This window comes from Hippichthys cyanospilos, chromosome 3 (genome assembly GCF_059441005.1).
Source record: "Hippichthys cyanospilos isolate Australia breed blue-spotted pipefish chromosome 3, RoL_Hcya_1.0, whole genome shotgun sequence".
NCBI classification, from domain to species: Eukaryota; Metazoa; Chordata; class Actinopteri; order Syngnathiformes; family Syngnathidae; genus Hippichthys; species Hippichthys cyanospilos.
This window is the reverse complement of record NC_142371.1, coordinates 27,537,547-27,609,486: the sequence shown is the minus strand read 5'-3', so window position 1 is coordinate 27,609,486 and position 71,940 is coordinate 27,537,547. Positions and strand designations below refer to the sequence as shown.

General features: G+C 38.9%; 5 protein-coding genes across 6 annotated transcripts; 3 read left to right on the top strand and 2 right to left on the bottom strand.

The window, feature by feature from the left end:
- Positions 1-2,817: 2,817 nt before the first annotated feature.
- On the top strand, positions 2,818-5,122 carry LOC148426644 (homeobox protein Hox-A9b-like). Its single transcript, XM_088410407.1, has 2 exons — positions 2,818-3,412; positions 4,865-5,122. The coding sequence occupies exons 1-2, from the start codon at positions 2,896-2,898 to the stop codon at positions 5,101-5,103; spliced, it is 756 nt and encodes a 251-aa protein (XP_088266533.1). The 5' UTR covers positions 2,818-2,895; the 3' UTR covers positions 5,104-5,122.
- Positions 5,123-14,909: 9,787 nt separating this feature from the next.
- LOC148426643 (homeobox protein Hox-A2b-like) lies at positions 14,910-16,230 on the top strand. Its single transcript, XM_088410406.1, has 2 exons — positions 14,910-15,254; positions 15,502-16,230. The coding sequence occupies exons 1-2, from the start codon at positions 14,984-14,986 to the stop codon at positions 16,110-16,112; spliced, it is 882 nt and encodes a 293-aa protein (XP_088266532.1). The 5' UTR covers positions 14,910-14,983; the 3' UTR covers positions 16,113-16,230.
- A 2,203-nt stretch (positions 16,231-18,433) lies between these two features.
- LOC148426642 (src kinase-associated phosphoprotein 2-like) lies at positions 18,434-49,643 on the top strand. Of its 2 annotated transcripts, XR_015865064.1 has the most exons (13): positions 18,434-18,534; positions 18,780-18,885; positions 18,954-18,979; positions 19,936-20,040; positions 22,732-22,812; positions 23,158-23,241; positions 23,337-23,461; positions 23,699-23,762; positions 24,511-24,624; positions 25,522-25,631; positions 29,625-29,727; positions 44,402-44,500; positions 49,516-49,643. XR_015865064.1 is itself a non-coding variant. In XM_088410463.1 (11 exons), the coding sequence occupies exons 1-11, from the start codon at positions 18,495-18,497 to the stop codon at positions 29,715-29,717; spliced, it is 948 nt and encodes a 315-aa protein (XP_088266589.1). In that variant the 5' UTR covers positions 18,434-18,494; the 3' UTR covers positions 29,718-29,787. The 2 variants fall into 2 exon arrangements, 1 of the variants encoding a protein (XP_088266589.1); XM_088410463.1 differs by lacking the exons at positions 44,402-44,500; positions 49,516-49,643 and having other exon boundaries at positions 29,625-29,787.
- Positions 47,353-51,757, bottom strand: LOC148426641 (sorting nexin-10B-like). Its single transcript, XM_088410464.1, has 6 exons — positions 51,652-51,757; positions 51,356-51,468; positions 51,187-51,287; positions 51,000-51,101; positions 48,901-49,110; positions 47,353-48,372 (listed from the first exon to the last, which is right to left on the bottom strand). The coding sequence occupies exons 1-6, from the start codon at positions 51,659-51,661 to the stop codon at positions 48,252-48,254; spliced, it is 657 nt and encodes a 218-aa protein (XP_088266590.1). The 5' UTR covers positions 51,662-51,757; the 3' UTR covers positions 47,353-48,251.
- Positions 51,758-54,272: 2,515 nt separating this feature from the next.
- Positions 54,273-61,798, bottom strand: LOC148426640 (chromobox protein homolog 3-like). Its single transcript, XM_088411628.1, has 5 exons — positions 61,436-61,798; positions 60,633-60,777; positions 58,020-58,164; positions 57,577-57,710; positions 54,273-56,327 (listed from the first exon to the last, which is right to left on the bottom strand). The coding sequence occupies exons 2-5, from the start codon at positions 60,770-60,772 to the stop codon at positions 56,207-56,209; spliced, it is 540 nt and encodes a 179-aa protein (XP_088267754.1). The 5' UTR covers positions 60,773-60,777; positions 61,436-61,798; the 3' UTR covers positions 54,273-56,206.
- Positions 61,799-71,940: the final 10,142 nt, after the last annotated feature.

Genomic DNA, 71,940 nt, shown 5'->3' with positions numbered 1-71,940 from the left:
TGTGACACAATGTTATAATTCTTCTTGGCACAAAGTAAAAATGCATATAAATTCCAAATACCACAATGTTAAACGCATTTTGATTCAAAATAATGCGGTACTCATATGCATATTTTATAGTAGCTACATTTTGACTTAATGTATCTTAGCACAACGTTATTATGCATATGATTTCCCAATGACTCAATGTAAAAAATGCATGGTAAAATACCGATGACAAAGATATAAAATGCTTTCTTAATTCAATTGTCTCAAATATGTTAAAATATATCTTATGGTAACAGAAATGAGAAAATGTTACAATCCTGACATTTTTAATTACGCATTGAAATGCATGTTACTTCCCAATGATTCAAAGTCGCAAGGCGAATGTATGATAGAGCCTTAATCGCCCAATCACAGGTTCTAAAAACAGTGGGGTCCAAATTAACACAATTATGCATCGAAAAGGACCAACCGATTTTTTTCAGCTTGACCCAAATTTCTTGTTTGGCACAAGCCAACCGCAAAACGAGTCATTTTGAACAAAACAACCGAAAAAAAAATTGGTTGTTTTGTATGGTTGGATCAAATTGACCCAAATATTATCTCTGTTCTTTTTTGGCCCATAAATTGGTTTATTTCATTTCATTTTAAGGTGTAAAATGTAAAGCTCGGTCTTTTATTGTAAACGTTAATTACTGACACAATCCAATTGAAATACAAATGCTAAATTGGATTTTTATTCCCAAGGTCCGTCTATTGACAAAGTATTATATCTTTTGTGGGCACGATACAATGCATTTAACACCCAGTGACTTTAACATTAAAAGCCATATCGTAACTCGCAATATAAAATAAACGTCTTTTAATGGCACAATGCCCAAATGCATCTGTTATACGCCTAATGACAAAATGTTTCAAATATTTTTAATCCCCAATGAGTGAATGTTAAAAGGCATTTTATGGTATATCTTTCCATGAAAAATGCTAAAATCCATTTTCATAGTAATTCCTAATGGCAAAATGATAAAACGCATCACTCCCATTGACACAACGTTAAAATGTATTTTAATTCCCAATGACAGTTATAATGCAGGTCCTATTGGGCCAGTATCGAAATACATTTAAAGCCAATTGACATTTGGCACCATTTTAGCCTGAATACGTTACCGTTACTCCCAATGACCCAATGTTAGAATGCATTTTGATTCCCATTGTGGTACCACGGTGCTAATATGACTAATTTGAACGGACCCAATGTTAAGTGCATCTGCAGCAATTCCCAAGGACACATCTATGATGATGTGTATGTATCTTTCGGAGCCGTGTAAGCAGCAGAAGAGGAGAGCGAGCTGTGAAGTGGTTTAGGTAGTCTCATGTTGTTGGGCTGTATGTGACTTCCGTCCCACAACAGGAAACTGCCTTGATTACCTCAGTAAAAACTCGTCGCATATTGTGAAAAGTGACTTTCTATTCATTTGCCATGCATTGTACTTATCAATAATTTGGCAGCAAGCAAATAAAACGCATTACTCCCACAAGCGCCACATTGTGTTTTATTGTTGTGCGTAAAAGCAAAGCTCGGTATTAATTAGACCTCTCTGTGGGTTTAGTCACAGTGACGTAACGTCTATATAGCTATTATTTATTTATTTACTTTAATTCACGCCCGCCTTTAAGAGCAGCCTATTGAAGGGATTTACAAAGAAGAAGGTTCCAGGCTGAGGAAGAGAGCCCAGACAAGGCCTCGGTTATGATCATTGCAGTCTGCCAGTTGCCTCGCCGTAGGAAACGCCGGATGCGTCTGCTTTGCGCCTCAGAAAAGACACAAAGGCCCGGCTTTATTGGGGGATATTTAGTTTAGACAGCCAGGTTGTAACCTTAAGAAAAACAACCCCAATTGCCCGTGATAAAAGGGGCCGTTATGGCACCCAAATAACCTCGCCCTACTTTTCCTGCATGTGCGCTCTCCTTTTGGATGGGTCCAATGAGAGCAACAAGCCTGGGCATCTTGGAAACTGGCCCTGGAGCCTGGACGTGTTTTGCTATCGTAAATAACAAACGAGCCTCTCTAAAACACGCGAGCTTGTTTTAATAGAACTGTGACATTGCTTATTTGAAAAAAAAATAATAATGCGCACTATCATTAAAATATATAAGTATTTTCTACCCTCGTTTTATTTACTAACAAATGATAGAACATAGCAATAACTCAAAACAATAGTTTAAAATTGGCTTACCTTCATATTTTATAAGACGTAATTTTTCATTCACAATACAAAATTTATTATTTTTTAAAACAATTTTCTTCCTACATTCAAACAGAACGACATATTATTTGTCTTAGGTTTTTCAGTGAGGCATTCGATAAGCTAACTTGCAACCTTTAAAAGCCTGCAAGTGTTTAACCGAGGCCAATTAATAACCCCATTAGATGTTAATGAACTCCTATTTATTTGCAGGGACGTCTCGCTAGGAAGCTTAAAACATTACAAGCGCGCCGACGAGCGCGCGCCATTAATAAATAAAGATCTCTTGACAAAAATCATAACGTTTATTGCTTATAAAAGCGAATGCTACTAGCGCGGACTGCCCCAATAAAGGCGAGGGAATTTGCTATTAAAATATGGTGGTGAAAAGGGTGGCTATTGAGTTGAGCAGCAGCAGCAGCAGCACAGCAGCAGCAGGCTGATTTATTATTTATTGTTCTGTCCCACGGTCACGTGTTCGGGGCGCCCTATCCTTGCGTGGACAATGTTCGCCGCGTTCAACGTGCATTGAGCGGCCAGGCTGGTGCACGACGAGGCGCAATATCACGCAATGACACGCCGCTTGCGCCACTTTGCAGGATTCTAACGGGATTTGGCTTGTTTTTTTTTTTTTCGTTTTTGGTTTCCCTATATCACGGGTGCCATGTCGACGCTGAGCTACTACGCGGACGCCGGCGTTGTCCCCGAGCTGCAGGAGGATGTGCCGGCGAGGTTCCCATCAGCTGCAGGGGTGGAGCAGGCGATGCTCGCCGAATATGGCGGACAGGAAGCGTGCCCTTTGCAGAAATCGTCCATTTTCGGCACGTCTTGGGCTCCCATAGCGGCGCACCCGCCCAACACCGCCGCCCCGACGTACATCCATCACCACTACACCGGTAGCGGGGACGGCGACGGCATGTTCGCGCGCTCATGGGCCCTGGAACCCGTGTCCGCGCCCTTGTGCCTGACCGGACTGCCGTCGACCGCCGCCATGCATTACGAGATCAAACCCGAGCCCCTCATTGGGAGTGGCGAATGCACAACTTTGGAGACGCACACGCCTCTTTTGTCCGACGCCGAGACCGCCGCGGCCCTGGCCGAGGTCCCCTGTGAGAGCACGTCCACGTCCAAGCCGACCCTGGAAAGCCCTTCGGCCGCCGACAGGAGGGAGATGGACGCCAGTAAGACATGCGGTTTTCTTTTTGTCTAATTCTTGTTATGATCCCATTTTAGTGACACGAATCTTGACGTGTGGCCTTCATGCCTCTAATTGGTTGCAGTTGGATCGGAATTGCTATAGCTGCCATTTTCCCTTCTAACACAATGTTAAAATCTAATTTTCCGCATTTGTATTTGGGGATTTGAGCATTGTGCATCACGCAGATTAGTGCAGGGCTGCACGTTTCCAAAAACGCATTGCTGAAATGCATCACATTCCCAATGTGTTCCCATTCATATGAGTAATTTTCAATGGGGCCACGTTAAATGCACCTTAGCTGTTAAAATATACATAAAATCCCAGGTAAGATCGTCGCACTGGATTCCTCGACACAATGCACCGTTAACACAAAATCCCTTGCTGTGCATTCCTCGTTCTTATTGCAAAGAGGTTCCCAAACGCTGGCTGGGGCCCAGAATGGGTCCAAATCGATTTTGTGTTGGGTCCACTAAAAATTTACTGATTTAGTACACGCCATTCTTTGACTTCATTTTAAGTGTCTGTTAAGATTACAAACTATAATCTAAAAGGTTCGATTTATGTGTTTTTTTTCTTCTGATTGTCTATGAAAATCACTTTTTGGTAGAGTACATAGTCAAACTAATATCACTTATCAACTGAATTTGTTGCCAAATTAGGAAGTTTGAAACTACTGGTCCAATGCCGGTGTCGTTATGTATGTCAAAATGGCGAACCGGGAACTTTTACCCAATTTCCAAAATGGTTGGAAAAAATAACACGAGTTAGGCAGTGATGGCATAACACTTTAAGCATCAAAGTATAAAGCACAACTACATCAAGCAACTTTTACAGTATCTCTTTATCATTAACAAGCTACAACATTTTCAAATAATGATACAAAACCTGAATATTTTTTTGAAAAACAAAACAAAAATACTCCGGCCCTTTTAAGTGCTCTTTAGAGTTAACATGCAAGACCCAAACGAGTCTTGATTGCAATATAAAGAATATGACACGATGTATAACCATTAAACCCAGTTTTATACTATATATAAGGAACCGTGACCATCACTTTTCGAGTGTAGTATTAATTTATACAGTATCCAACAAATTTTGTGAAGCACCAACTGTCTCTACGTGACATTTATTTTTATAGTAAATTGCCAGAAGTGAATTGTTTGAATAGTTTCAAGTCAGATACAGAAATGCAACACTTTTTATTTTTATTTTTTATTTTGAACGAATGAAAATACATTTACACACAACGCTCTAAAATGGCTGCCTTAACATTTTTTTTTTTTTTTTTAAAGTTATCATTTTTTTTTAGGATCATTTTATCCACGTATTCCTTTACTTTTCACAATTTTAGAAACTGCAAACCCACCCTGCGCGTTTCAGGGGCAAATGAATGATGATTAAACAACAAAAACAACATGATTTTTGCTCTTCGCAGACAATCCGTCGTCCAACTGGCTCCACGCGAAGCCCACCAGAAAGAAGCGCTGCCCCTACACAAAGCACCAAATCCTGGAACTGGAGAAGGAGTTTCTGTACAACATGTACCTTCCGCGGGACCGCCGATACGAGGTGGCCAGACTGCTCAATCTGACCGAGAGACAAGTAAAAATCTGGTTCCAGAACCGCAGGATGAAGATGAAGAAAGACAACAAAGACCGGCGGAGAGACAGTTAAGTGCCATAATATTACTGATTCGAGCTGTGAGAAGGGTGGGCGGAGGGGTCCTGGAAGGGGGTCTGTCCTTATTATTCTCAACTGTTACACACGTTGTTGTCTATAGTTTGTGTTGTTAAATAATGTTAGGTGTTTATTTTGTCTCTCATGTGTGTTTGGTATAGTGAACTAGACAATTTGTTGTGTTTTTTTTAAATGCATGAAAAAAATCCTCGACTACCTGAATGTTTTTCAGCTACCTATTTGCAATGTTTACATTAATTATTATTTTTTAGATGATCTTTAGGTGTCCTCTTATTGTGAAAGCAAAATGCACATTCAGAAGAAACCATTGTAGGTCATTTTTTAACATGTAGGAAAATGTAATTATTTTGTATTATTTTAATATTATTATGCTTAATGTAATGCATTTTTTTGAAATTGTACAATAGTCAACCAAAATTGACCGCTCTTATAATGTATTGTTCTGTTCGCCCAAAGACGTACTTTAATTATTTCTATGAATAATGACGTGACTGAACTGAAAAAAAAGAATGTATTAAATGATTAAAAAACAATTACGTTGATTTTTTTTTTTTGCTTATTTACCTTTGGATTTAGAGACAAGATAGTACGATTATTTTAATTCTAATTATAACCAATGATAATGCAAGAAAAAACATCTAAACACGTTTCTGTATTTCTATTTCTGACAAATTATTTTTCAAGGTCACAAAAGGAAACGATACACAATTTGGGGCAAGAGAAACCAATTCATTACAAATCTAATTATGTGTAAAATTTAATTTAGTTTGATCCCACCGTGTTATTTGTTGTCTGGGCCTTTTAAACGGCCCGCTGTGGTGATGTCCCCTCCGCCATAAAGCGCAATGGCGGCAATCGCATTGTGGACTGTTTATAAGGTGTGAAAAGAGCAAAGCATGTCGAGACTGTTTGACAGCAGTAAAGCACACATTTCCAATGAGCCTCGGCCGAATATGTAAGATTGCTGAAAGATAGGCCGAAGAACACACACACACACACACACACACACACACACACACACACACACACACACACACACACACACACACACACGCTCTCTCACACACACACACACACACACACACACACACACACACACACACACACACACACACTGGGGCCGTGTAATTACTTTACAACCATCTTCAAACAATTAGACAGTTGGTGTGCAGTATCGTATTGTTTTTGGTCTTTTGTTTTTGTTTTGTAGCACACACACGCGCGCGCACACACGCACACATCCACACGTATACATCTTGCAAACTTAGTGCAAACTCACTACATATCTGTGATCAAAATAATGTAAAATGTATCACGCCAGTTGGTGTATGGCTTTAAACCTGGGTGATGTGTTATGGTATCTTTGAAGTGAAAGATACCGTTGGTTTTGGTTCGAGCTTATTCTCACTGTGATAAAATGACCAGCAGGTGGCGGCAGTCACTCACACGGAATAGTTAGGACTGTCTGCTAAATGATGCGTTCAAGGACATAATAAACGCGAATATATTTAGAGGAGGGGTGTACAAACCTTTGTTTGTGAAGGTCCCATGCGGAGAAAATTGAAGGATGTGTTGGCCACTTACGTCTCCACAGTGGATATAAAAAGTCTACACACCCTTGTTAAGATGCCAGGTTTATGTGATTTAATGAGCCCAATATAAATCAATAAACAACTTTGCCCATCACTAAAGCAGAAGTCAAGTCAAAAACATTATTTTTTTAATTAAGAAAATGTGGAATCTGAAATAAGATGCAATATCGAACAGCTTTTATCAATCTTGGATGTGGTCATTTTGCTACTTGCTGTAGAATGAAAATGACATCAGAGTGCCGATGGTCTAATATTGACTAATCATGGCTCATCTGTTTTCTGAGTTTTGGTTTTGTAATTGTGTAACCAACTAAACAAGAAATACTACAATGATTAAAGAAAACCTTCTTTTGTAGAATGTAGATGAAGATTAGCATTATTTGACACAACTTCAAATTCTGCAACAACTTTAATGATACCAAGTGACCCAAGTGATAGAGCAAATAGCGATGATCCATTGAAATATTCTTCTTGCATAACAGTAAGGACAATAGTAAATGTGTTGCTGCTGATGGTATCCTTTACATTCTTGTCTTTAAAGCCAATCCCTGAGGGCTGCTGTCCCGCATTTTTTATGTTTCTGTCCTCCCAACACACCTGATTTAAATGATCAGCTCATCAGCAAGCTCAGCAGAACAGTGATAATGATCTTGGACACTGCTGCTTTGTGCGTTTGAAAACGTTCTTCTGATATTTTACCAATTCATACTTTCTTCAGAAATGATGTCATCTATATTGGATGCAAAATGGCCGCTGCATCCTGGTACTCCAGATTACAGATCTCTTTTGTACATTGCAATGAAATGAGACTTGCTCCAGTGGCATTAATAGTTGACAATGGCATGACATTGGAGAGAATTTTAGTAAAAACAAAACAAACAAAACACAACAAATTTTGTCTTAAATTCTTCAATTCTCATATCAGCATAACCAATGGATTTTCAAAATTGGATTAACTGTAATGAACATAAAAAGGACCCAGGAAAATACAGTATGACAGTATCAATCTAAACTGCACATATCTTATATGGATAAATCTTATATGGATATCTTTGTATTTTTCAACACAACTTATATTGGATCTAATGAATAAATTCTAATATTACTATATTATTACTACATATATTTTTTCTGCATTGAAGTTGCACTGAAATTCACTACGGCGAAAATAAGCCTCCAGCAAAAATTGAGCTTGGTTTATACTTGATGCACTGGCACGCTTTTGCAGCACTTTATACTCTGTGCGGCTTTCCCCCGCAGAGAGACGATATCCTCCCATACTATAGGTGACAGTAAATAGATTCTACAGCATACAAACAACACTACTCTATAACAGAGTTAAAGAATCCTGGTAGATTCAAACGATCAAAATTCTTTCAAGCATTTTTAAACAGACACCTCATATCTCCCCTACGTGGTGCTCGCCAGAAGTTCTTTTACGGCATTTAGATCACAGTATTTCTTTTCAGACATATTATAAAGGTGTTTGTACCGGCGAACTTCCATAAGTAATAGTTGGTCTGCCATGTTTTACGCTTGTATCCCGGAATTCCGGAAGATACGTGTTGCAGCAAATCTATTCCGCGTGGACTCACGAAATTCGTGGACGCCTTAAGCTAACAAAGCAACACTTAACACAAGATAAAAGTAGTAAACACAAAAGATGGATGAAGAAAGGTGAAAGACATTATGCAAGAAATTGATGTAAGTATGAAAATGGATGCTTATTGAAGATTTGACGATTTCTTTCTTTTTTCTTTTTTTTTTAATGTTGGATGGTTTTGGTTTTTACTTCAGTCAGACTGTAGATTGCACATGTTTTTTATGTTTACATCTGAGACATATATTTGCTATAGGCAAAAGTTCCTTGTTGTCTGCAAATATGATTTCGTTGTTGTGGAGTTCTACTGCATTTGGATTTACTTTGGAATCACAAAGCACATTGACACTTGCATGTGATAAACATGGAGCAGCCATGTAACTCTCACCCAATGCCTTTAGCCCCTGTACTGTACATACAATATTTTATGACTTGGGGCGGTGGGATGAACATTAAATCATATTTGGACATTTGTAAAGTGTCCCTGGCTCTGCCTTTGATCACATATGTGCCATGCAAGAAAACAACGGCACAAAATTTACCAAGATGTCACTACCGATGACCTTCTCGGCCCCGGGCCAATTCATCAGCGCTCTTTGACAGCAGCCCCGAGAGATCCTGCAAGTGGGAGTGAAGTCTCAAACACGTGGGAGTCCATTTATCTACTGTACGTTCCTTGTCATCTACTCTGATCAAAGCCAAAGTGGATATTGAGCTTACTTGCTGGACTTATATGGCATTTTCATTCATTGTTTGTCCAACGTCATATCTGAAAACCTTTATTTAAATCAGCAGAGATAACAAGGCCTGTGTGCTTGTCTGTACAACACATGGTTTGTACATGCAAGATGTTGCCCATCACCTTTTAATAGCTCTAATGTGGTGGTGTCGTTAAACTTGCTACACGAGCGAATGAAGTGCCACCACCCCACACTTCCCACTACCCCTACCCAAAAACTAACTCAGTCTGACAATTTCAACCACTATAGTGGTATGAAAAATGTGATAATACATGTATTAAAATATCATTGTTAAACCACACATTCCAAACAAAAATATTAGAATCACCCTTGTAGCTACAGTATGGATACGTTTTAAAATAAAATACAATGCAATTTTAATTTTTCAAGTATCGTATATTTTTTAAGTACATTTCTGTTGTATTTAACTTTAAGTACTTCAGAGTTGTACCCAAAATTGATTCAAACAAGAATCCAGATTCTCATATAGTACAATCCAAAATCTATGTAAAATGTCCCAAAATTGATTTTATGAGTTTCAAACAAAACAAATCCACTGACTGTCAGCTTCCATGTAACTAGAGCTGACCACATTGTTAAGAGGCAACAACATGCAACGACAAGCTGCAAAGGCAAACTTCCATATCAACCAAATAATACGTGGAAATCATTGCAGTTTGCTCTACTGCTTTTTTATTTTGAAGTTGGCTTTTGCAGTGGTGGTTGCTACCAGTTAGTTTTACTCCTCTTTATGACTCATGTTTTTTGTAGTTTTTTTTTATATATCAAGTCTCTACTTATCAACAAACGACCATTAAAATTATATTCAAGCGCTGATGAGGACCCTAGGAAACCACAACTGAATTATGTTGTCATTGTGTGCACAAGTCTCTAGCGTTAGCTAGCTGCTAACTACACAGTGCTTTCAAATGCAGTCAGACATTTTAAACCCATACAAAAAAGTCATTCAATGCATTAAAACTTAATAACTGCAAATATCTAGACAATGTGGTGTTTCTACCAATCTATAAAACTTGACATGTATCAAATAGAATGATAGTGATGAAATTACTTAGATTTTGGACTTAATTATAATGCTCCCTTAAATTTCCAATTCTTATTCAAATACAAGAGTCAAAATAAGTTGTGGTTCTTGTGTTTTTTTTTTTTTTTTTTTTTTGGGGGGGGGGCACTTTACTTACTGTTCAAATCTTAATAAATGTAAAAAAATGACACTTCAATATCTCCATTTGTTATTCTGTTTTGCAAAACAGATTAGAGTGGATTATGACGATTATTTGCACATCTAAAGATTGATGCAGATATCATAGTAAATGAAATAATTTAAAATCAAAATTGTTTTGAATGAAAACCCAATCCTGAATTGAAACAAAAATCCAAACATCAGAATCCATTGATGATCCATCCATCCACCCATCCATCCATCCATACATACATCCATCCATCCATCCATCCATCCATCCATACATACATACATACATACATACATACATACATACATACATACATACATACATTTTCTATAGCTGCTTAAATAAACAAACTACTTTATAACCCTTAAACCTATCCCAATAATATGTATCATAGTTGATGTTTCACCAGTTTTATTTTAGTTTTATTTCAGGTTACCTTTTTTTTACACATTTATACGGCAATGAAAAATGTATATCTTACAGGTTCTATTTTTCTTTTAAAAAAAAAAAAGAATTTCATTATTATATAATCAACCTCACAAATAGATTTGATTTTGTTTGATTTAAGGGTCACTGTTTACGTTCTATTGTGTTATACATGTGTGTACTGTGACACAAATACTAATTAGCAATACAAGATTGTGAATTCAAATGTTTTGATTTGTTCAACAATTATATGAATATATATAAGTTTACCTACACACACACACACACACACACGCACGCGCGAGCACACGCACGTACATACGCACTCACACACACAGTAGTTTTTTTTGTGAAAACTGTTTCCGCCATATTTTTGTTTGTTAAATTAAGAACAAGGTTAAGCATGTGTTTAAAAACGTAATAAATAAACTATATAAGCTAAAGCTATACTTGAATCTGTCTGAGACAGTCACACACTCACACGCACACACAACACGCGCTCACACTCATACACACGCACGCAAACACACGCACGCATGCACGCACACACACACATACACACATATACACACACACACACACACACACACACACACACACATACAAACACATTACAAATCTGTTTTCCAGTTTTGGTCCTCCTCATTTTATTTTCCATCTCAGACACAATATGTTTTGAAATATGGCACAAATGCTGGAAAGCACATTTACGTATTGTAACTAACAACCTTAATAACATCTTACAAAGTCACACTTTGTAAACAAGACTGTAAATAATCCAGTAAAAAAAAAAAAAAAAAAAACTTGAAAGGACGAATGAGACACCCTCGTGCCGTTGTTTTCAACTGTTTATTTTCCACTGAAACATCACACTCACTGTACAAAATTTGCACTTTTATATGATTTATTTAGACATCCTTACAACATGCCACACTGGCCTTGTTGCTTCCCATATCTCCCGTTGTTTGGTAACAGACGAGAGACGTGTCATATAGCACCTCCGACAAACACGCGATATGCAAGTACAGTATATAAGTAGAATCAAAATGCGTTACTTTTATAATTTTCACCGTTATTTTTCATAATATCAGGAAATATCTTTTAATATTATATGTTCCATCAGCCTGATAAATGAATTTTATGAATTTTATTTTATTTTTTAATGAATTTTATTTAATCCATTATTAAGCCTGTCGGGATTGACCAATGGTATAGCAGGTGTTATTTTCTTTCACAATTTAGAGTGCATACTACATACATAATTCACGAGGATCACTTTCGGGTTTTTTTTTTCAACCAGGATGTAGCCTACACGTAGCTGCTGGGAATAAAGAAAAGGACTGAATGGGAATGCCAACACCCACTCACCTCCACAAACAATAAAGCTGCTCCATTCGTAAAAATCAAAAACAAAAAACAAAAAAAACAACAACTATATAAAACAAAAATAAAAAAACATCGAATCCGTTCCTCATTTATTCTATACCACTGAATACTTACAAACAAAAAAAAGCCACTTTGTCTTTGAATGGGATTTAGCTTCTAATTTAATTATAATAAAAAAATATGTGTTTTTTAATCCGCGCAGTTCGAGTGGCGTGTTCTTCCTCTTGGTATTGCTGGTCCTAATCTGATCCAAGGAAGTGTTAGATGCTTTAAATGTGTTCCTGGGGCAGGAGCTGTCACGACGTCGAGCGAGAAAGATTGATCACATGCAGGCTTCTTTGTTTAGAGCCTTGCAATATACAGCCCTCACATCCTTCCTGCACCTTTTTCCCCTTCCTCTGCCTTACACTTAGCTAGAGTACACTCTGCTGCAGACGACAATGCGTTCAAAGCACGGACACATTATGGCAATAGAAGTGAATTATTATTAGAAGAGAACAGGGCGCACACGCTTAAATGATAGGTATTACACATTACTTATAAAGGACACGCGATACTGGATGTCTTTTACAGATGTGTGTATATTCAATAAATACATCCCAAAAATCCATATGATGTTCCTCCTTTTGTGTGTCTGCTGTGTGCACGTCTGGCTGTACAAGTGGGGGAAGGGGTGGTCACGTGACTGGTGAAACCCTGTAAAAAGGTCTCAAATACATGACATTGTGCAGAGTGGAGGGGGCTGGGGAAAGAGGGGCTACTATAGGAGCACTGGGGGCACGTGGAAAAGACTCCAGGGGATGCAGTTATGGAATTAGAAGAATGGTAACAATCCTACGACAGTTATGTTGTAATATAAACAGCATAAATTTGTTCCCGCATCATGATGGGCTATTGAAGATATTGACTGGTTAAGATTTTTTCCACGTAAAATGTTACAGCATGTACGATTTCGCCTGGAAGCATTTTCTTGTTTATGGTTTAAATAATTTAACATGACTGTTAGAACTTTTTCTTTTGTAAAATGATGACTTTTTGTACAACATTCTTATACTGTGGCATTACATTTTCATTGATTTATTTTGCTTTCACTTTAAACAATGTACTGAACTTAATTAGAAATTTTCAGCAGTAAAAGCATTTTTTTCATTAGCAATTTGATAAATTGATTCTCTTCTTTGAATAATACCTTGAAACACAAAATTTGCCACTATCTTTTGACTGGATATTACGTCATGGGCTCAGTTAACAACCAGCCACTGCCGATCTTGTGAACGTCACATGACCAAATATAGAGCTCATGTGGTCATTTTCAGTCGACAATAGCGATAAAAAAAAGTGTTTTTGAAGGCACATTGACTATTACAATATAGCAATGCTAACGTTTTCTGATTTTTTCTTTCGTTTCTTGTTTGATTACCATTTAATTCGTGTGGTGTGGTTTCTGACTTCATTTGTATCAATTCTTCAAATTAGGGTTTTATATATGTAAGGCTCATCCGATAGACATTCGTAAGGAATTATGCACGCAAAAAAGAGAAAAGGCATTCTTTGTAAAGTTCATGCATGAGGAGAAGGACTGATTCAATTCTACTGCGCTCTGGAGCAGCCTTTCCGAACCCTCTCTTTTTATTTGATTAAGAGGTCCCTCTTTCCATGAAGGTTCCGGCTCTAAAATGGGTAAAAGTGCATCCGGGAAGAAAAAAAACCATGGCCGGAACTCAGTGTACTTTTCCTATATGTATGTACATGTGGGTGGATGATTAGCACATGTGTGATAAAATTATTATGTAGCTGCACAATAATTTGTCTGCAAGGTAGCTTATAAATCACAAGTGAAGTGGCATCCAACCCTACGCCGAAGTTTGAGGAAAAAAAACATTAAAACATGTTTCAATGCAAGTAGTCCATTCAGCAAAGCATTTCTTCATTGTGATTATACATTTGATAGTAACAAATGTATAATCACTATTTTTACAAGTCAGTTACTTAAATACACAAAGAACATAATTTCACAATGGATTTGTGAACAATAATGTGAAACAATAAACATGCATTTTCTCTCGCTCTCTCTCCGCATATTGTATAATGGCGGAGGGGTGTCACGTCATTAAACATGTATGCATGGCCGCATTTTGAATTAATTGTATCCGCTTGTTTTTCAATTTTACCAAATGTATTTCATATACTTTGTAAAATATGTACGGTACATTTGTATGCAGTAGGCATTTCAAATGGCTATATTTGGTTCCATGCAGTCTAAAGAGAGTACAGTTTACACTTGGATTTACTCAGAATATAAGTGTGAAGTTAACGTTTAAATTTTACTGAGAGACTGAGACCAAATGTTCTTTTCAGAGTAAAATCTATACTCTACGAAATTTCCCATCGATCTCCATCCATCCATCCATCCATCCATCCATCCATCCATCCATCCATCCATCCATCCATCCATCCATCCATCCATCCATCCACCCATCCACCCATCCATCCATCCATCCAGACACACCACCGCATGGGCAATGGAAGTCACGCTGAGCCTGTAGGCGTCTGCGTGGACGTTTCCTTCAGGCCATTCTATAATGGAGGTGCATGTATATAGAGCAGCTACGCGCGAAATGAGGCGTTACCCCCCTTCCCTCTCTCGATCAATCACAAGGAGGGACAGTGGCCTCTTTTGATAGAAACGCCAAATTGTCATTGGGCAGAGGAAATCATGTGACAAGCCGCACGCTCTGATGCCGAGCCATGTCCTCTGGAAAGCAACAGTTCACCAATTCTAGAGGTCCCCTAACGACTCTGCCCACCCTGGCAGTGTAATTAATTTCACTTGTTTTAAATGACTCATCTCCCAAAAGCGGCTTATCCGAAACCAAGGAGAAGAAGGAGGAGGAGGAGATGAATTACACATTTGGCCTTGAAAGTGGTTTTATCAACAGCCAGCCGTCGCTCGCCGAGTGCCTGACATCCCTTCACGATCGCGATGCCTTCCAGAGTGCATCCATCACTGCCTCGACGCGGATTCCTCCTCCTGCCCCTCCTCCGGACGAGCCGGCTAGGGGCTCTGCAAAGCCGCAGCACGACGCGGCACCATCCGCTGCCGCGCAGTATGCGTGGATGAAGGAGAAGAAAAGCAGCAAGAGGACCGCAGGCTCCTCTCCGCTGCAAGGCAAGACATGATTGATTACTCCCATGTTCATAACTTCCATGTTATCTGCACGCATGCATGACAGGCCTTACGTGGTCGCCTTTTTTTTTTTTTTTTACATTTTAAATCATGTCTTCAAATCGTGATGGATTGTGCATCTGGCATGAATCCCCTCATGGCCATCATAAATCTTCCGCTGCATCACCGCAACTTTCACCTCGTGCACATTTTCAGGCGACACTTTCACTTATTCCTCGCTTAATTTCAGTTTCAGATTTAACAAGTGAGGCCGATTACCCCGCGGCGTCCTGCAGAAGGTTGAGGACGGCATACACGAACACGCAACTTTTGGAGTTGGAGAAAGAGTTCCACTTTAACAAGTACCTGTGCCGACCCAGACGGATGGAAATCGCCTCGTCGTTGGATTTAAGCGAAAAACAAGTCAAGGTGTGGTTCCAGAACCGAAGGATGAAGCACAAAAGACAGACACACAGCAAGGAGAATCAGGAAAGCAAATACGCCGAAGACTTTTTGGAGGATGAAGCTCAGGAGCCCCCTAGCAAGGGGGAAAGATGTTTTCAGCAAAATACTCCCAATTCACAATATAATGACGATGATGACTCAACTTTGTGCATGAGTGAGAAAACTGTGAAACATCCGAACTGCACGCCCACGGCTCCCATCTGTTCATCCACAATAGGCCCGGACAATGAGCTTTCCCATTCCTCCGGCAAGGACGTTTCTTTGCAGGAAGTTTATTCATCCTCGTTCTCCCCATGGTCCAATTCGGCCCAAAGTCCTTTGGCTTTATCACCTGAGACTTTGGAGTTTTTCTCAGAAACACTCACAACCATGGACTTGCACAATTTGATCTATTGAAACGGCTTTAATTAATTTCACTTTTTTTTTAATTCCCAAAGGGAATGCTTTTGTAAATGACCAAATGAGGTGAGTTTTGAAAAAACAACTATGGCTTTTACGGTTTTTACACTTTTTAGATTTTAACTATTTGTCGAGATGTTTTTTTTTCTAAAAATATATTTTGAATGTATCATTTTGAATGTAATATTGAGGTAAATTATGTTTGCTACAAAAATCTTTTCAAAAGTCCCTCAAAATAATAATAAAAAAAACCTTCTGAATTTGTCTATTACTCGACGCAGTTTCTGGATGTTCAACGAAACAAACACGACGATTTGCGGTGAGATTCGTCTGCTGGCAGTCAAGGAGGGCAAAAGCTACGACTTTTCTCGGCTCTCTAATTAAATTTTATTGCCTATAAAACTCACAGCAGTGAGGGTGCTTGTTTATTGGCTTTTTCGGCGTGTAATGCCTTCTTCAAATTAAGTATGCTTGCACTATTGTGGTTCCTCCAAACTTTTTTTTTTATAATAATCAACAATTGTACTTGGGAATTAATTAAAAGCTGTCTCTTCTTTTAGAATATAAAGGAAGGTTAATGTTTGTTTTTTTCATATTAGACTATTAGCTATTTAAAAACGTTTTTTCATGTTTGTGTTTTTTCTTTTTTTTGCATAAATTGAATACGAGAGACGCCAGAGGATGGATTTTTTTTTTTTTTTATCCCATTCATCAAAATGATGAAGCTGGTGAGCTGATGTTCATCTGGGTTTAATCACACACAACTATTTTGCTTACTGCTACTGTCACATTGAAAATATTAAACATATCCAATGTCCACGTTACTTTGAAAAAAATACTTTAAATAAAATTCCATTAAAAATCACTTTACATTTCTCAAACACACTTGCACACGCACGCACACACGCACGCACACACACGCACACGCACACGCACACACACACACACACACACACACACACACACACACGGGTGAAAGGTCAAGCTGGCTCTCCTTTCCTCCTCTAACCGGGAGGAACTACTGCCAGGTCAGGATAGGGTCATGGTTTGAATGCACACAAAGGATTTGATGATAAATTTAAACTGTGACATTGAAGAATTTTTGTACAGTAAAACATGATTAATTCAAATTGCAGTCCATAAAAAGGCTAACTGAAGTGAAAAGTTTATAACACAACATACTGACATTAGTCCACTTCACCTAGGCTGTGAAATGAATGAGGCCTGTCACAGGATGATTAATGAATGATTGACACTGCTACTCTAAAAACACATAACCTCTGCTTTTATCTCAAATATTACTACGCAATGCATAAAATACTCATATGCGCTCTCCTTTCTTTGTATACTACAGCAATAATAATAATAAATGACATGTCAATTCGTTAGACCTGTTGTTCTGTATGCCTTATTAGTGAATGAGCATGAACCTACCCCTGCTTATTGGGTGAGAGGGGGACTGGTCACCAGCCAATGGCAGGACACACACAGAAACATGACCTTTCTACGTGCAACTTGGACTCTTCAGGGAACATGCATGTTTTAGGAATGTGGGAGGAAGCCTTAGAACCAGAAAACCAACGCAAGCATGAAAGCTGCTTGCCAGTGATTCAAACCTGAGACCTCTGAACTGTAATGAGGAAAGGTCAATCACTATGTTGCCGTATAACCTCAAAAAGGGACATCAATGATCAATGCTTATCCTATTTCTGTGAGCTAATAGTGATTTCTGTTTTGGGTGTTACGAATGTGGAGGAATGAATAATGCAATATGTTTTCCAAAAAATTGTAAAAATCATTTCAGGTTGCCGTGGCATCTTGTTAAAGGCTATTTCAATTAATTCGCTTTTCTCTTGTATAGTTAAAGAGTGTAACGGAAGCAGAATAATGCCACGCAGATTTACAATGTTGTAGACTATGTACAGCATTTTATTGATAGGGGAAGGGATCGTCACTGCTATCAAAAGAAGAAACACCTTTCTGCCTATCAATAATCCCTGTTTAGATTTACAATGTTGACATACGCATCATAAACTAAACAGTCCCCTCCCCCTCCATTTGTCTGTGACATGTGCCAGGAGCCCAGCGTGATATTATCAAGAATCAATGTAAAATATGACAACGCTATTGTGCTGTGACTTTAATAGTGCGTCAAGCCCCATTAAAGCATCAAGTAGGCAATAGCTGTCTCATATATCGTCTGCATACGCAGAAAGGCCGATGCGCCCATAAACGTCACTGCGCGTGCGTGCGTTCGCGTGCCCGCCATTAAATAATGCACAGCTCACTTCCCCTTTTGGCGCGCTACTCACAGTTACTTCCGCATCACGTGATCTTTGTCTCAAGCTGGAATCCTGCTGCTCTAATCAACACAACAACATGCGAGTGGTTCCGGAGGAACTCGTCACTCTCATCTCAGGTAAAATACTGTTTTTAAACAACTCGCGAGACAACATATATATGTAAATTCTGTTGTTGTCATATTGTAACTTATGTGACTAAAACGTACTTCTTCACTGACTGTTTGTAAAAAGAGGAAGTAGAGACTTCCATATGTATGATGACATTTTGTTACGTTTTCTGTCCTTTCGAACGCGCACCTGTATTCAGTTTTACCCTTCAGTCAAATGTTTGAGTTATGCTTTTTTCCCCCTTAATATTTAGACCTTGAGACATTCCTCTGTGATGCCCTGAAAGGGGAAAACCTGAGCAAGAAGGTGAAAGATCAGAAAGAAGCATTCATTAAAAGGATTAAAGAAGTCAAATTGAGGTACCATGAATCCTCTGCCTGTATATCCATATACAATACTAATAATACCTCTGTTTTCTTCACAACAGCTTTCCACATGATTTCAAGGAGAAAAGTACGTTATTTTTAAGCTACTTTGCTATTCATATAACATTTTAACCCTGGAGAACCCACGGGGTAGGTTGCTAATGGTATTTTGTCAGGAGAAAAGAGTTCTTGGGTTCTCTTAATACCACACTACCATGTAGTCCTATATATGTTTGACAACGTTCATTTTGATGGTGTCATGAAGTTGTGAAAAATGTTTAACTAGGGGCGAATGGTAATTTAATTTCACTCAATGGCACAAGTGTCAAATTCAGGGCACAAAGAGCTAGCTCCCCAAGTCATTTTATTTGGTCTCACAACTTCCCAGACTTTTTCACCATGAGTCACTAACACATAAGGGTGTCAGAAGCTTTCGCACTCTCCAATGTCACCATAAGTAAACAAACATGACAGAAACAGAACGATTGAGAAAACAGTGTAATTGGCTTAAATGATGATTTTAGCATTCTTCCCTAGCGCCGTAGTACGACTGTGTGGTGTCTAGATTTTATGTGTGGTAAATTGCTTCGAAGGGAGATGGAAGACCAACTGTAATGCACACTATAACACATACATTGAATCCAAATAGACGTGGGGGAAATTCAGACGTTTAACAATATCATTCGAGGACTGCCTAATAATTGACTTTTCTGTTGCTTGGATTAATGGTATAAACATATTCTACTCTTTTATATTTGGGAGCATGCTTTACTCTAACCACACTTTGTTGGTAAACAAACACATTGCAGCTCCGCATTTTGCAACCTTTGAATTCTGATGAACCTTGAACTTTTAACCAAGGTGCTGTTATTTTTGGTATACTGTTACGACCCCCAGTGATTATACAGTACATTTATGTGGTTTCACCATTATAACCGTACCCCTGAGGGCACCCATACCTACCACATGGCCCGCAATAAACACAGTTTATTGGGCAGTTTCTCCTTTGTTGTGCCATCATATTGACCAGTAGGCCTCCTTCAGGTGAAGAGGACTCAGGTGAAGATGAGGAGGAGCCAGACAGCAGCAACAACGATGGCGGTTCGTTGCAGTCTGAGCGCGCTGACAGGGAGGAGGAGACCTATGAGGGTAAAAGCACTCTCAACGAGTTATTTGCTAAGATGTTGCTTGTTGTGAGCGAGTCTTTCCTTTAAACAAAGTGACTTGGAGTGTCACAGTGAGAGAGACATTCCAACTGTAACTTGGCAACACACTTTGGGAAGACATTTGAGAGCGTAACTGTTTTTCCCGCCACCTGTTTTACTGCACAAGAGTGTTTTATTGCTTGCAGACACACTGAAGTACTAAGTCTGAGAAAAACATTACCAAATGTAGAGATTTAACTCTGTGCTCTTCAATGCATAACCTTTACACGAGCTCAGGGTTTCTAAAGTTTTGCCTGGGTACCGCACATTTTTAAGCAGCCCGCGGCAAATACAAAATATGACATTTGCATACTTTCAAACTATCTCAATTCATGCGGCAGGTTCATGATTTTCAACCCTATCTCCCACAGATCCCACAGATCTATAATCCCCTCCCCCCCCTTTTTTTTTCATTTTCATAACCCAAAGGTAGCATGTTTGCATTTAACACACTCCACTAGGCTGCACTCTGCTATGAATAAATTAGTAGAGCTTTTCTACTGTATTGCAGTGGCGGTCCGTGACTTTCACACGTACGCCTTCTGTGATGTCAGATTTTCGAATGCGCACATGTACGCAATACTGGGCTACACAGGCTTTTTTTTTCCCGGAGCTTTTAAACGTCAATAAACCCCTATCAGCCCTTTAAACTTGTCATTATACGCGATGCTGTAAAAAACTTTAATAAATTAATATTTCAAATTAAATATCCACAAATTTTATGAAGTCCATATTACAAATCGCAGTTTAAGATAACATCATTTTATTTCATTACTATTAATTGAATATGAACGAAATAAAATAACAAAAAGAAAAAAAGAACAGAATATGGAGCATAATTTTATAAATTAAAAACATATATTCAGTAAAAATGAATTTAAAATGAAATTGACTTTCATTAGAGTTATTATAATTGTTATAGTTTATTATAGTTATGATAATGATGTCAGGCAATGTTAGGCCTGCAGAGAAGGCCTTGCTGGCCCTGACGGTCCACCACTGCTGTATTGTATACATGCAAGACTGCCATTCAATTTTAAAATAATAGAATTTATTTCAGAATAAAGGAAAATCAGTTTCAAAAAAGATCTCTTCCACTTTCTGCTCTGTGTCAAGGTCCGATTTATGAGCATTGATGTTCCTCAAGTGACTGTTTTAAAAATGGTCAGCTTACTACAGTTTGGTTTTTGTTCTGAATATGCAGATGGGATTTGATTACTTTTCAGGACAGGGGTGGCTCTAGTTTATTGGAATACCCAAAGTCTTGAAAATCCCAAAATTTTTGCCTCATCACTCTAAAAGCAATATACAGTATATCATCGTTTGCATGATTGATTTTAGTGTGTTTGGTACATAAAAATCCAACAATACCCCTGGTCTAGTATTTTCAAGAAATGCTAATTTTATGGCATTACATTGACCTACATTCCACTCACTTGCTTTTCCTGTATTTATCTGTTATTATTTATACAACCTATTTGCTTTGGGTTATGAGACAGACACGTGCTGTCGTGTGACCCCTTCACTAATCCAACCAAACCACTTGTGTTTGACTCAACGGTGCCATACAGTCACATGGCTTCACACAAAGTCTTACTGATTATTATTGCATTTGTGGAGTTTGAATTAAGCAGCAACGCCCCCCTGATTTTTATCCATGTGTGTGTGTGTGTGTGTGTGTGTGTGGGGGGGGGGGGGGGGGGGGGGGGGGGCGTCCATTTTGCCCTTTGCTGTGGTTTAAAAATATCACAGTTGCTCAGGTAACGACCAATTATGATGGCTCACCTGTTTTCTGAAGTTGGTCGCCACCTAAGCTGCGTTTCGGCATCATTTCAGCCATGAGCAACTGTGATGTAATGGTCACGTGATTTCACCTTTAAGGGAACCATGGCCATAACGACGACATGCGATGCAGTCAGAAGTGGTGCCATGCCTCTGGCCTACCTTACCCGCTATGAAAAAGAACAGCTTATGCCATGCGCAGTCTGTCTGCCCCAAAACATCCACATCTAACAGGTAGTGAAAAATCCATGATATAAAAATCAATATGTGAAATCTGCAAAAAATTAAAAAAAAAAAATCAACCGCAACAGTGCACGGAATGACTGTACAGTAATTATTTGGTAGACTATTTGCTTTTAGTTATCATTCTACTGGAACATTACTTACTTACTTACTTACTTACTTAATTACTTACTTAAATATGGTTTCCCCCCACTTCTATCTACACACACATCGATAATCGAGCTATGTTACATCTCATTGACTCATGCAAGTGTACAGTACCTAATATGATAATAAGGTGACCGGTGATGCATGTCTGTTCACATTTCAAAATAAGTGTCAGGGAAGTCCAAGTGAAGTGGCGATTCAGAGGGCTGGGGGTTTATGGCCCGTAAGCAGCTGCCACTTTTATGGTGTCTCTTTCACACAAAGCAACTTTGACACAGCAGTTGAACATTTGCATTGAAGTTGCACAGTGCAGTGATGAGGCAAAATGTTCCCCGGATGCGCTCTCAAGTTTGTTTGTTTTTTTTGGACCACCAACATCTGATTGTGGATATTAGCTACAAGTTAGAACGCATATATTGCTGTTTTACTAGTGAAAAGTTTGAAATGGCTGTCACGCTTTCAGGTTCCCACCAGTCCCCACCAGTGGCAGTGCAAGACCTGCAGTCTATTCTCATGTCAGGATACCTGGAAAAACGCAGGAAGGGTGTGTGGTCTGTTAATAATATACACATGTGAAGCATTATTCCTAACACCTGCACAATATACTGTATACACTATACTGTAAGCTTCAGCTCACCCAAGACCTGACAAGGGATTTCTCAAAAGGGTGTTTTGTAGAGCTGTGTAGTTTTTGCTAAATAGGCCAGCCAAAACATTAGACATGCCAGCTCTTACATTGGAATTTCATTGAGCTACTCACCCTATATGTTGACAAATGCAAAGTTTGTCATAGACACGGCCACACAATTTCTTAGTCTTTAGTTGTTGCATTAGAAAAAAATGCAATGTCAATGACTGTTTTCCAAGCTTAATTGTTTAATTTTGACAGATCACAGTTTTTTTGGCCAGGAGTGGCAGAAGAGATGGTGCGCTCTTAACTATCGCACCTTTTACTATTATGGCCATGAGAAAGGTATTGTTTTACTTTTTTGTTTTTTCTAGTTAGTGTGCCGCATAGACTGGATGTGGTTCTGAGAATTTGACCTTGATGTTGTTGCCGTGTGACAGACAAGCAGCAGAAAGGCGAGTTCAACATTGATGGCTACAACGTCAAAATGAACAGTAACTTACGGAAAGACGCCAAGAAGGACTTTTGTTTTGAAGTCTCAGCTCCCGACAAGCGAGACTATCAGGTACCAAACATTCATTGTGCCTTTTTGTCAAATGTCTGTGTGCATGTATTACATTTTTCTTCTGGAAATGTATTCATTGATTTGACACTGCTGCTTTCGCAATGCTACAGGCTTGCATACATATTTATTTATCTAGCTTGTGGAGCGCGTTTGTGATTCATGAATGCTGTGTTTGTTTATGGTAAGTGCTACATGAATAATTGGTCTCTGTCATATTTTTGCTTGTTGTTTCATTAGTTCTGTGCTTCATCTGTGAAAGAGGCAAGGGAATGGGTAAAATGGATAGACCTTGTTTTGAAAGGTTTGTCACTACTACTACTACTACTACTACTACTACAGGGTTTCTGTGGGTTATTAGAAAGCATGAACAATTATTCAATTTATTTTATGGAAATAAAGGCCTAAAATTGCATAAAAATGCATTAAATATGATGTATAAGGGCATTGGAAAAACATTGTTGCACTTGCTTTATTTTGATATAAACTTTTGTTTCTTCATGTTCTAATTAATGTGCTCTTAATTCGAAAAAATAAAAACATTTTGTACTGACAGACTTGAAATGTCAATAACCCCAACATTATTCAATGTTTCACGCAGATCTTTTAATGATCTTTTTACCTTCAAAAAACTTTATGAATTACACTAAAATTACTGTATCAATGAGCTGATGGATCACATTTGTATTAAACCAGAATGTGTTCACTACTGTTGACAAGGGTATGAAAAACCCGCTGTACATTAACATCAGATATAAAATTTGCAATTAATTTGATATTAGAACCGAGTTAACTTGTAATCATAGAAATTGTAGCTTTTTTCTATGGAGTGTGTGTGTGTGTGTGTGTGTGTGTGTGTGTGTGTGTGTGTGTGTGTGTCTGTGTGTATTTGCAGTAGGAGTTGGACATTTAATTATATTTAAGTTGAATTAAAAGCATCATTTATTTAGATTTGCTGATACCTACAGAAACCCTGTACTACTAATACTATTAATTTTGGCCTCAGCACCAGCCACATGGGGTTCTTAAAAGTTCTCCAAATGTGCTCGTAGACAAGTCTGGTATCATCCAAGAAGAGGAAGATGAAGATTTGGAGAAGGAGGAACAGGTTATGTATGACGATGTGGGACTTGCACCTGATACAGATATCTATGAAGTGCTCCCAGGTAAAAATATGCAGTGTCACACAAAAAATATCTAGTTTATAATGACAGTCTATATGTTGTTATTAATTCACTCTAGCTGGATATAATTAATTTTGTTGGTAGCTAAAAAGACAACATGGATGTTAAAAGTGGTGTAAGACAGCACCGTCACGGTAGTAACTTTTTCTAAATACAAATATGATAACTAGCATTTTGTATGAGGGAAAAAAAAACTCCATGGGCATCGCTGTGTACTCTCGTCCGATGTTATTTTCTGTAATTCCAATTTGTCTTCCCCCAGCTGTTAGAAATTGCTGAGGCAACACAAATCATTTGTGATTCATGATAAAACTTTACAACTGAAATAAACTTTTTGGCTATCTAGCAGACGCGGCATCGTAGATCAAAGGAATGGCTTGGATGCTTTTTCGTGATCCCGCCGCACATTTTCCTTGTCACTCGGTGCAGAATTGGTGGGGCAAGCGGAAGAGGGCCCAAAGCCCAATTAAAAAATTGGCCCATGCCTGCTACGCACACTGGGCTGTTTGAATGACAAACTAGGGGCTGACAAAACAGCACTATGAGGATTACGAGACAAGTTTATTTATACACATTCATTTCCCAATTGAATCATCGCTCTGTATTAGATATAAAATGCCAAATTGAATGGAAGAAAATGCCATCAGGTGCCCCTTGACATTAATCAGTAAGTGCTACACTTTTGTTGGTTCAACAGAAAGTACAGGAAAGAAGAAGTAAGATTTGTCGGGGAAGTTCTAAAAGTATGCAACCCTAGAAATATATTGCAGCTTTCTTAACAAACTTCCTTTTACGATAAGGGCTGTTTGTGTTTGCTTTTTAAGTCAAATACTGAATTTGAAACGCTTAATTTTCCTGTTTTTATTATAATGTGTCTAGACACAAGCATCGACTACCAGAACTACTACCAGGGCTTGTGGGACTGTGAAGGGGACCACCCAGATGAACTGTCCTTCAAGCGTGGAGACACCATTTATATACTGAGCAAGGTAATGAAAACCTGCCTTGACTAAAACCTAAAATGTAGATATTTTCCCTAATGCGCCAACTCAACAGCAATGTTGAGTGAGGTGCTGCTAAGCCAGGACCACCTAAATAAAGTTATTCCTAGGCCCTGGGAGGAACTAGTTCTTGATATCCTTTTACTGGCAGCACCTGGCCCGCTGCCTGGAACTTGGGGCCGACTGGGCCGCAGTCAGCCTCTCACTCTCTGATGGGGATTAGATGTGTCACGACGGAAACTGTTTTAGTGCTGTTGGCTCACCGTTCCGTTCCATCACGTCCATCTGGGCCGCCTCAGCGCGCTTCCGCTGCCGCCTTCAGCCCACACACCTATCAGACGTCTCGCTCACCTCGCCAAATAGGAATGTGTGTTCTCAGGAAGCCAAGGCCCAGTCTGACACGCTATTCAGAGCAGGCGAGGACGTGTGCTGGACGTCCAATTTCCGAGGCTTGTCAGCTCGCTAGAGAGTGTGGAGCGCTGAGAGGACTTTTTTTTGACTAGGCAACGAAACAAGAGCATTTTTGTTACTTCAGGTGACTAGAATAGCACTTTTGTTGCATCTACCACACGTATGCTTTCAAATAAGAGGGCAAATAAGGAAAACAGCTTCAGCTCTGTGTGTGAAACGTTATCCTTGGGAGGCTGGATGGAATCTTGGTGCATGTTGCTAATTATGACTTGCTTCCAGCTTGCCAGCTCATTCTTGTAGTCTAGTCTGCCATCTAGTGGCCATTGAATGCAGTCACTCACACAGCCAAGGATAAACAAATCACACTGCATTAAAATAGATAATTATTTAATAAAATAAATCACATTTTACTACTAGTTATCATGCGAGTACAGTGATTGCCCACAACATTAAGTAAATCTGCAGTCTAATGAGCTCCAGTTTAACAGCTTTATCAAGATGATGATGAGCACCGCATCCAAGGTGTTTTTAGTATGCTGCCCTTCTCATGTCACTAAACTAAATAGAAATTGTTGTTTGAATGCAGTTTGACACCACAGTTAAATCCGCAACCATAATAAATATGCACGTGATAATGGTTCCATATTCATTTTAAATATTACCAGTAACAAAGGTTTATTCTTGATCATTTCCAAATACTAATGCAGTACGAGTTTGAGAAATTACAGGTTTTTTTTTCCCTATCAAACATTTTCATTTTTTAACCAAGTTGAAATTCCCAAGTCTTACATTTGTTGTTTAATGACAGTGTTGATCAACAAAATGAATAATGTCCCTTTCACTGTTGTGAGGAACTGAACGAAACAAAGCAGACAAACGTTTCAGTGCTCAATGGCCAAATGCTTGTTTATGACTCCTCTCTTTGTGCACGGAAAAGGGCCAAGAATCAAGTTGCCCTTTCACTCGGACCGCCAGCGCCATTAGCTGGAACCTTGGTGTTGGGGGTTGTGGCCCACTGCGAGGGCAATGACCATAAAACCTGTCTGGGCTGCAGCAGCAGGGACAGCCGACTCCTTGCTCCCCTCCCAATTCTCCTTTTCATCCCTCCCCCATTCCTCAGCTCAGAAATAGCTGTAGTGTTACAGCTGCGGGACCCCCCAGTCGGGCCTGAGTGTTGATTATCGTGCCCGAGGAGGGGGCTGCTTTGTCCAGATATGCCACACCAAACCCGCTCCCTTTTTCTCCTCCCCCTGGCTCAAGTCACAGCACATAAAACTAATGGGGAAAACTAACGTCTCACTTCCTTTAAGTGGCTGGAATGGTTGATAAAATGTAAACACTGTCCCAACATAATGCTGCTGCTCTGTGATGTTACTGTACCCCATATTAACTCACCCCTTAACACATACTGTCCAATATGCGCTTGTAAACAGATGCACCGATTGTACCTTTAGCCGTAGGTATTAAAGTGACAGACGGCGTTACTTGCTGACCAAGGCTTCTGTGTGTTGAAGTGTTTGTCGCCAGTGAAGGGTGCCATTAGTCGTTTGTCTAGCTTTCTCTCTCATGTTGGGTCCCGCACCCACTCAATTCACGACTTAATTTGTCAGCTACAACTGCACAATGAGGTGTTGCCACTTTCAAAGGCTAGTGGCAGGAAGTTGTTATATGCACACATGGGCCACTCTGCTCCGTTATCAAGAGGCTTGTGGTAAAATGTCACTTTTATCACGTGACAAGCAGATAGAACGGTTGTGACAAGAAGGATCCTTGCGACTGATAGCAGTTGTTTTTACAATGTGGAGCTGATAAGTGAGTTTCACAAAACATATACAGTAGTACGTCACTTTTACAGTATTTGGATCACATTCACAGGTGGGCGTAATGTAGACCTGAATGTGGACTAAAAATGGTGTCTCAATTTTCTCGTGATATTTTCCTCATAAATTAAAAAAGTTGTTTTATGTGATCTATTAATTGCTGTCACAGATTAATATTTTTGATTTTATTATTCAATCCAATAGACAATTTATTTTTTATTTTTTCCTCACCTTTTGTATGTTTGCCAATTATTGTTGTTGATTTGCTATGATTAATTTCCTATTTCCGCTTTGCGCTTGTGGTGGTTAGTTCAGGGCATTTGGCGTCTTCAAGATTTTCTCACGACAAGTTGTGCAATTAAATGCTGGCGGCCCCAAACGAGATTGAAATAGCTTTCTACCCTCGCCGACACTCGCCAGCCTTCGCCTCTGAGTAGGGAAGAGGCTTTAAAACATGTAACAACAATTAAGCAATATCACACAAGAGGGTTTGTTTTTTGATTAAACATAAACTATAATTACGGTAGTCTGTTTTCATGAAATACTCCAAAAACCAATTCATTTTGGGGGGCTGAAATCAAGGGATTTGGACAATTTTATGCTGAACTATGGCTCTAAAGTATTGTTATTATACTTGATTCATTTGATAATTGAAATTTGACAGCTCTGGATCAATCACAAACGGATTTGTTTTTTTTTTGGTAGTCATGAAGAATGCCTTCTCGAATACATCGTCTACAGAGTATATCAGTTTAATTGATTTGTTGTTATCACATTCTGGGGACCAGAAATATTTACTCCATGGCAAATTATGGGTGAATGCTACAGTGTAATAGCAATCCCGAGATCTCATGTAAATATGTGGTTCCCCTAGGAGCTGAGAGAAACACTCGGATGACGCCACTGTAATCTCATTTTTTTTTTCTGACACGCTTTTAATCTTGCAGAAAAAGTCCAGTATTTTCAGTCGATAGTGTACATGTTTGGACTAAGAATAATGGTAGTTTAGCCTTCCCAAATGAGCCACAGATTCAAGCAATGGCTCTGCTATTAAGCATGACAGAAACAAGGAGGAAGAATAATATCATTTTTCTTGTTGTTGTCTTTTGTTTTGTTTCTTGGACACACAACAGCGTTCGCCCTGTAAGTGGTTACAGATGTGGTCAGGTCTGGCTTTCAGACTCTGTGCAGGTTCCTGTTCCTCCCTATTGTGGAGTTCCCTGTGTTGATTCATGTCCCGGCCAAGACTTTGATGTGAGGTCAGGCTCTTGGTCAAAGAGAGAGGCGAGACGCGTCTCCATGGGGTCCTCCACGCACCTAGCTTTGCTAGCAGCCACTCAGAGGGACTTGTACTTTACCTCGCTGTGACAGATTTATATGTGATGGCTTTTACGTACATTGAGGCTGATGTGTGCATAATCAGGCAGTCAGCAGGAAATGTGATGATAAATGTGAGCAGAAAATAATGCAATGTAATGTTCAAGCATTTGAACTTCTAAGGTCAGACACAATTTGCGCATCTGCTTAAATCTGTATTAAAATTATTAATTTTATTTTAAGAGTCATTAAACAGTGGGGAAACAGTTGTTAGCACCCTGTTAATTGCTCCTCTCTCTTTTCTCTAAGCCAGTCTTAACTTTTAGTAAGAATTAAAAGAGATATGTGTGTGTTTGTGTGTGTGTGTGTTTTTGGCTGCTTTTCATCATCCATCATCTTAAATGATTTTGCATCTGTCTTCCTCTTCCTTCAGGAATACCAGAGCTATGGTTGGTGGGTTGGAGAAAAAAATGGAAATATCGGAATTGTGCCAAGAAGCTACCTGCTGGAGCTCTATGCTTTATAAATACAATATGGTGAGAGGAGCGTATAGTTAATATTTTGCTTTCATTAAAATATACTTGCTTGCATGCCCACAGTCACTGTGATGTTCTATTATTTAACTTAATTGTTTTGCTCCACCCCCCCCCCCCCCTCCCCCCCAACAAATACAATATACAGATACTTCTCTTTTTCTCAACTGGTGGGTGGGGTCTAAACCCTTTTTGAGGTATTCATGTATTCTAGTAAAAAAATTACAGAGGGTATAACATACTGTATTACATAGCTGTTAAAATCGGTGTGCAATGAACGAGTTTGTACAGCAACATAAGAATATATTTCCTTGCCCTCTTTACTGCTTTTTTAATATATATATATATATATATATATATATATATATATATATATATATATATATATATATATTACAATATTTAAAATGTAATTTGAATTTTTAAAAAAAAAAAGCATTTTTTTAACATACCCAATTGGTCTAAATTGTTCTTTAAAATATGTATTGAAAATAATAAAGGTTTTGTGATTTACAGTGTTAGTAGTAGATTAGACCCTTCCTGACCAAATTTGGGTTCTGTGTAAGCTAAATTGGGTTCTCTTTGGCTGTACTGTTTTTAGGCAAAACATCGATGGTGGACTTAGCTAAAAAGAAGCCCTTGCAAGAAAAGTGAAATTTTGTTTCTGACTTGTGTAAAATTGTACTATTTAATTTGATTTGTTTTTGCTCGTGCGATAGCCAGAGGTGGGCAGTTCATCATTACTGATGGATTGTTTTGCTAATGGATCAACAAATGATGGAAAAGTTTCAAAAACAATATACTGTACTAAGACTGCAGATTTCATCATTTTAATCAGCCGTAGAAATCTTACACCTGCCACTGTTGGTAACGGTTTGACACCTTACCTGGTTAAAGTTTCCAAATTTCTGAGAACTGTTTAAACTGCCTTACAGTGTATGTGGGAGCAAGGAAGTGTAAAGACAGTCTAAATGGGCAGCGAGCATACATACATGCACACAAGAACTGCCTGAGTGCTAGATATTATGCAGTAGTGTAGTAATGTTAACTCATTCAATGCCAGGGATTTATTTTCTTTTTTTTTCAGTAAGAATCCCAGATAATTAAGTATCCTGGATATAATGTCAATGTACTTAAGTATGGATTTAATACTGACAGTATCTGGGAGTTAATTAAAAAAAAAAAAAAAGAAAATCCTTCCCTGGCATTGAACAAATTAAGAGAGAAGGTGTCTTTAGTGTGTCGCTTTGAGCAGCACTTTCTTCTCACTGAAAGTAGCCAGCTGGAATATCATTGTTTGCACCAGGGTGGCACTGATGACAGACCAGCCAAAGGAGAAAAAAAAAAAGTAAAATGTCAGCCTCTGGGAATTGCCATGTCATCCTCAATTTCAATAAGGTGCTCTGAAAGGCTCATTGAACACAAGCATGTTTAAAAATACATTAAAATTAACTTCAATGATAGTGAGATTGGATTTATCCTTCCATCCATCTATTTTCTATAGCCGCTTATCCTCACTAGGGTCATTGGCTTGCTGGTGCCCATCCCAGCTGTCTTCGGGTAGTAGGCGGGACTCCCTGAACAGGTTGCTAGCCAATTGCAGAGGTTCCATTTATTGACAGGAAAATGCAAGTCCCAGGCTGTTTTGAAAAAAAAAACAAAAAACAAAAAACCCAACACTGCCATTATACCACAAGGTGGCGTTAGAGAGCCCGTAAAGGTCATAGATCTAAGTGAGCCGTAACCTTTGCCCCTTTAGTGTTGTGGTTGGACATGCGCTGTCAATATGAGCTGCTTCCAGTCAGTTTTCAGATAAATACATATGTATCTATTTGTATAAAAATGATTCATTCATTCAGTCAGCACTTTTGTTGCGCGCTTCAAAGGGGTCTCGGTGTGTTTTATGGGGCCTGAGAGAGTTTGGCGGGCAGCGGATCACGGCGTGCCAGATGGCCGGCTGGGCCGTGTGCCTGAGGTGCACTAATAAGGCAGACAGCCACTCTGATAGCACAGACGCTTATCGCCCTCCGAGGGGCCGTTTGACAGCAGGCGAGGCCGCGTTTGCTTGGCGCGCTCTTGCCGAGGTTAGGCACACACTGTACATATCATTTTACAGCCTTCCTGAGTCAAATAGCGAAGTTCGAGCACAGTTGTTTTGGCGCACAAAGAGGCCCGCTCAAGGTTTTGTCAAGGTTGTGACAAAGTGAGAAGGGAAATGTGTCAGCATTCCCCTCAGCGTCTGGGGTTTGTTCCTCCTGAGCGATGAGCGATGAGCGAGGCTCCTGTCCTTTGGGCGACATTCAAAAGCGACATAAATCCTGCTCTTTACTGTACGTTGCAGCCGGGATGCTTCTCTGCTGATCGGAGATCGAATTAATTACCATAATTAGTTATTTGATATGCGGCGTTGCTTGCGCCTTATAGGTGGAGAGGAAATGTTTTGTTTAGGGCGGGAAGTGGCCTCAGCGGAACCGTGGGGTTTTTCAGTCAGCGAGGATCGTCAAATGACATATGTGTGACGACAATATGTCATGCAATCATTTCAGCCAACACGTTTATGTGTTAATACTTAAATGAGGATTTCAACATGCCTTTCCTTGCCGCCTGCCTTGGTGTTTACCCTCAGCGTCTTACTTTTACTGTCCGAATATGGTTGCCAGAGGCAAGTAAGGCCAAAGATTGCCTTTCATTTTTATGTGACAATAATGGATTTCCTTAATGGATGTCAACTATCCCCCCATCCCCCGTTTAGATGTAGACTGCCATATTCTGGAAATATACAGGTTCTTTTATTGCAATTTAACATCAAGATAAAATGTTTCCCAGATAAATGCCAGCACATCATCAATCTACAACTCACTAAATTACACTAATGATACCTCAACATCACCAATTAATACCTGGAACCATAAAAATGTGCCTATATCATAGATAGAAATGTGATATATAGACTAGATCGGTGTTTCTCAGCCTTTTTTCAGTGATGTACCCCCTGCGAAATATTTAGCCGAGTACCCCTAACCAGTGCAAAACAATTTTGGTTATATAAAATAAAACCTTTTAAACCTCATGCTGTGCCATTCGTGTGTGATTTACTGAACTTTGGAACTAAAATTGTTTTGGTATCTCTTGACGTATTTTATTTAGCAACTCAAAGATTTATAGCGTAATATCAAATTTTATTTCTCACCCGTCTGCTGTAAAATTGGGTCACCAATTACTATACGTATTACATAACGTCTCAAATATGTCAAAGTTAAAGGCATCCCCTGCAAAGGAGTCTCTGTAATAATTTAGCAAAAAAAAAAAGTTGCTTCATGTTCCACAACAATTGCTCTGATCTTGATGCTGTAAACCAGGGGTGCACACTTTTTATTTTTTACCCCCAATATTTACTTATCAAGCAGCCTTTAGGGGCAGGCTGTCAGCCTCCATGTTTCCGGTTTGGGCCCTTGAACTAAAATTTTGTCTGCATTAGCAATATTAGCTTAGTCCTTCGATGGAAAATGTCTCCAACACATCATTAAGCGCACACAACACATGCTCGAAAACCACATAAGATATCTATACAATAGTTCTATCAACATGACACGCCCCAACTTTTGCAACTAAGTTGTTTCTCTTTAATAAGACTATAGGGAGAGCAACATAAATCGGCCAAATCGGGAATAATAATTTCAGCGCACATAGCATGACGTCATCGCTCAATCATTCTGTGCAGCACTCACACCAGTTCCTAGATCATAAATGCACAGGTATAAATAATTAAAGAAAAATGTTGTCTTAGTCCAAATAATAATGAGAGTGCTTCTGCATTTAGCATCGAGCCCGTTCGAGTCATTCGTCAGGTGCTGGACTAGTCCTGTATGCACTCACGCTAATGTTTTTTCTGTTTAAGGACTTACTCCTAAAGTTAATACCATGTTTGCGATTCGACAGCTACACTGCAATTGGAACACAACACAGTAATATAAGTGAAAATAAAAGTGTGGCAACCTGATGGCCCTTTGACGGACATCTGACAACGTCGATCTCGATGATTTAAACGACGGATAAAAACTGCTATCACGACATTTTTAATTTAGTGCTGACGAAGTGCCCACCTCTGGAATCTACATCGCTAAGATTATATAAAAATAGATTTTAAGAATTATGTAGATAAGGTAACGTAAGCTATAACTTAATCGCTGTTTTCACTCTATCTGAACAAGACCTGAGCATGCTGCTAAAACCATATGATTATCTGTCCCATTTTCCCCCTTGGAGACTGTGTAGTAATAATAATGTTATGAAATGTTTTTTAGGTATTTGAACCATCTTGATTAAAAAAAAAAAAGGTCTTATTGAATTATTGTTGTAATCTCCTCAATCGTAGTTGACTGTTGCAGATTTACAACATTATTGTCATTCTGCAACAGTCAGCTGTGCTTTCGGAGAGCATCTCTGCATGAGTTTGGACAGTTGAAGACCGTGTTACTGGAAACCAGTGCAGTTTGAGAAGATGTTTAGCTATGATACTTACTCACCTCTTGACCTCTTGTAACCCTCGAGGCTTCTGCAAAGGGCTCAATGCGTGTTGTACACCATTAAAGGGACTTCATCTTGATCAAGCTGTCAGCTGTTCACATTCTGCACTTTCACCAGGTCGTTGTGACATACAGTAGATCAGCATGCTGCTTCACTGAGAGTTTCTGTCAGGAATAGCACCAAAGCCTTATTTATGTGCCGTCGTCTGGGATTTCAGAGCAAATGTATTGCCTCTCCAACTGGCCTTTTGTCAGCGTTCCATTAAAGCCTCACTGCTGGTCCACATCCCTAAAAGACCACATAGACCTTTTTCAAGAGCGTGCCCATTTTAATTGAGGCCTGGTTCTGTTAACATAAATCATAGCGCTTGACACATCAAGGTATCAGGTGGCTGAACGTGTAGACGGGTTGTTTTTAACGTACATATTTTCATCCGTAAAACTGCGGTTTGTAATAATACAGTCTACGTCAGCTTTTAATCAGTAAGTTCTGCGTCTGTTGTAATTCTTAGACAACATGCAGTGTTGTGTTTACATCAAATTTGCATTGTGGAATTGTGGATGTTTGTCGCTTGTAACGTGCAAGTCAGATGAATGTGACCTGGCTGCTCGATACAGGCCCTTTGTTTTGTTTTTCCTGAAGTTGAATGTGATGGGTTTAGTCACATCGCTAAGTTAGAATAGGGTGTACACACTTGTGATTTGTGCAATCTCAATCAGTTATCCCCCCCCCCTCCCCCAAAAAAAACCAAAAAAACAAAAAAAGACAAAACAAGGGTTGACTTGTACAATTCATAGGCCACATCCATGTTGGTAACCATCAGAGCACATAGAGCACAGTGCAATCCCACTTACGTACAAATTTGAAACTTCCATCCATCTATCCTCAAAGTGAGTGCCTCCATGTAAAAGGCTTATCTTCTTTAGATTTTTTTTTTATCACAACTTTGTTGGGTCCACCGTCTTCAGTTTGAAGTAGCAAACTCGGTTGGTCAGTTTGACAAAACTCATTTTTGTGACAGCGGCTTTATGGCCTTTACACCCACATAACATTTTCAAACATTTGCAATGATTTTGATGGAGTGGCCACAAAGTAATAGCGTTTTATAGCCCTTAATGTTTTATGATGCTTAAACGAGCTTTTCCCCTACTTTTTTTTTTTTTGTTTTAATGCAAAAATAGTTCCCACAGTGCCTAAATCCGAAAACACCTATGAAGTGTTTGAGTTGTTTGAGTGGATACCCAGTGAACTATTTCGATGAAGCAATGACAAACTACAAATCACCTATCAACTGCTAAATCCACTGCAGGGTTCAGTAATAGGCTAAACCACACTACGGAAGAATGCTAATGACTTTGGCGTGTCCTGACAGAGCGTGTCCAGAGTTGTAAGACATGCAAATTGATCGCCATCTATCTTGCTCCCAAATGAGCCTTTAACTCAATGATTTATGAATACGTTTAATAAAATGCAAACGTTCCTTACCTAGTGCACTGAACCCACCTGCCGTCATGCTTCCAGGGTCTGATTCTCTTATTTGTATTCTGGTAACTGCAGGTTTCTTTATAACAATGGGGAGCACTTTTAAATGGTGTAAAGAGGCCTGTGGGTGCTTTTAAAGGCAGCTTGTATCATAATGCTGCCCAATTTGAAGGCTCCTTAAAATACGGCACATAAACGCAGCCTTTTTTTCAACCTGATTTGAAGGACGCGGCTGATAATCTACATTTAAGATTTTTGCATGACAAATAGTCATGATTAAACTATTTCAATTTGATAAGCAGAGAAAAAGGATATCACTGTTAAACCAAAGTTTTTTTTTGTTTGTTTTACTTTTTTGAACTGTTACAACCTGGTCAAGTTTTGTTTAAGCGTGTAAACCTTAAACAAGTGAGGTTGGTAATCACGTAGCATGGCGACGTACAGTCAACGAAATGGAAGTAAAATGTGATGGAATCCAGGAACCTCACAAAGGGCTGGGACCGTCCAATTTCACATGAATGAAGTCAATGCCTTCATAGCTTGTTGAAGCAAGTCCTCAAAGGGTTCTGACCTTAACCTTAAGAGTTTTGGAGTCATTTCCTGTGTGTTTGCCTGTTCAAATTTCAAGTTTGTCATTCATTCATGAAGCCATTGTCAGTGAGTTTGATCTGGATTCTTTCATAAATTACTTTTGAGAGCGAAGCGGGGAAAATTAAGGACTGGTTGCTAGACAATCCTAGGGCACATTCAGTACAGACTAACTTTGCTTTTATTATCTTTTCTCAAAATCAGGGCTGTCAAGCTCAATTTTGTCATGGGCCACATTGTAGTTATAGTTTCTATAGTTTAGTTATTAGTTTAATTACTAATTAAGTTAATGATTTGTTTTTGTGACCAGATCTCTACTGTATGTGTGTGTATATATACTATATATGAATATGTGTATATATATATATATATATATATATATATATATATATATATATACACACACACAGTGCACCCCCGGTTTACAAACTCCCTGTTTCACGAATTTTTCATCTTACGAACGTGGACCGCGGCGTTTTTTGTCCCCCTCTTACGCACAAACCTTTCGTCTTACGAACAATCTTACATGCCAGTCAGTTTGTCCGCACTATTTTTTCCGCTTTGCTGCGTCAACAAAATGAACTATTCTCGCTTTGCTGCGTCAACTAAATTAACTATTCTCGCATGACACAGAAACGCCGATATGCTATTGGTAAGGTCACAGTCACGGTCTCAGTCACGGAGATGCCGATATGCTATTGGCCGGCTTCACGTCAATCACAGAAATGCCGATATGCTATTGGGCAAACACATTCATCTAGCTTGAAGGCACAGCCGGTCGGTGTGTTGTGAAGACTTTGCAAACTTTATCTGTTAGACATGGCTTCTAAAATTGCTAGTGGCGGTAAAGGAAGAAGTAAGAGGATGATGACAACAGAAACGAAGCAGGAGATAATAAAAAAAATACGAAGGAGGCGCACGCATAGTTAACCTTGCTCGTGAGTATGGCCGTAACCGCTCGGCAATCTTCTAAGGGCAAGACTTTTCTTGCCGGGGGACGGACCTCGCTCGACAACAAAATTGAGAGGCATCTTCTATTATGGATTAATGAGAAGGAAATCGCCGGTGATATGTTCTCGTTTGGGAAAAGTTCCCGTTTAAGAAAATAAATCAATAAATTCTGCGGGTTGGTCTCTGCTCCCCTCCGCCTCCACCCAGCTCAAGTCACGTCGCCCCAAGGGTAAATGTCATTTTTCCTTTGTATATTTATGTTATTTCATTTAACTGTACAGTAGATTATGTTACTCATTTTTAATATGTGTATAAAGTCGTGATGTTTTTACCTAAGGTTTTTGCACGTGTTGCACGCATTCACTAATTAACATAGGTTGATTAATTTTTGTGGACCAATACAAGCGAAGTTTGAAAGGGTCTAAAGTTGAAAAAGTCAGAAATGGCATGTTTTAAGTCTTTTTTTTTTTTCTTTTTGTAACGCAAAAATGCTTTACACTGGTTAAGGGGTACTTGGCTGAAAATATATTTCACAGGGGTAAATTACTGAAATAAGGTTGAGAATCACTGTTCTAAGTCATCTTATATTGATGTTTTTGTTTGTTGAAACTTGCCGTCAGCCATTACGAAATCCTTCGCTATGAAGGCCCCCAATGCTTGGTTCGTTTTCTTGCATTTGACCGACTTTGGCATGATTCACATCAGTTTTTGGCTGTGCTAACTGTACATTTTCTTTATTTCCTTATGTTTCCGACATAGATTTTTTTTTTTTGTTTTAGACAGGCCTTGCTTTTTGCATGCCACTTGTCCAAATTGTGTTTCCATATCTGTATGTAAAATCCAAAATGTGTCCGGATAGCTGCTTTTGTAACCTTCTATTTTGTTCCATCACATACTTTACCTGTTAAATTTTCCCACGTCCACAATCCTGATAATTTGATCTGGTAATTGAAAATCTGATTAATCTGAAACATCCCTAGTGGGAATCCGAGTTCTGTTTTAATTTTGAGAGCTTCCACTCTACTCTCATATTCCATTTTTCATACAGTGTGGGTTTATCCCTGCGGAGCTGTCACACTTGCGGGAGCTACACGCTGACATGTCAGTCAGAATAAATCAGTCCTATAGGCGTGACAGGTGTTTGTCCACCTGCTATAAACATCTCCCACGCCTCGCCCCCTGCTTCCATCTCCTCGCTGGTTATTTACTGGGCTCCAGCCTCCATACCCTGGTTCTGTTTACTCTCTGCCTGGGGCTCTAATATGAGGCCAGAGCTCTGATTTACTCTACTAGTTAGTGAGCTGAGTAACGACCCCAGGCCGGATAGTTTACAGTGTGATGCGACCGATGCTCTAAGTGTAATTACAAGCCTCCGGGCAGGCACTGTTGCAGCTCAACACCTCACTGCAGCTGACTGGCTGCCAGTCTCCAGTATGCTAAGCACTGCCATCTTTCCCTCTCTTAACTCCACGCACACACACACACACACACACACTCGTAGTGACCTCACATTCGAGGTGAGCTCCACTCTCAATGTCAGATCTTTATATAGAGGCGGTACACAAGAAGGAAGAAGGTAGAAGGATCGAGTTGCAGGCCTTTACCAGCCGCTAAAAAACAAATTCCTCACCATTACTCTAATTAGGTGTCCAAATGGGATTTATTCAAACACTGGGTTGCCAGGCTGGCTTGAACCAATTTAGTGCACTGGTTTCTGTACATGTGTGACGCAGGACATTAAACACAGAACTTCCTGTATGGCATATAAGTTGCTATTTCAAGATGCATGGCAATGGGCAGTGTCATGTTAAGCACTATTTTTTATTTATTACACTGCACTCCTGTTACTAGTTTCTTTAGCAGCCCTCTTGCTTTGACCTCCGTTTGGAAAATATTGAAGGAATTTGACATCATCCTATGTCAATCAGGAAGTAGATCAGTAAGAGTAAGAGCATTGCTATGGCTCGCTACATTAGCATCTTTTCTGCCATCATCAGCTTTGGCTGCAGTCGCAGCTGGGTGCCTTGCATTCATGTGCTAGGCTAAATTTGAGTTTCTTCTGTAATAAGCAATCTCCTTCTTTCAAAGATTGCATATTACTAACTGCAAAGGGCTGTCGTGGAGTTTGTTATCTAAATGTACCATTCATTGGTCCAACAACTCTCACATGCTTCTCCATGTTTACGTCTTCCTTTTGGTCTTGAACTTGCCCTCCCAGCTATAACAGGAGCCTATCAAGTTATGCCAAACAAAATGACAGCCAGTCAGTGTCCACTTTAGGGTGTGATTGACCTTTGTTTTCTAAACCCCAACAAATCATGCACAAAAAGCTTGATGCACAAAAACAAATGTAATCAGCATGAAGAGATTAAAAATGAGATAAATGTTATAAAAAATACTTTAACCATAGCTCTTTCTACTTGGTTGCAATTAATCTGTTTTGACACCCCTTATTAAAAGTGTCTCTGTCATACTGAAAAAAGGTAACCTTGCCCTTATCTGAGCCAGCAAGTCAGTGACACAGCATAAAATGTGAGCTAATGCTAGCTCTGTCAAAACAGTTTGTTGCCAAAAATTGCGCAGTAAAAATGACAACATTTAAGGTTAAAACTGTATTTACAAGATGTGAAGAAAAAGCAACAGCAGATGTTAACAAATATCACAGTAAAATGAATTAAAATATTACAATGAATGAATGTGGTCTCCATCGTTTTCTTCATAGATTTGATATAATGGTCCATTTTGGTAGAAAAGTTAGCTTAGCTTCAATTGATTAACATTAACGTAGGGACACAGGCAAGCGAGAGCACTGCGTGAACCATACATGTGGCGACCAAAAATCTTCTTAAACTTGGCCATGAATGGGGACTATCTGTTGCCATTGTGGAAAATATTATTTTACGTTCGCCCGGTTGCTGCTTTCTCCTTTTTCGTCTCATCACACAACACCAAGCTATCAATCAGTATCTCATGTTTTCTTGTAGTCATCTGTGCAGGTTAGAAAAAGAGGCCCCCTGTTTTGACTGTTATCAATAGAAAGTAAACATCTCATTTTCAAGTGGATGGACTACAATGTTAAAAGATTTGAAAAAAAAAGAATTCTCAAGTAAAATCCACAACTGAAAGGCCCATTTAAGTACAATAACTTATTTGTACTTCCCACTGGTGTCGATTACAGAATTTCCCTTGGTCTCCTCAGTTTTGTTTGTTCGAAAGAAGAAGTGCGGCTCAAATTTCGCAATTTTATCACGGCGGTAATTTGAAGCGAAAAAAAACTCAGCCCCAAACAGAGTCGGGTTTGAGCCAAGCCAGACCAAAATCAGCCATGGAAGCTTTGCTTCCTCTTTTTACGCTCACATTTTTACTACCGTTATATGTGCTAAGTGACCCGCAAACTCACCCAAGCACTCGATGCGCTGTTGAAAAACACACTTATTTGGCATTGGCCGTCACCATACAGTACAAGTATATCAAGAAATGTGACACAAAGCTATTAAGTCACAATTACTGATAATTCCGTGAATTTAGGATTCTCATTAGGTCATGCGTGTGCTAGATGAAGAGCAGGTGGGTAATTGGAGTAATTTGTGGCTATGCAGACAGTGGCATGATGGATGGGCTCTGGAAAAGACAAGCTGAGCTGGCCGCTGGATCTACTGCAGAGTAAGGAGAATTTAGGCTCGCCATAAAAGATTTCTCCTTGCCTCTTATTTCACTCGGACATTTTTATGTTTTTTTTATTTTCTACCTCATTGCAGCCGTGAGCTGCCTGCTGATTTACACACGTTGGCAGCCAAGCGCCGAGGCCTCCGGAGACGGTGCCCTCTAACACCGCCATTCTCCCCCATCGCCTTTCTGCAGCCGTTCTCGTCCTCTCGCTGTCTCAACATTTACTGAAGTGGCTCGGACCGAAAGAGCTCCACCTCTCCTCGTTCCTCATCTCTAACAAGACATTAGTCGGGAGGGGGGTGTTATTCACAGCGGAGGGGATGTTCCCCTGTGTCAAAGCACAAATAAGGATGAGTAGAAGCCGTCACAGGCACTGATGCTATTTTACAATGCTCATGTTTCATAGCACGGCTTCAAGTGCTGTTTGGGCTCTCCGCAGCCTTTTATTGCGTCGGTGCCGAGAAACGGGCATTCGCGTAATGCGGTTGTGCACTTTTTAATCTTCTGCTCGTTTTTTTTCCCCTGGTGAACACGCCGGGTCGCATCTCCAACCCGCTTGCTGGGTAGCTGTGGATTTTGAGTAGAGCGGGTTACTTTCACCCATAGTTGGGTGAATTCATTTGGCCCAACACATTTGATTGAACATTTGATCTGAAAAGCGGAAGCCGGTCGCCATTTAGGGGGCAGTTTTGTTATTTATTGAATTTGAAGTAAATTTATTATAACATTCTTAGCAAATGTTGGCAACAACAGTATTTAACTGTATCAGGGTTCAAATCACTGGTCAAATTGAATGATATTAGGGAGTGACCGATTAATCAGCCAGACGATTTTATCTCTTCAAATATAGTCCAAAAATAATTGGCTAAATGGCCATTGTTTGCCTTATTTTAACATTTTACATTCATGTACTCCAACCATTTTCAGTGGTTGTATACAAGTAACACAGGTGTCATTATTACAAAATAAACCTATACCATAAACTAGGTGAGTAATTAGGTTTAGGTGATTAATGCAAGAACATTGTGTGAAGAATTGACCAAGTCAAGTCTGAGTTTGTTTAAAAAAAAAAAAAAAAAAACATAAAATACACACCGAAAGACCATCCTCGGAAAAACTATGCCAAACGTTTCATGCAAGTCTTACTGTTTGACTCCAGAATGTGAAAGGTTGCTGCTACTCATAATAATACATTCTAATAATAATAATAGTAAAATTAGTAATAAAAGTCTATAATTCATTCATTTCAATTGAGAAATGTTTTGAGATATACTAGTGTCTTGAGTTACGAGCGTGTTTACGGAATAATGTATATAAAAAATACACTATACAGAATGATTGAAAACTACCTGTTTTAAAATATACATTTGTTGTAATTTTTTTCTCATTTTTTCTGCATATCCTATAATGTATGGCAACTAAATTATGTTCATTTTTTTTTTCGTGGTTCATTTTCTTTAAAATTCGAAAGCCTCCAAAAGAGACTGGATATTTGTTTCTATAGGAACGTGGTGGTGATGACTTTTGCATAGCAATTCTTGTTGTCTTATCAACTTGAGCATGACTTCCTTTAATGGTCCTCCACCATCTTTGCACTTGAGCAATGGCGCTCCAAACTTTTTAATTTGTCGCTAGGATTTTAAATCTACCCCTTGTGCACACACTGCAAACTAATCACATTGCATTATTCTTCCAAATTTTGTAAATGCTTTTAAAGGCATAATACTTGAAGTTATTCCTGAATATTTTTTGCTTCAACCACTCAGTGTTCAGTGGCATCAGTTCTATCATACATATGTAGGTTACATTTATTGACACCCACAAAAAAATGGTATGGTCTGTCTTTGTAGTCTGTTGTGAAATAAGTCAACAAAGATTTTTTTGTTTGCAGACTTAGTTTGACTGTCGATCAACAGAATGTTGCAAAAAGTGAGAAAATCAATGTCATAAATCCTTTTAAAATGGATCTCAAACATTTTAATTAAAATAGTTTTATATGGTCCAAAAATGTGATTATTTTTGTACACAAGCTTGCACGTCCAGCTGCAATCACACAGAAGTGTCAAAATTGTTACATTTTGAAATATTAAGTGTTTTAATCATCTACTGGAAATTTCAGCTCCCTAGTGTTTTTTTTCCCATTGATTCTTCTATAATATAAAAAAAATCAAAGGAATTTCCATGATTTGTTACATAATGCCACAAGAGTTAAAAAAAAAATCAACCTTAATAGAAAAACAAAAGTATCAATTTAAATGAGAAATGAGAAAAACTACAATTACTATTTTAAAATAGCGAGTTACTTTTCAGTCACCCTGTAATCAGAAAACATAAGAATTGTATAACTTTATAACATGGGTTAGTGTCATTGATAGAAACTTACCATGTATTCAATCACATTGCCAGATGCTGAGAAAGGTTGCTGTCATCTGCTGTGATGCTTAAATAAGCACTGTGGCCCTAAATTCTGTCTTTGGTGTCTATGTTCAGTGACAGTTTCTGTCAGCATTCACACGCTACTCAATATGTCACAATGAACATTTTGGAAAGTATAAATAAATAGGAACTGTGAGTACAGAGCCGCCGTCTCAATGCAAGGTTCTTCCCATCCATCATCTCTCTCTCCAAAGACGGCGGCTCTTACTTTATCTAGCACCTGACTTTGGGGAAATGGTGAAGCTATTGTATGATCTCCGTTTACCCTCAGGCCAACAATGTGCTGAAGGCAGCATCGCTGATCAGTGGTGATTGCAGGAGACAAGGAGCAATTCCATTTAATTGCTGCATCCATGCACCAGCGCCATTCAAACAGCACTTGCAGGAGAAATAAGAAAGTAAAGAGGGCAATTACATTACAGTAGTGGGCAAGAATGAGATAGATAGATAGATAGATAGATAGATAGATAGATAGATAGATAGATAGATAGATAGATAGATAGATAGATAGATAGATAGATAGATAGATAGATAGATCGATCGATGGATCGATCGATTGATCGATCGATCGATCGATCGATCGATAGATCGATAGATAGATACCAATCCCTAACCCAAACCCCTAACCCTAAAAAAAAAAATGGACTTCCTTTTTCTTTAGCATGCCTGGGGGTTTTTGCATTGTTTTTTCGCTTTAAGCTAAATTGACTTTATTAATGCAAAGATAGGTGCTTGTATTTAATACACAGCTTGTACTCGTACTTTGTTTTACGTTAAGTTTGAAAAACTATAACTGCGAGTGACAATAAAAAGCTAGAATCTGCTTTTTTGAAAGATTGTTTACTCTCTGACAAGCTACTGACTTGTGAGTTGTTCACTGCCAGCAGCGCTTTTACCTCGAATCACGTTGAAGCAAAAAAAAAAAAAAAAAAAAAGTGAATGGCATCTGGTATCTGCAAGTTGTCACTCTGGTGTATTTTGTCGAACTTTTAGTGCAGTTTTAATTTCCTGATTTCTTTCGCAGGCACACACAAAGCCGTCTGCAGTAGCCAAGTTGCAAGGACCGTTAACTCATCTCGGCTTCCCCGTCATGCCGATTTTTGCGGCCCGCTGCAAGTCAAAGGTCAGTTTTGGCATGAAAAGCGAGATAGCGTGAAAAAATATCGGGAGCCGAGTGGAGTATAATTAACAATTTAATTAATCCTGGACTTCCACCCCATTTAGCTTGCTCCCTCTTGAATGAGATTGTGCGGCTGTATAACAAAGCGACACATCAGTCTCGCCAGGCTGGGCCATTATCATTTGGACTGCGAGCGTCTCATCCCTGCGTCATTCCTTTGCTCTCATCTCCTATCTATTGGCACATATCGACTGTTTCTGCATAGTCTCAGTCACGGAGATTTAATATCACAAGTCATGCTGAACTTCTATGGCTACTAATGGATTGTGTATAATGTGGCACTTAAAATGCATGAGCAGCCACTGATTTATCTGTAATTTGCCTCCACTGGAGCGTAACTCCCTCAATACTTGCATCTTGGCTTGGGAGCACCGCGGAGGATGTTGCATCAGAGTTTGAACACACAAATGCTTCTCCCGCACATAAAACGGATATTTTGGCCCGGCCGATGCCCGCGACGAGAGCGAGACACGCGCGAAATCGCGGACTTGAGGCTTCGAGCCGGCGGCGGGCCGCGTGCAGATGGACGTCCCCCAAAGGTTCCATTCACCTTTGTTTTTTCGACGCCGTCAACCCATGAGCGCCTTAATGACGGTGTGCACTTTTCGCGCATTTGCTACAGTGATAAAAGTGGAATTTTTATACCCTGTTTGAATAGTTGCTGTGGTCCCTGCCAGATGCAGTGACATTGGACCCCCCTTCCCTCCTCTCCACATTTTTTTTTAATTCCCTTTGACCTCTTGGAGGTCACGCAACATGAAGCAAGGAGCTGTTAGCAGATCGATGGGTTGGGTTTAAAGGTGTCTGTGTTGTCATGGCAGCGGGCTAGGCCACCCCGGCTCAAGGTTAACAGCCGAGGGGCCGCAGTCATACGCCATTAAAGGAAGTGGTCGATGCCGCTGGACAGGTCAGACTGACACCGGCAACGTTTTAATCGCTCAGACTTTAAGTAAAGAAACAAGCTCTTAATGCTGCACAGATTTATTGGCCATTGCAGAGCCATGCGGCCGACTGTAGAGTAATCTTTGTGTGATTTACTTAACCTAACCTAACATTATATCTTTAATTGCTGGCCACAAAGTGCTATATGATGAAAAGAAATGGGGCAACCTCCTGCATTAGCTATCCCATATTTTAAGAATCTATAGTCATGAGTTTTCTATCAAAAACATAGCAATAACACATCCATCCATCCAGACATCCATTTTCTATACGCTTTTTCTGTTCAGGGTCACGGGGAGCCGCAGCCAATCCCCGCTGACTTCAGGCGATAGGCAGACTACACTTTGGACTGTTCGCCAGTCAATCACAAGGCAGCAATTTTCCATGATTGCTATTTTTTTTTTGTAGCCTCGGGTCATGATTTCTGTAGTCTCTTCTTTCTAATGTTTTCCGTGGGTTGACAGAAAAATAAATCAGCGATATTAGTATGGTACTCTGGAGGAAAATAAATATATATACTGAATGGAATACTTTCCAATCCGGGCTCAAACTTCATCTTTTTAGCACATTACAAATAGATTTATGTTGAATTTGTATTTGTATTGATTTTTTACAGCGTCCTTCAGTGCCCACAAAGGTACCTATGGTTGAATGTGAGACTAAATTGTCTGTCTCTGTGACTGACCAGCAACCGCCTCAGGGTGTAGTTCGGGGATAGGCCCCAACCCACCTGTGACCTTGAACAAGATAAACAGTCGAAAATAGACAGGTGGATGGAATGTTGAATACAAATATGTACCGTATCTTCAAATATGCATTTGTTTTTAAATCTAAAAAATGTCACGTGAAACCTACGTGAGTAGTGCTTAAAAATATTGAGTTCTCCAAACCCCTTCATAATGACCACATTAAAAACAATAAAAAGTAAAGTTGCAAGACAGAGGTGTCCAAACTATGACCCTGGAGCCATTTGCGAACCCACCATCCACATTTTTGCGGCCCGGGGCATGGACTAAAAATACATTTTAACACGACTTGCAATGCTCTTCAAAATAAATGGGTTTGATTGTGGACAGCGTTAGAAGTATAAAAAATATCCTAATTTTCCTCATCACCTTTAACCGAAACCCTTGAAGTAGTAGTTGTTGTTGTTTTTTTCAATAAATAACTTTATATAAACAATAATTGCCTGCGAAATTTATTTTTTACCATATTAAATAAGTTCAAATAAAAAATACTAACGTGGCCCTTACGTCTCTCGATTTATCTGTATGTGGCCCTCGGAGTAAAATGTTTGGACACCCCTGGTCTAAATGTTCATCAAGTAACACTGTTGCAAGTCACTTGAACTTTATACACAGTTTGAACATGCTATTTTTACCTAAGTACAGGAAAACTTTGCATAGAAATACAACTGAAATTTTATACATTGGCAGTGATTTTTCCAAGTACAATTTGCGTGAACCTGATTACCGTGAGTGGTTCTAGTACCACTCTCAACAAGCTGTAACTAACACACAAAATATATATTTGTTTGATCCCAAGAATGCAATAAAAGCAGGATAATTCACTTCAGTGCATGGGGACACAAAATGATTTTTAAAAAATTATTTTCTATCACCACTTCAAATATAAAGGTCACAGTAGTATGTGTGACCAGAATATAGATTATGAATACAGTATTGGCAAGGCATGCACAAGGTAACTCAATGTGCATCGCATAATTACAGAATACAATCTTTAATAGTATTTACAAACAAAGGGATTCAAAACATTTAAAAGTAAACATATGTAGCTAACTCAAATTTAGCATACAGCGCAAGGACAAGATTTTTTTGGGGAGGGTTGCAGCGTTTCGCATAGAATATATATTGTAATACATGCCTTCATATAGAAAACATTATCATAAGAGGATGTGCATGAGCAAACTTTCTGCCCACACATCTTCACACATCTTTGATCCAATTTGAGTTGGAGGGCTCCTCACCCAACCGTGCTTCTGAGGTGACGACCCCCCACCCACATCCTTTCAATTCCTTACAACAGTCTTTGTGTGCGTTGCTGCTCGGAATCTATAATGAGCACGGGGCTTATCTAATTAGCTGTGCAGATACTCTATGTCACACCAGCCTCATTCCGTTTAGTGTTCATTACCTCTGCATGAGCACACTGCTGCGCACTGTGGGAGCACCTGCATTCGCTAACTCCACATGTAGAAGCATCATATGCAGATAGTATACTGACGGGGATGGGCTGGAGGGTTTATGCAAATGCAATGGAGACAGTGGTGATGGCAAGTTATTCTGCGGGGAATAGTTCCCCCCTGACATGTCTTAAAACTCTGCTCGGTCACATGGCAAGCGTGTCACACCTTATTAATAAAAGCAGTCACGTGTGTTTACAGATCTGGAAGTCGGCCCACTGAATGACTGTGATATGTGATACATTTGTTTAGGAAGTAAATATAGACGACGTACATGCTGCACACTTGTGTCGTGTGTATGGGTATAAAACAGATGAATGTTACAATACTGCCACCTTCTGGCACTATTTTTTTGCCAAGCATACTTTTACATGTAAACAGTTGCGATAAGCGCTGAATAGTGACCTTTACTTGACATGCTTTACGCATAAATGTAAATGAGAACATCAAAATGACAAGAAGCTGTTCAAAAAAATTGCACATGGTAACAGTTAACTTTGTTCGTCGATCGACTCCCAAGTATTTTCTCTCCTGATGATGATGATCGTGTCATTGACAAGCGGAGGAAGAGCCGACGTTTTGTTCTTGCTCGGTTTCCATATGAGCAAATGAAGTTTGCGTCAATGCCAAATCTTCTTTAATCCGGCACTCTGAATCCCTGCACTCAGAGCTATATGAAGAAAAACAAGGCAGACTACATCACATTTTGTGTCATCGATGATGGCCATGCTCAGATGTATTGATTTGATTGCTGTCTGTCTAAAAACTACACAGCAAATACTGAACTTTTGAAAGGACGCCGCAAATTTCCTATCCTCTATTATCTACCGAAAAACCCAACCAGAAGTATAAATATAAAAATACTGCTTTGTTACCTCCTTGAGACCAATAACTGATGTTGAAGTGAAAAGAGAAGCTTTACTCAGTCATGCCTTTGCCTTCTCTCATTAATAAAAAGATCAACTTGATCCTGTGGCCTCTATTCGCAATAACAAACTCTTTTTTTGTGCCGGATTTACCGATTTTAGTTATAATACCGTACATTTTTGATGTTGGAACAGCCCTTTAATGCCTCATGCTTCGGAGTTTTCAATGTATCATTAGTCAGAACCTTCCCCCCAAAAAGTTCAAACTAATTCACGAACATAAAATTTCTAAATAAGGACGTTTTGTGACGTGGCACAATATTAGGTGATACCTGTCTGAATCTGAGTCGGCGGAGATGCTCGACTCCTTCTGCAAGGCCTCTTGGGAGAGAAATCTTTTTATGCCACAGCACTGCACCGCTTGTGCCACAGAATAGCGGGTTCTCCCTTCGGCGCAGGCCTCCATCTTGGCCACGCTGAGCTGCGACTGAAGGAAAAGGTGCAAGCAGCTGTCGGAGAGCAGCAAAGGACTCTGGAGGATCCTGCTTGATGAGATAGGAACATTTTAGGGATGTCCTTTGACCATTTGATAAGCGCACACAAAAAAAAAAGTGAAACGATAGAATCATTTATTTAATTGGCAGTTTTCCACTTCTGTTCCATTTAACTGGACAGAAACTTTGCTTGCCTCAAATCAAAAAGGAGTTGTACATTAAAAACAAACCAAACCAAAAGTATTTGTCAACATGTGACAACAATAAGGGGGGTACTTTTTGCATTGAAGCCCGAGGCAAACCCAGTCATGGGGCACTCTACACTCGTGTACTGCAAATATTTTGAACCTTCTTTACCATCATCTGCCAACTGTCAACTTGATTTGTCCTTAAAAGGCAAGTCAAATAAAAATATTTCTTTACAACAATATGTTCTCTCTGCAAACCCGCCAGGCACATGTGGGTTCGATTCCGACACTGGCCTTCACAAGTTCTGTGTGGGTTTTCTCTGGGTACTCCAGTTTCCTCTCAGATTCTCAAAAACAAGGTAAGTATATTGAATACCATTTGTAGAAAAGTGGGGCTGAACACTGTTGGAAAGTCAATTTTATACTTCATGTTCCTTTTTAAATTAAAGAACATTTAATTCCTAATCAGTATTGCCTGTGTTTGCCTGATGGTAATTCAGGGACTACTTTACAGACAGTGACGTTATTATGGAGGAAACCTACTGTAGCAGGGAGGCCCAAACGCCACAGGAAATGAAAAAAAATACAATGGTGTTTTAAAATGGGGAAAAGAAGATTATAAAAGAGTCAAAAAGGAAACAGTGGAAGCATGAACAACATGACAATTGAGTGAATAAAGGTGCACTTTACAATTTTAGCCATCTTCAGCAGTGAGAATGTTATACTTTGTATATCATTTCACAACTATTATTTTTCATGTCCTAGAAATACCTTTAAAAATGTCACTTGCCACTTGCTTTTGAGTGAAAATCACAACAGTTGCTCAGAACCAAGTTAGCTAGTTTTGGTCATGTGATTTCTGCAAGCTGAGCTGTGATTGGTTGTTACCCGAAACTGTGATTTCATTTTCAGTCAAAGCGAATAGCTAAATATGATTTTATCCATATCCATCCATCAATTCATCCATTTTCTAGAGCCGCTTATCCTCACAAGGGTCGCAGGCTTGCTGGTGCCTATCCCAGCTGACTTCGGGCAGTGGGCGGAACTCTCTGAACTGGTTGCCAGCCAATTGCAGGGCACTATTCATGCACCCAATCACACCTAAGGGCAATTTAGTGTGTCCAATACACCAGCTATGCATGTTTTTGGAGTGTGGGAGGAAGCCGGAGTGCCCAGAGGGAACCCATGCGGGCTCGGGGAGAAAATGCAAACTCCACACAGGAAGAACGAAGTGAGGTGGATTTGAACTCGGGTCCCTGAACTGTGAGGCGGACCACTGTGCCACAGAGCTGCCTATTTTAACGGTATTGTACGTGAAAATGAACTGATCTAATTCATTAATAGAAAATAATAATACATTTTTACAGGTGAAAATGTCCAAATAAGTAAAGTACCCCTTCAACACGCCTGCCTTACTGTTGTAAGTTCTGGGTTTGAATACCAATTTTGGAAGCAAGTTAGTTGTGAGAAAAAAAGAACAAAAAAACAAAACAAAAAGGGAAGAAAGAAATTAGAAGTGAAAATGCAGGAATGATACATGCTTTTATTTTGATATTGCAAAATGTTAAGAGACTTGATCATGCGAGAAAAGAAAAATAATCAGAAAAAGTCATTATCAGAAAATGAACATTTTCAAAATGAACATTTGCATGCTAGATCCAGAGCGCTAGTATCCGAGATTTGCGACAGAGACCAATTTAACCCCACAAAATATTGAAAAAATGTTTTCCAAAATATGATGAGTCTTACTGTTCCAAGAACCTCTGGAGGCCCACCATACGCTCAGAGATCTGCTGTGCGTTGTTGAGGCTGAAGAAGGGGTTCTTTGGGGGCAGCTGCGGTAGTTGCGCCCTGCCAAGGACAATTTCCAAAAAATGATCGCTTGACTGAGACGACACCAGAAGCTGTGTGACAGTGCTGAATCATTTCCACTCACATCAGCATAGAATTTGCTTGCAGCCTTTGTCGGAGCCACACGAACTCACTGAACCTCCTTCTCACCCGCGACATCTTCTTGGTGAAGAAAACACTGTCTGTCTAAAATTCATGACAAAATTAGTCATAAATATTTTGTGGTTGAAAAAAAAAAATGCCGCTTTACTTACATGTAGGCAAATTTCATAGTCCATATATGCATGCCAAAAGTCATTCTTTTGGATGCGTGGGTCTCGAACCCACACGCTGATGACCTGCTGCATGGAGGACTCACGCGGGAATACTGGCCATGAGGAGAAAAGGGAAGCGTTGTTGGTTTTTTTTTTTTTTTTTTTTTTTTTATCAAGATAGAGGAAGTTACATGACATGTTCGGAAATTCCATAGATGTTTTTTTACTGCTAAGGTCCAAAAAGGCAAAGGTCTTGTAGACATAGTTAAAGGTCAACATTTAATCGTTAGGCCTACCTGAGTTCATCTGGAAGGTCAGTTCCCTCTCTTGCAGGTCACCATGTTGCAATGTGTGTTTTAGAAGAATGTGTGATCGTGTTGCACCTAGCAGTGAGCTGGAGGGGTTTATTTACAGCTCTGCTGTTAAAAAAAAAAAAAAAAAAGGACAAAGGTTTCCAAATACTGCATAGTCATAAGACTTCCACTGGCTCCTCCCATTTTCCCTTCCAGTGCTGCCGCAGCAAAACAAAGCTCAAACAATCATTTGGCACGTGCAGTATGCAGTCGGTCGACTAAAAAGTGCATGTTTGTACATATTAGAGTAGAATTTGAGTCAAAAACTCAGTAAAACTGAGTAAAACACAGTACAACAACAACAAATCTTTTTGAAAGTGGAAGTTGCAAAAGTGTGCACACCCCCTTGAAACCGATGATGTGGCTGTGCTCAGATTTAACCAATCGCTCGTAAGTTCAAATCTGAGTCAGCGCATAGCTCGCAACATTTAAAGTGCCACTGATTCACCCCAAAGCAAATTCGGATATTCTTGCAGGCTTTTCCTGACTTTTTGTTTGCTTGTTTCTAGAAGTATGACTGCAACGTGTTAGTACTCATAATGATTTCAAACTTTTTATTATTCCATTCACCTTGGCTTTTTTTTTCCTTTAAGCAGCGTTGTTTGTGCCAAACAGCTTTTAGAATTATTATCAAGAAGCCAAGGTTGAACTTTTGGCAATAATTCCAAAAGATATCTTAGCTAAAACATGTTTTGATTTGTGCTCTCAAGATGAAAAAAAGAGATGAACCTGTAATTAATTCATATAACTTTAATCTCACATAAATTTTTCAAATGATACTTTTTTGACAAATCAAAAGATTGACACACAACAAGAAAGTATTAGCTTCTCTCATTTTAATTTCTTTAACAGATGTAGTTGTAACCATTTACCTTCTGCTGTATTTGAGACTAGTCCCAAGTGCTGACAACCTTTCGTTTCAACCACCAAGATGAATGGTACTGTTTTGTTTTTTTTTTCTCATTTTTTTTCTCGCCAGATTACTAAATAACATTAAAATATTGTCCATCATGTCCGTTACAGACTTGCTCAAACACGGGAAGTTCTTGAGTATAGTTTGGGAAAGAGTGTTGCTATGGGTGCTACTTTTGCTATCATTAGCTGTGGCTGCAATTGCAACTGGGTGCTTTGCATTTATGTGGCAGGCTAAAGATGAGCTGCTTCTGTGCTAAATAAGCTCCTTCTTACGAACTGCATATCACTATTTCTAGGAACATTTTTTTTTCTTTTAAGTAAAATTTGTAGAACTCCTCTCACATGCTCTTCCATTTTCATGTTTTCTTTGTGCCGTCCAACCCACGAGAAGAGCCTATCAGATTTTGTCAAACACAATGACAATGAATCAACATCCACTTCAGGGTGCGGTTGACCTTTGTTTTCCAAACCCCAAACAACCCAAACACAAGAAGCCCGATGCATAAAAAGACATTTAATCTGCATACAGAAAGCACAAAGTTAAAGATTTAAAATTAGATTAACGTGATTTAAGAAAATAATGCTTTAACTATGACTGTAATTATTTAACAAATCATGTTAATCTGACATTCCAATTTTTTTTTATGTCACAACTTCATGGAACCACAATTACTGAGTTTCTGTTGAGATTATGATATTAAGCAAAAACAACTATTTCGGCATATCAGAAGGATAAAAAATCAAAGACAAAAGATTTATGCTCCCAAAAGAGTCACCTGTGTGTAAAATTTACTCGTGAAACAAAACTATTAAAACTACAGTTTTGAAGAACAAAAATGTCCTAACAAGACCCCTGAAAAACCTTGTCATTGAAGTAACATTATTGCTTACATTTGCTGTCAGATTTTTGCGGTTGCGAGCGCGTGAGGAAAAAGAATACACGTTGCCTTGAGTAAAGGTCCCACAAGGATTCTTTTATTTGCAGCCACGTCACGTATCCACAGTCTTTACACACGCACATACAACGTAACTGCGCTCTGTAGTAGATTAGGTGTGTTTTATTCGGAAGGTGTAAATTTAAGTCCAATGTATGTTCCATGCACGTGAGGATTAACTGAGCGAGGAAATCCAAATGCTCATCTAAAGTGCAACGTTTAAACTTTTTAGAGACTGTACTAAAATTCTGCACAACTCTTTCAGAGCAGTTAAGGCATTTTTTTTATTTTTTGCTTATCACTGGTGATTAGCACCATTTTGAATGAAAAAAAGTCAATCTTTTGAAAGAAATATTTGGTATAAAGCAGTTAATTGGAAATATGCAGGGTGATCATTTTGAATAAAACATCAGCCGCTAAATAAATTTCACAAGACACCAAGACAGGAAATAAAAAAGTTAGTAAGTACATATATCCAAGTACTTTGCAGTTAACATTATTTCCCCTTCAATGTACAGAGTGGTTTCATTTACAAAAAGCTCGACTCTGCTACGTTAATTTAAAAGCTTTCGGTACTTTGAAAATGAGCATCACAACGGACAAAAATGGAACTAGCTTTTCACACAAATACACATTGATTATAATAAATTTAGCAAACATAATTATGCAGTTGGGCACGGTTGTAAAAAATAAATGTACACTTGGAAAAAAAAGTGCACACTGACTGATGAAATTTTAATATGAACAGCAGGAATTTGACGACAATGACAAAGATTACAATTTCTTTGCTCACCTTTGTGTCAAATTTAGAATCTCTTTTTGATGGCAATTAAGCAGAACAACACAGCTAAGAGATGAACCTGGCCAGATTTAGCTCACAGTGTTTATCAACACTCAACAGTGCTTCGAGTAGTCAAGTACAGGTAGTGCAGTGGTTCTCAAAAGGTGGTCAAGAGTAACAATAATGGCACACAAGCTCCCCCTAGTGGTACATGATAGAATCACTGAATTAACTTCAAACTGAGCATGTTGCAGTGGCTTCAACTTAAAAAAAAAGAAAAAAAAATCCAGTACAGTTCATATGTTAAGTACAGTTCAGTTGTAAATACATTTTTACACAGCGTAACTGTTTGTTTTCAAACATTTAGGCACAATTTTTATTGGACCTTTGCACAAAATATTTTTTTTATTGGATTGTTATTTAAGTCGTTTTTTTTCAGCTTATTTAATCACTGTGCTCATGTGCCCATAATGCTTAAAGTAGCTTACAATAATTTTAGGACTGTTACCTCTGCCTCCTATTTGAGGAACATTTGGGCCTACGGTGCTACTTCATTGTAAGCGATTCAATCCCAAAGACATATTTTTACATTATCAAGCCCGTCAATCCCATAAACCGATTTATATTTGATACATTTTTTTCAAGTTTTTGGCTATGCGAGGATCTAAAACTGGCTTGTACTAAATACATGGAGGTACAAAGTGATCACTTATGTACTTATGTGATTATTTCTGGTACTAATGTACTAAGAGTAATCTATTACTCGGTCCTTTAAGTAATTGATTACTTAAAAACACAATTACTTTAGGTACTAAGAAATTGATTACTCAATTACTAAATCAGTAAATATTAAAGTAATCAATTATGTACTATAAAGTAATTGATTATTTTAACACTTAACTGCCTAAAATAATGGGTTACTTTTATATCAAAATGCCTAAAGTAATCAATTACTTTACTTAAAGCGACACTGTGTAAGATTTAAACCATTACAGACAGCAGGAGGTGCTGCATTTACCATTATCCGTAGCTTTAACAGACATGGCAGCCTCCATGTAATATCATTTAATGATGACTAGATCTATGATTATATTCAAAACATACTGTTGGTCGTTAAGAAAACATTTACTTGCAAGTTTTTGAAATTTATAATGATTTAATTTCTTCCTTTTTACTGAAAAACTGTCTAAATCTTACATAGTGTCCCTTTAAGCACTTACTTCATTTAGTACCCGCTATTTTAAACCTCCTTTTAGCCAAACACTTGGGGGAAAAAAGAAAAAAGTAAATAAATACCTGGGATTGAATATCTGCACTCGTAAAAAACGTAAAAGTAATTCTTTGGGACTGAATGAGTTACTGTTAGCCGATATGAGCGTACTAGCCAAGCCAAGTAATTTTTGAAGGGGTATTTTATGTAAAACAATACACTGAACTACTATTTCCTTGAAATACTCAAACTACAAGATATGCGCTCTGTCACATATGACGGGTTAAGTTGACACTGCAGCGACTTCTTCAGTACATAATACACAATTACAACTTTCCTGACTTCTAAGTTGAGTGCAGAGTTGTTACTTCCCTGCCTGCTGCTAAAATGTGCTACAACACACACTGGAAAAGAAAAAAAAAAAAGAGCTGAAACATGACATTACTACCTTCAAAAAAAACATACAAACAGTCCACAGTGATAGCGTGTGCTACATGATAACACAAGGAGAGGCTACGGGTTAATCGGCTGCAAAAAAGGCAGCCTTTAGTATCTATCGCTGTTATGCGCTTGAGGTCAGCTGAGCGACGGCGCTCAAGAGAGGTAAAACTTCAAAAATCCACGCCGTAGTATCACCTCGACCCGCGACGGCGCGCGTCACTGCTCGTCATCTCCGCAATGCCACGTCAGCTTCTGTTCGTAGAAGTCGATGACAGCCTGGGGGCACCTGGCGCTGGCCTCGTGAGCTGGTAGCAGGGCCACATCGCCGGAGTTCTTCCTGCGGCGCGACATGCAAAAGCAACCCGCTGGATCATACAAAGAATAATGCGTGGGATAACAATACTAGCATCAATATTTCAGTCACTGTGAATATAGTTTTTACCACTGCTTTAATATTACAACAAAAACCATGCAGCAACACTTGTCGACAGACAACATAACAATACTTAGGCACATATTCTATATCCCCTGCAGAAAACAACTAATTTTATTCCAGTTTACCGAGTGACACGAATTGTTTCCTGCTTTGCATTTAATTAACAAATTACTGTATGTTTTAAATTAATTACGAATCGCAAATACTTTAGCACACAGTTTTTTTTTCTAATTTAAAGGGGAAGTCAAACCCAAAATCATTTTTGTATGTCCTTTGCAACGCCACTAGTCCAAGCCCAGCATTCAGATTAATATTGCAATTTGGAAATGTGCATTGAACCAAATCAAGCTGTTTTTATTCATCATGTTGGTTGTTACCTGACCTCAGATTGTGTTGTCATTTTCGGTAAACAGTGAGTGACAAAATGTATGCTCCATGTGTTGGATTATTTGGAAAAAAAAAAACAACAACCCAAAACAAAACAGGTGTAACTCACCTACCGATACATATTCCACAAACACAATGTTAATTATATGATTCAGCATGCCATGTTTAGACTATTGGTGGCGCATAGATTGATTTTTTTTTTTTCTAACAATTGAGCTAACTTCCCCTTTAAGAAAAATGATGTGTTTTTTATTGTGAGGCTGAAATAATGGTATTTCCATTTATTTTTGTCGGGAAATATCCTTTTTTTCCTGGGGTTTTTTGAGTGTTTCCTTCCCCTTCTGGGAGCTTTGACAGGGGATGCTGTTGTGTACCTTATACTGAAAAGATGTCTCTGTACGACCTCTTTTCATCTGTGAAGCCCTTTGAGACTTCGGTGATTTAGGGCTATATAAATAAAATTTGATTGATTTGATTGATTGATTTTCCTAAGGAAATATTAGTTTTTCATTATATCTATGGAACTTTGTAAAAGTTGCTGCAAAAAAACAATTTTTGGAATGGCTAATCTTGTTTTAAGTAATGCTATTGTTGTTTTTGTAAATGAGCAAAGGCAGGGGGAAAATCAAGCCACAACTTAAGGCACCATTTCCATGAATTTAGTGTCCTGGTCACATACTTCCAGCCATTGCACAAACACCAAATCCCCATTTACTCATTGTAAAACTGCACAGTTTACAAAAAGAGGAAGAAGTGACGTTACCATTTGACTAAAAACACGAGCTCTCCCCGTTTGTCTGCGGAGCCGATGATGCACTCAAGCTCGGGGTAAGCGCTCGAGTCTGCGGGCGAGTCTGGATCCTTGCCGCAGGGCTGAGAGTGTAGCTGTGGCGGGGACTAAATCAAGTAGAAAAAGTCGGAAGTGGTTTTAACAAAGAGAAAATCGTTCAAACAACACGTGGGAAAAAGGAACAAAGTGGTCACTTTCAAAGTGTACGCCTTCAAGTCATGTCAGCTGATTGTAAAAAAGAAAAATGCCCCCCCCCCAAATATTCGAAAAGTCTTAGAATTTTTATTTTGTTAAATAGTATTCTACTTGTATGTTGTGTGACCACAGTATATTATATTTACTCGTTCTGCCTTGGTCAACATTTAGGTGTTAAAAAAAAAAATGGAAACGTTCCAATTCCCAGAGAGCACACTCACTATTTCTGTCTCCTCCATCATTTCTTCTTTCGGAACAAACTCCTGGTCCTCTTCCTCATTGTTGTGCGTGAGGTTATTTCTCAGATACTCCTCAATCAGTTCAGGACAGTCCAGGTTATCCTCGGGCTCCCACGTATTTTCTGCACTGGAAGCAGATGGAGTATAAGTAGTGCTTGCTAAGTCACACGGTAATTAAAAGAGTGCTCCAATAAAAGAAGATTAAAGAGAATTTGACATCTATCTGAAAATCACTTGTAGTGAAATAATTAATGATGATACACAAACAGTTCCAATGCATTTTTTTTTAAATTTAAAGTCATTCATAAAGAAAGTGAACTTATAGTACAGATGTGTCCAAACTATGGCTCAGGGGATTTGTGGCCATGACTTTTTCAGTGGTCCACACAATATATTCAAAATGACAAGGCTACTCCTAATAACTTTACAACTACCCTGATTTACATCATTTTCATGTTGCGACGTGGAATACTGAGTTTTTTCATTGCGTATTTATGACATTTTCACATTTTGCAACTGTCATGACCCTAGGGGCTTGGCAGTATTTGTGTTGTTTCATCTCCATCTGCAGGCGATTTTAGGTAATTACACTTATTTTCAGTTGCCGTCCCTGCAACGAGTCACTACAATTCTGCTATTGGTCAGCTTCTCCTCACGGAGATGGTGGTCTGCTATTGGTCGGCCTCACTCATTTCAAAATGGCTGAACAGTAAAGCTTTGTTTGATTGTGAGTGGTTACAAAATCGTATTTATAGTGCATTTTACTGCTTGATTCAAATTTGAAAGGGTTAGCCATGGGTCCCAAGATTACTAGTTATGTTAAAGAGAGAAGTAAAAAGATGATTCATATGGAAATGATGCAGGAGATAACCCTTATTAGGGAATATGAGCATAACAAGCGGCACTCAAAGGTAAATAAATCCTTTCTATATTTTGTATTTAGGATGTTTTCTTATTGTACACGTATATTATATATACGTAGCACTTACTATACTATTTTGGTACCAATTTTTATTATGTGTGTACAATTTTAATGTTTTTACCCGGGGTTCTAAACGCATTAGCTATTTAACTTAGGTTTGGACTGCCCGTCATACGTCGAATTCGCCTTACGACCCCAACCGCGGAACGGATTAATGTCGTAACATGGAGGCCCACTGTGGGTGTATGTGTGTATATATACACACATATATATATATACATATATATATATACATATATATATATATATATATATATATATATATATATATATATATATATATATATATATAATGTGTGTATATATACACACATTATATATATATATATATATATATATATATATATATATATATACACACATTATATATATATATATACACACATTATATATATATATATATATATATATATATATATATATATATATATATATATATATATATTACACACACATGTGTGGGAGTGGTCGAATCAGTTGTGCGTTAGCAGCTGATTTTGTTAAGCAAGATTGTACCACGTTATTTTCATTAAAAGAAGCAAGCAGACCAAACCAACATTTAATCCATCTATGTTCACAAAGAGGCACATTAAGATAAGCTTTATTCAGTGTTGAGAATTCCTCTAGTGCTCCAGTTTGTATTGTTTACTTACCAGTGTTATCTTATTTAGAAATATTTGCTTTTATTGTGGAAGGGTGCACTTTCTTTCTTGTTTTCGTTCCTTGTTTGTCATTTAGCTTTTAGCGGTGTTTGTGTTAGCTAAAGTTGTTACCTTCTTGGTTTCAAGAAAAGAACAAGAAGACTTACCCAATGTTTGAGTCCACCCTCATTCAGACGCAGGGGCATTAAGATGACATTTATTTTGTGTTAAGAAGTCTTCAAGTACTTTAATTTTTAATGGCCGCGCTATATTTCTGTTTCCTGTTTTTACCTTGCCGAAACTGATTGTCTGTCTTGCGTCACGTTTCGTGTCCCATTGCACGAACACACCCTATAGATCAGGGGTGGCCAAGTTTGGTCCTCAAGAGCCACAATCCAGCCTGTTTTCATTTTGTCCCTTCAACTAACACATCTGATTCAAATGATTAGCTCATCAGCATGCTTTGCTGAATCCTGATAACAACGCTGATTTGAGTCAGGTTTGTTGGTTGAAGAGATATATTGAAAACACACTGGATTGTGGCTCTTGAGGACCGAACTTGGCCACCCCTGCTATTGATGATGCCGTATCACCCAAACGCGCAAACTTCATTGACTGCAATTCAAATGCGTCGCTTGTTACGCCATCCATGTAGTCAATCTGAACCAAGCATTTTTAATTTTTTGTTTTTTCCCAAACCACGGAGAGCCGCAACGTAAGGATGAAAGAGTCGCATGGGGCTCCAGAGCCACAGGCTGCTGACCTCTGGTCTAGTGGCAAACATGGCCGTTGGCCATCCAAAACTTCCTAAATTATTTGCCTCATCACCGACTACTCTTTCCCAATTTAAGTTGGAAATATATACAATATGTAATTGTTTCTTTGACATGTTTAACAAATTAGTAAATGGATTTTGAGAAAAGTATGCCCCCCCCCCCCCTTAATATGGGGGGGTGGGGGGTGGGTACTTACTCGGTGAAGCCTTTCCACTTTAAGAAGTACTCCACTCTTCCATTGACGATCCTACGACGAGTGATCTTCTCAACCGCAAACTCCTGCACCATGTCAGAATCCTCTGTCTTCCTCTGCTTGGCTGTCTGCTTCTTCCTCATCCTTCCTGCAAAAGGCCACACAATTGTGAGTTCAAAGGTCATTTTGGTTTCGAAGCTTCATGTGATTTGTTTGATTAGTCGTCTCGCCTGGAATCCCAATTTGCAGACAGTCAGCTATTTGTCAAAAGCAGTTGCAAGATAAAATACAATCTTCACATTTGGAGTCAAGAAATGCTCATACGTATCTATTTATATATTCTAAGTATATTTTTCAGGTAAAATTAGATGAGATCATCATTACACTATCGCTTGGCGATACCCATGGGTTTTCTAAAGTATTTGTAGTGATTCAATATAGATTAGTCATCAACAATGACGTGATCTGTTTTTTTTTTTTTTTTTTACTTTATTTAACAGCAACCGTGTACATAAACATGACAAAACATGGATGTAAAGTCTACCAGCAATACAACACTAAAGTATAACCGAACACGAGGTAGCAATAAAAGTAATAAAGTGTAGCAAGTGATGTGATCTGCTGTGTTCTTCGCACAAGAGCCCAATGACGTATGTTTATATAGCTCCACCTGCTGGATTCTACCCGGAAGCCAACACGCTACCATACAAACACGCCACTCGTCCTCATGTTTTAGTTTGCGGAACAGGTTCGACATTTGTGTGGGACCGGTTCGGCTCATTCACGCTGCGTGGGAAAACACGTACGTTATTGTGGTGTTAAAACAACAGCCCCGCTTCGGTCCTTCGGTTCGGTTCGGTACGGGGGAGGTTTGGAGCAGGGGAGGGGGGGCACGTCCGGAGAGTAGTACCCCGCACTTCTCGTCTTCGGTACCGCCAAACGAGCCGCTCCGCCGTGTTCACGTGCGAGGAAAGAACTTTGTGGTGGCCGAGTTGAGATTAAAGATGGCCGTTGGATGCTCGGAGGAAGGAAGTGGTTGCCAAGGGAAAAGGTCATGCCAGGAAAACCGGGAGGAGACGACGGGAGCGCGCACGCCGTCGACCAATCACACGCCAGTCCGTCTCGTCCGCGTCCTCGCGGGCCGTTCGTCCGGAAGCAGCGCCGCCACCCTTGGGTGTCACCTGGATATGACACGCCGAGTGACATTTTCTCAGTAGTAGTGGGCATTCATTGTTGTTGTTATTGTTTTTTTATTATTACTATTTAAAAAGATCTCCATATTACACTAGTGATATATTTTATGTCAATAGACTTTCAATATATTGTCTTCGAAGACAGATACCAATTTGCACGGAGCGATGTGCACTGGTCGACCTCTCAAACATCAATGAGGAGAACAGCGAGAAACAACCACTGAGGCGTTTGATTGACAGCTCTCTTTTATCCAATAGGAAAGCGAGAGGCTTCTGATTGGCTACATGGAATCACGTTTCCCCTCACGTTTTGAATATTTTTCCAATGACTTTTTAAGGTAGCCGCTAGAGGGCAATGTCTCACTGTATATTACAAGTACTGTATTATCGCATTTGGGTACTTGAAGGACAACTACTTGTTTGACTTGTGAGGAAAAAACTGACACACCTGTCCTATAACTCAAGTAAAACGTGTTTGCTTGAGGAATAATTTGGAGTGGCACACAGTAGTCACATGATAGTTCTTTTGAGCAATTTAGTTTGCGTTATGCTAAAATTGTCTACTGTAACAAGTAGAGATGGGAAATCTAAGTACAGAAAGTAAAAACCCTGCTACAGTTTGACTTTGAACTCAGGTGCTTCTTCTCAACCTTTTTTTATATGTAAATCAGTTTGAGCATTTATTCAGCAACCTTGATTCCCAGCATGAAGTTGTTCTAGTTGGCCAAAAACTGCACAAGCGACGGAAAAAAAGACCAAAAAATGAGTATACAGTATGGGTCTAAGATGGATATCACAAGCATAGAATAAATGCTTAAATAGTTATCCTACCTATGTAATTTCTTTGAATGAGATTCCATACTGGAAGTATTATATAGTATATTAGCTATGGTTGTTAGTATGATCCTTTTCAGGTCTACACAAAAGCAAACTGCTACCACATAATACCTCCTTGACAGTGGTAATCAAAACAGAATATTATATTTTCTCAGATTTGTTCTCATCCCTTGATGGGAAATCTAATTTACATCATTTCTAAAGCCCAATACCTTACATATGAGCAATTTCCACCCTTGTTTTGTAAAGGCAGAATGTTTTATATGGGATACTATTGTATCTCATTTGTGTTGGTGAACCAATTGAAATGTTGTGTTAGTCACCTTTATGAAAAATGTTAAGTGAGTAGCCACCAGCGAAGCCACTTGGGATGCGATTAAAAGTGTTTTCATGACAGAAGCCCACATGGAAGATTAATGTGTGAGTATTCTCTCTCGCTTTCTCTTTATGGATCCCGGTCTCTGAGGACATGGCTTCCACGTGAATCCATTAGTATCTGCTGCACTACGGGTCTAGTTCAGTTCTCAGTGAGGAGTCGATGTCATTATCAGTCATCATTCTTTACTGAAAGTCTTATGGTAAGATTTCTTCCACGATCAATTATTGACACAGTGCTGCTGGTGTTCGCAATCTCGAAAACAGTGGTGGCATAAGAAATCAGGTCTGTCACAGAGGTTCATCAACATATTTGCTATCAGTCACCAGCAGTTTTCACTGCCTTACTCTTTATTTTACTGGGAAAAGCAGTGGACAATACTTCGGTTACACACGGGTCGCTTTTTTTTTTTCTGCACACATATGTCTGCATGTCAAGTGTGAGTGTGCTGGAGTCGGCTGCGTTCATATTCACAATAGCGCAAACTGCCCTTTTTTCAATTCACTGACTTGCATTTGTCTGCAGGATGATTGAAACCAGCCTCAATGCGGATTTACTCTACTCGCCATGCCAGATTTGCACCAATGACCCAAATTGTACCCAGAGAGAACTGCTGTCATTTTTTTGTGTTCATACATTATGGTCCTGGTTATTTGCAGAAAAAAAGTAAATTAAATAAATAAATAAAATATGTGAAAAAAGTTCATTTAGGGAAAGTCAACACGGGTAATGACCAATCATGGTTCATCTTACAAAACAGATGAGCCATGATTGGTCATGATCTGAGCCCTGAACAACTGTAATGTTATTTTCAGGCGCCTGCAAGTGGCAAAATGACCACGCACGGAAAAAAAAATGGGAATTTTGCTAGTTATTTCATATTTTATGAGCACTGTATTAATCAGAATGCCAAGTTTAGACTAACGAGGTCACATCTAATATACTGTATTATGGAAGGAATATGTTTTAATTTACATCCCCTTTAAGAAGAAGAAAATCATTCTTCTTTAAAATTTACAACCCATTTTAGAGAAACATTCTTAAACAAAAAAAAAAAAAAAAAAAGATTTGAATTTATGCAACAGAAATGACAGGATTCTTGATAATGTAAAAAACTTGGTGGGCCAGATGAAAGAACAAAGCGGCCTGTATGTGGCCCTGTGTCTCATTTTGCCCATCTCCGTTTTAAGCACCGAATCAAAAACACAATTTTTAAATAAATAACTTCCTGACATTGTCAATGCATGTTTTTGGTTGATTATATGCAGCATGACTCTCAAACCTGTTCTATCGGCTTTTCTGAGGTTTGAGGCCTTGTTGCTATAGTAACTCAACAACTACAGACCTGCGCTGTCACCTTAGGCTCAGGGATGGCATCGATGCATCCTGCGGGTTGGAATATATAATGCCACTGCAGCTGTGTGGCTCCTGTTAGATTTTTCTCAGCCCAAGCAGGGTGAAAGGTACTTTAGAGTTCGATAACTGAGAGCTCAACATGAGCAGGTGTTATCTGCTGACACTTTCTAAAATAGATTTTCACTTAATTATAACAAAACCTTTTTGTGAAAATGATGGTTTGTGGAATTAAAGGACACAAACCAGCCACAAGCATAACAGGAAATGGAAAGATCCATACTTACACCTAAAATATATATATATATATATATATATATATATATATATATATATATATATATATATATATATATATATATATATATATATCATCATCATCAAATTTTATTTGATGATGATGAAATCTTATCTTTTTTTTGCTAGCACTTTTGGGAGTCATTGACTTAATTTGAGGAGCAAATTCTACAAATTTAAGTTGTTTCCAGGAACTTGAAGCATATTTTTTATTGTCATTAAACAATTAACTATTATTATTATTATTATTATTACTAATTTTACAGAGAGGGGCCCAAGAGCCACTGCCAGGGAAGAAATGAGTTCAGATGGATCTTACTGTGAGTGACTACAGGTTCAAATTTGACTAGATGTTTTTCTCACTTGTACCCCCCTTCCTTACCATACCCGAGTTCTCCCCCTAAACATCTCATGTTACAGCTAAAGTGTGAACAGAGTTCGTTTGGTTGAATAAAAAGCAGCACTCACACTTCTCCGGCCGTATGTATTGACGGAAAAGCGATTTACGTTCATGAGCTGGGAGTCATTGATCGAGCGTTTATTTATAAGGAGATGCTTGTTGAGCATGCAACGTAGGCGTGCTAACATCACTTTTGGAGGGTAATCAATTCTAGGCAATTGAACTCTGCAGTTTGCCACTTTGGCATTGTGATAAGAATCATGCACTAATTGATTTCAGAAACCTATAAAAAATGTATGTAACCTCTCTATTATTCTGATGTTTTCATACAGACAACAAACTGCTTCAGATAGAAGGAACATAAAGGCACCTGATTCCGCATTAAATGGGGGTGAATTAATACATTTACTTGAATGTCAAAAATAGAGGATCCAGGGCAATGGTGGTCAAAGTGTGGCCTGCGGTTCACATAGTACCCTACTTTCTTTAATCCAGCCCACCAGCCGTTTACTTTATCAAGAGTCCTCTAATATTTGTTGCATTCATGTATCTGTTTTTCTTTTTTTCCTAAAATTGATTGGTAAAAAGTACCTCTAGTCATTGTCTGATAAAATGATTATCTAATTTAATTAATGCCGGTATTGACAACTTCTACAAGATATCCCAAGACCCGATATCTTTGAAGAAGACCAGTTTTGGCTTGAGACGATATTTCTTTCTGCTTCGAAAGTCTAATTTAGCCTAAGTCAACCCACCTCAATCACCAAACATTTGAAGGTGTATTTTTCAAATTCCCATTGCAACGTATGACGAAACTTCCTGTCACAAGCTTGTTTTGTGAACATGCAAAATTTCAGCTGTTTTTCTTTGAAGGGCCCAACATAAAGATCAACGTATGCTGTAACAGTGTGATTGGCACCTGAATAATGACCATTACCATTGAATCCATCATTAAATGGATGTGAATCTGAGAAACAAAGCTTGCCTAAACCTAGTCCAAGTCAGCAGCCCTCTTCCACACACAGAAGCTTTTACTGCACATTTATACATTTATCTTCTTTATAAGTGTAACTTTGTGCCTCACCAAGGCCATGAATGCCACCTGAAGGACACGTTTTTAGCGTAGGCTGAACAAGATAACCAGCCTTTTTTTTCCATCCAAAGAAAAAAAAAATCAAAGCGCGGAAGCGACCTTCAAAGTAAACACTGGCACAGCGCACTGCAAGACTGACGTTTGAATAGCTGAAAGGGAAATGTTTTTATTCTCTTTGGAACATTTCTTTTCAGTGTCTTGTACTTGACATTAGGTTGATGTGGCTTTAATTGATTTTTTTCATATTTACAATTACAGGGTCAAAAGGTAATGTTATAACGATTTGAGTGGAGACTTTTTCCACAACTTGAATGTTGGAAGGCGCAACATATCTGGATTCGGAATGCTAAATAAAGATATAAAATGACTGTCTCATTCACTGGTTAATACATCAAAGCATTCTATAGCAATCCCCAGATACGCTGCAAATGAGCACGTTACACAGGGGTCACAACTGAGCATTCTGTTATCGGATTATATGTTTGTCATTAAATATAATACAATTTCTCCCCACCAAGCTTTAGAGTTTCCTATAGATTCTACAAAATTGTTGCAAAGCTATCTTATAAATAAATATATATATATATATACAGTATGTGTATATACATGTATATATATGAACGTGTGTGTGTGTGCGCGCACACCATGTGCAATTGGATTCCAACGTGAGGAAAATTAATGTTTGCAGCTGAATGAGGGCAGTGAACTTAATGTGGGCCTTCTGGTTGATGTTGCAGCACAGGAAGCAAGCTCTTACTTGACAGGATATGAAGTGGTTAGCTCAGGTCGGTTTACATTTCCCTCGTTAGCACAGAGACAGCGGGGCTCCAGCTTCTCAAGTGCCGGTGAATACGAGCAGAGATGTAAGTGCTTGTGATGACTGAGTGGTTGATTCTATGTATGCAGTAGGCAGTGAGCTTGAGTTTCCGCGCACTTCCCAACCCAGGGCCCCTCTTCATTGAACCAATAGGCTGTTGAAAAGCTGAACCCTGTAGGTTTAACAAATCACAGTATGTGGTTGTTTGTGTCATGTGTCATAACAGAAACATGTACATATTTTGTCCTTAGTAAAAATGACATTTTTCTCTTTCATCTGGTTAGCAAGTTTGCAGTCATATGTGTCCCCAGTAGCTAAAAAATGCAAAACTGTCTTCCATCGATAACTTGCCCATCCCTGCAATATGAAAACAGTTACTCTAGTCTGGAGTAACAATGCTTTTACAAACAATAACAGTGCCAAACTACATTTTATGTTCATAAAGTTAGAATCAAAATCAAATTTTCCGGCCAAGTATAAAGAAACTAGTGCTGTCAAAAGATTAAAAGAAATGAAAGATTAACTGATGAAGATCTGTTAGTAATTGCTCTTGTGAATCTCTTTTCAAGCCCACCTAAAATTCGAAAATCTTTCAGTGTTTTAAAAATTTAAATAGATTGCACGTTATATAGGTATAGTATGGATCAAAAGATTGACATTTATAGACATTCATTTTCTTTAAAAGATTAACAGATGCTGTTGTAAGCATACCGTCTGCCTACCTAATTTTGACTATCAATAGGAATGGTGTTGTTTTCTTTTGTCAGTGACCAAATAATCAGGAAAAAAAAAAAAAAAAAAGTAGAAATGAGACATTGTTTATTCTGTCCGTCGCGGACTTGCTCAAACATGGGGTGTTCTCGAGTTTAGTTTGGCATAGTTTTGCTATGGCTCACTACATTCATATCTTTGTTGTTATGGTTAGGTGTGGCCAGCTGCAGCTGGATGGTTTGCTTTTATATGGTAGGCTGGAGAAATTATTTTCCTTTTATTCTCACCTAAAAATTTTAGAGAAACCCTCCAGCTATTTTTTGTTTTTATTTAGATACCTTGCAGCAGATCAAAAATGAATATTAACAACAAAAAAATGGCTTTTCTGCTGTTTGTTTTCTGTAATAGATGCAGTTGTAGCCTCTGCTGTTTTTGAGAATAGTCCCAAGTGTGGGCTGTAACATTTAATTCTGAGCACCAGGAGGATTTATTTTCTTTTGTAATTCACCCAATTATTAGAAATTATTTCAAAGTAAACAATTGTCCATTCTGTCCGTTGCAGACTTGTTCAAATCCGGAGTGTTCTCAAGTTTATTTTGGCAAAGTACTTTGCTACATGTCTGTACATCAGTGTCTTTTTTACTTCGTTAGCTCTGGCTACAGTCACTGCTGGGCGCTTTGCATTTATGGAGTTGGCTGAAGATGAGCTGCTTCTGTGGTAAACAAACTCAGAAAATGCATATCACTTTACCCTGATAAAATGTGCTATCTGGGCTTTTTTTTTCAAAGTTCACTATCCATCTTCCCGTAAACCCTCATATTCTCTTCCATTTCCTCATCTTCCTTTTGTTCCTGAACTTTCTGTTCCAACCACAACATAAGCCTATCAGGCTATGCCAAACATGAATTTCAACAACACACCTAAAAACACGGAGAGGTTGGCAGCCTAAAATGTCACATTGTATCAGAAAATATTTCTTGACAAAGTGGATATTATCTTTCCAACTGCCTCTCTGACTGAATTCCTGCTTTTTTTTCTGATTGAAAACCCTTGTAAGAAGAATTCAGGTCTTCAAGGTGAGCTGCCTTTCAGAAAATGCATTCAGATCTTTTTAGCCAAATCAAGGCGAGGCTTTTTTGTACAGCAGAGAATTTTAGGGGACTAATACTTCTAAACAAACAAAGTGTTGCCTTTTAGCATTGCGGCAACAATACAGTGCTGAGTGGTGATTCACGCTGTGGCGCAGAACATGTATAGTCGTACATTTATGCATTCTGAGTGGTGGCACTCAAGTCATACATTAGGTTTCTGACCTTGTTGAAAAATGGCCTGGATGCATGTCCTTTTCAACATAATGCAAAGAGAACATCATTTATTGAGGGACATATTCATCACTGCCTGATGTATCAACATGGCCTCTGCTGGTTTGCAAGTGTGGTGGTTACCATTTGTTTCACATAAGGCCAGGCTTTTGTCATCGGTAGCGACACTCATTTGTTTTTTCCTGTATTTAACTGGGAAGAGCATTTCATTATTCTTCACAAAGCAAGGGGATGCAACAGAGTAGCTGGGCACCATTTTTGGGAAGGAAAGAGGTTTCTTTGACATCGGCTGTATTATGTAAAGACAGGAAATATATAATATGCATCTTTTTTTTTCATTTAAAAACTGTCTTCCTCAATGTCAATCTTAGTGTCGCTCCCACATTAGCAGGACAACATCTGTGCGTGCACACAGCCAGCCCGCGTCCTCGAAAAGTTTCATAAATCCATCAGTTATGATTTGCGTGATTCGTTCGGGACCCTGTTTAATGAGTCCAAGGAAGTTAGAGGTAAATTCTCCGTAAACTGTAAAGTGACAACGTAAACGATCGCCTTCATAAGAATGATACGTAGCCTAGACAGACAGTCCGAGCCGCCTCAGTAAACAATTGTCCTCAGACTAGGAAGACAAGAGACAGCTTAATGAAAGGCAAGGAGAAAATTATTATATGGAGCTGTTATTGCATGTTCCTGCAGTTTGTCTCCCCACCGAGCAAGAGGACGATTAGCTATTGCTTCTCGACTAGCTTGTTTGTTAGCACTAGGTTATGCTACATTCACATGCTATTTCATACTCGTCTCATCAAGGATGACTGAAAATGTTCTACCCTGTATCCAACGCATCGGTTTTGTCTGCTAGCTGAAGACATGAGAGGTAGCTCTTGCACCACATTTAAATGTGCTTCAAGCCGCGGCACCTCTTGGAGCCACTTTTCAGGGAAATAAATGTTCAGCTCAGCCTCGTTTGTTGGAATGGGTGAAAGTTAGGTAGGGTATGCAAATGTGCGAAGTGAAGCGTGCAAAGTTACGCATCTGTAATGTCTGTTGCGCATGCCTACCTGCGTACCAGTGGATACCTGAATATATTGTACCACCACAGTCACAAAAGATAATAAGATATCATTCAATTTGTGTTCACTGCACAAACTGCAAGCTTATTAATCATGAGCTTGCACATAGTGACATGACAAATATCAACAAGCTGCTGCAACAGTTAAGTTCTCACTGGCAGCAGCGCTGCGGGATGCTCCAGTGAGTGTGCATGAATCCATTATTCATCTTCATGTCAGAATACTGAGGAGACTTTGATTGTGATAGATGTGCAGACATGGCAGCAAAGTGCAAACACGCAGCCATCTCAACTGACTCATCTCTTCATGGCAACAGTGGAGGGTTTTGGAAAACAGCCTGCAGCACTTCTGGAGTCAGTGCAAGACAATCCAAGCAAGTTTCTTTTTTGATTAGTCAAGAATTTAAAGGTTTAAAAGCAGTGAGCTTCGGCCATTGGTCCATGGACATTTGCATTTGGGACCGGCCTGCACAATGAGAGCAACTTAATTAATTTAGAAAAAATTGTGGAGCATAAACATTAACCTCCTCTCCACCTCCATCCCTTTGATTGCGTTCCAGTGGGCGATATTAGTAGGGTTGGGTGATTGATTATATGAGTGAGAATCCTGATATCATGTGACCAGCTTTGTAGCAGCAGTAACCATTTTTCTTCTGCTGTGTTTGAGACTAGTCCCAAGTGCAGGCCGCAACCTTTCATTTCAACTATCTGGACAAATGGTACAGTTTTCTTTTGTAGATTGCCAAATAATTTGAAAATAATATTCAAATAAAACATCGTCCATTGTTGTCCATCGTAGACTTGTACAAAAGCAAGGTAATCTTGAGTTTGGCTATCGTTAGCTGTGGCTGCTATTACACCTGGGTGCTTTGCATTTATGTGATAGGCTAAACCTAAGCTGATTCTCGGGTAATCAACTGCCTTCTTACAAAGAATGCATATCATTCTTTCGTTACCAAGTCGTCTTTTAAAGTTAAATTTACCATTCATCTGAATGAACTTTACCCTCCCACCAACAACAGGAGCCTATCAGGTGATGCCAAACACAATGACAACCAATCAGCATTCACATTTGGGTATGATTGACCATTATTTTTCAACCCCCAGCAACTCAAGCGCAAGAAACTTGATGCATAAAAATAGATCCAAATAACATACAGAAAGCATAGTTAGAAATTAAAAACTGAGATTTATGCTATTAAAAACATGAGTGTAATTAATTGATCTCTATTAATCCGCTATTTTGACACCACTAATGGCAATGTTTGAAATGAACAAAAACCATGTTTGTAACTTTACTGCCTATGCTAATAAAATGTTGTATTTGTTTTCAGTACCAATGCTTTAAAATTGCCAGTTTAAAAGCAATAATGTCAAAACAGGTTCGCGCCACCAACCCACAGTCCACAAAAAGAATGTATGTGCCTGAACTGGTCCGTAAAAAAAAAAGGTTGATGATCACCACTAGTATTAAGTGCGCAGGCCCGGCGGAGACAAGGTGACTGACTACAGCTGGGCTCAAAGGTTAAACCTGGTCTTCAATCTGGATTGGCTTGTCAGGGTAAATGGCTCTCCAAGCATCTGTTGTGGACCTTCAAACAGCTTATCTCGTGACCTGATCTTACAGAAACAAAGCCAGCCGTGATGCCTCAAAAGCTTGTCTGAAAGCCATTGCTGTTTAGAGCCTCACTCAATCGTGAAAATCAACATAGTGAAGCCTCCTCCTCTTTTGCCGGAATTTGCACTGGGCTTTAAGATCCATCGTAATAAAAACAGCATCACTCTTAAATATACACATTCGAATGATTGCAGTTATAAGTACTGAGAAGATAGTCAAGGCTT

Coding starts and splice junctions, on each gene's coding strand:
- LOC148426644 (XM_088410407.1), top strand. CDS start 2,896: ATGTCGACGCTGAGCTACTACGCGGACGCCGGCGTTGTCCCCGAGCTG. Junction 3,413..4,864: donor CAGGAGGGAGATGGACGCCA/GTAAGACATGCG, acceptor TGCTCTTCGCAG/ACAATCCGTCGTCCAACTGG.
- LOC148426643 (XM_088410406.1), top strand. CDS start 14,984: ATGAATTACACATTTGGCCTTGAAAGTGGTTTTATCAACAGCCAGCCG. Junction 15,255..15,501: donor AGGCTCCTCTCCGCTGCAAG/GCAAGACATGAT, acceptor GCTTAATTTCAG/TTTCAGATTTAACAAGTGAG.
- LOC148426642 (XM_088410463.1), top strand. CDS start 18,495: ATGCGAGTGGTTCCGGAGGAACTCGTCACTCTCATCTCAG. Junction 20,041..22,731: donor GGAGGAGGAGACCTATGAGG/GTAAAAGCACTC, acceptor TCACGCTTTCAG/GTTCCCACCAGTCCCCACCA. Junction 23,763..24,510: donor GATAGACCTTGTTTTGAAAG/GTTTGTCACTAC, acceptor ATGTGCTCGTAG/ACAAGTCTGGTATCATCCAA.
- LOC148426641 (XM_088410464.1), bottom strand. Junction 49,111..50,999: donor CTCCAGAGGTTCTTGGAACA/GTAAGACTCATC, acceptor CTCATCAAGCAG/GATCCTCCAGAGTCCTTTGC. Junction 48,373..48,900: donor GCCGACTCAGATTCAGACAG/GTATCACCTAAT, acceptor TTCTTCATATAG/CTCTGAGTGCAGGGATTCAG.
- LOC148426640 (XM_088411628.1), bottom strand. CDS start 60,772: ATGAGGAAGAAGCAGACAGCCAAGCAGAGGAAGACAGAGGATTCTGAC. Junction 58,165..60,632: donor AAGTGGAAAGGCTTCACCGA/GTAAGTACCCAC, acceptor ATCTGCTTCCAG/TGCAGAAAATACGTGGGAGC. Junction 56,328..57,576: donor CTCGTGTTTTTAGTCAAATG/GTAACGTCACTT, acceptor GTCGCGCCGCAG/GAAGAACTCCGGCGATGTGG.